This window comes from Dermacentor silvarum, chromosome 8 (genome assembly GCF_013339745.2).
Source record: "Dermacentor silvarum isolate Dsil-2018 chromosome 8, BIME_Dsil_1.4, whole genome shotgun sequence".
Lineage (NCBI taxonomy): Eukaryota > Metazoa > Arthropoda > Arachnida > Ixodida > Ixodidae > Dermacentor > Dermacentor silvarum.
In genome coordinates, this window is record NC_051161.1 from 65,880,505 (window position 1) to 65,948,042 (window position 67,538).

Consider the following 67,538-nt stretch of genomic DNA (forward strand, 5'->3'; position numbering starts at 1 on the left):
GCGTTTTTCCACTCTACTTTTGCTATTTCGTTAAGGTGCGCGCGACTTTTTTCCAATCCTAGTGCGCGCTTGGTAGGGAACTCCCCACCCATTAAGCGCTCGGACCGAGCTCTGACTACTGCGCCTTCGTACTTCTCCCTATCTATGAGTTCCAATTTCTGCTTTATGGTACTTATGTCTTCTGTAAACGTTCCGGGCTGTCTGCACTCTTCTGAAATGAACGTGCCTAGGTTGGCTCGGAGCACCTTTTCTACACTTTCTTGCTTGTGCTTTATGGCACCTGACCTTTCAATGGCCTTCATTTTTACTTCTTGCTTAAAGAGCTCCCAGTGTTCCCCAACTTTTTTATAATATCCTTTGTCAAATTTCGCGATTGCGTTTGTGACATACCTTATAAAAACGTCGTCTTTTAAAAGCTTATCATTAAGTTTCCAATTTTCCCAAACAAATTTACACGTTTTATCTTTTCTTTTTCCGACACGGAATGTTACGAGGCAGTGATCGCTAAATGATACCGGCTGAACCCGATATTCTCCGATCAACGGTACTAAATCTGCAGATAAATAGGCGCGGTCCAACCGCGCGTGGCTTTGACCTTGAAAATGGGTAAAGCGAATATCATTCCCAAACCCACAACATTCACCCACGTCTTCTAAACAATGCTGACTGATGATATTATTTAAAGAAACAACACTGACATCTCTATAAGGGGTCGAGCTGGTTTTGTCGTTTGCCATGCATACGCAATTGAAGTCACCAATTACAATTACAAACCGATCTGTAACACAGTAGTTACTGATAGCTTCAAACATTTCTTTTCTCTGTTCCGCGTTTGTATATGCATAAACGCATATTATTCGCCAATTGCGTTCAAATAATGTGATGTCACAAACAATGAAATGGCCTAAATTACATGTCACAACGTTCTCTACAACTGCACCCAATATTCTACGTATCATCAGCACACACCCCGCCGACTTTCCCACTGCATGACACACACATACATCGTACCGACTAGTAAAGAGGCGCACCATACTATCCGTCTGTTCTTGACTTTCGATTTTAGTTTCTTGAACTGCTACAATGTCCAAATCTTTTTCAGTAATTAACCTGAAAAGCTGATTTTGCCTCCTTCTTGAGGCCAGCCCTCTGACGTTTAATGTCGCTACAAGCATATGCTTTTCAAAGGTAGCCATTTTTAGTTTTGTTATTGCAGCCAGGCAAACAGTATGGTGCTCACCTTAACATACAGACTAACATCCCGCGTGGTGCTGATGAAACAGTATTTACGTCTTCTCAGTGTCGTCGCGGGGAAGCGACGACGAGCGTTGCGCTCTGGTGACACGCGGCTTTTTCCCAGCGACGCGCCACTCCCGTTCCGGCTGACGGAGTCGCTGCTCCTGAAGAACGCTGGTTGCGCCGTCATGGCGACGCTTAGATGACGTGCTGTCCAGATCCATCGACGCTGCGTGGTCGTCTTCCACACTTGCCGACACGTCGCCCACCTCTTCAGCTTCTGCCATCGATGTTCCCATTGAAGCAGCGGAACCACTAGCTCGCGTCAGCACATGGTCACGCTGTTTCTCGCTAGACGCGACACCTCCGTCCTTCGCGTCTGTCGCCGTACTCGCTGATATTGCCGGAGCCTCCGCGGTTGCAGCAGACAGAGACGCTGGCTTTTGTCCCTGGCTACCTTCTTGGGCGCCACTCACATTAGCTGCGTCTGCTCCTGTCTCAGCGTCTGAGGCCGCGTTCGCAGCAGCCTGTTCCGCTTCATCTTCGTCCATTACCAACTCGCTGCTTTCTGCCGTTCCTCGAAAAGCAGCTCGAGCATAGGACCTTGCACATTCCGCCTCTTCGTGCCCATAAGCACGGCACTTATTGCATCTGGGCACTTTACAGTCACGGCGGATGTGTCCTGTAGCACGACAGCGTAGACAGATGGGCGCACGGCCTGGCACTATGACGAGTACTGTTCCGTTTCCGATGCGCATTTGGTGTGGTATGCGTTCAAGGCTTACCCCATCACGGAGAATAAGCCGCACAACACGCGTTGTTGAGTCAGCGTTGTCGAAGCCGCCTGTCTTCCACTTGTCGCCAGTGACTTCCTTCACCTCCCCGTACTCTACGAAAGCCCGTCTCACTGCGTCGTTGCTCACGTTGAAGGCGCACCAATGCACTTTCAGCCGCACTTCCTGCCTCTGTGGGTCGATTGCAACGCAGGTCCTACCTTTGACAAGGAAGGGCTTGGTTTCCAGCAACTTCTTTTTCGCTTCTTCAGTGCGGAAATTCACTAACCAGACGTGAGACATCTGGTAAGCCCCTATTCCACCAACCTGCTCAATAATGCCAGCGTTCCTCATAGGCTGACTAAAGTCCTCTATTTTGTACGGGCGTCCTGCTATGTCGCAATGTAGAACAACCATAGTCTTCAGTCCTTCTCCGGTGGGCATGGGTGGCAGAATGATCCTGTAGTCCTTGGGCACGTCAGAGAACGAAGATCCACGGCCAGCGTCGGCCGTTGTCGCAGCTCGTGAGGAGCCAGCCATCCTGCGTCCGCACGCGTCAGTGACCAGAAGCAGAATCACTACGCCACGAAGCACACATAGACACAAGCACCACGATGGCAATAAATACCCAACATTAACGAAAGGCCGCGTTTCTAGCGCGTTTCTAACGCGTTTGTGCTAGCGCGTTACGGCCCGTGTAAGAAGCTGGTGTAAGACGCTGTGGCCTCTCCGCCTTACCATCAACGCGTTTCGAACGCGCTGCCCAAGGCGGTGGCAAGTCAAGTTCAAGTCGAGGAGCGTTTATGAATACGGGGGGTATACTCTCTCAGCAGTCATGTGATGGCGTCGGCAAACGCGGTGCACGTTCCGGCATGTGTAAATGGCTGCGTAAGACGCTGTGGCCGCTCCCCCTTACTAGAGAGTACTGCACGTCTCTAACGCGTTTGTGCTAGCGTCCCCTTAAGCGGGAGATCCGATGATTCCCTCCGGAGCTTCGCCCACTCATCATCATTCACCCCGTGGATATGCTGTGATTTTATTGCGATAGCAATTATATGGACACTCAAAAGCAGAATTCTGCCGTCGGCGTCGCCGTCGCCGTCGGCGTCGCCGTCGCCGTCGCCGTCGCCGTGAGGTTCCGTATGACGTCATTTGGAGAAGAAATCGTCGCCGCGCGCCGAACGCTGTATGTGCGAGTGAAAGGGCGCGAGGGGCGCGTCTTTCACGGGGAGTGAACGCACGGCGGAGAACAAACGCGCGTTCTGCGCCGTGCTCGCTTAAGGGCTGCAGAAGTAGGCGTCTCTGTTCTCCTTCACAATAACCATGTATGTAGAGCAAACGCGCCTTCTTCCAACCAGCGAGAGGCCGTGGGGGAGGGGGAGGGAAGGGAGGCGACGTTTAGCTGCGGCACGCAGTGCCTATTTATATCAGAGGCTCCGGCAACAGTCACCAACGCCGCACGCATTTTGAGCGAACGCGGGCAAAACGCCGATGGCGTCGACAACAGTTCTGCGTGTTGTTGCTACCAAAGCCGCTCACCTTACTTCGTATGACATTGCTGTGTTGCTATCGCATTCATTGCTTCGCCCTTAGGGCGAAACTGTGACATTTTTTTTATTCCTTTACTAGGAACGATGCAATGTATGTCTTTTAAGCTTAGCTTGTAAGCTCTCCGAAATCGTGCTTGAACTCAAAATGCGTTGGCCAAGTGAAGCAGCAACGTACGCACTACATAAGCCTGTTCTTCAGGCAGTCAAGAAATGAAATACTGATCTGAATTTTATTTGGCAAATGCTACTATTTAGGAACCAGTTGAAAGAGATGAGTATATTGATTTCTCCTAAGCACAGCGATTGTCGTAAAGCTAGCCCACGAGAAGGTTATTTTTCTGCGGGCCGAAAAATCTATCCCCGAATTCGCATTCATTTGAATAATTCATCCAGTTCATGCGAATGACATGCTGCGTTATGAAACAGTAAATAACACTGCACCATCGCAAGAGCACTTTCTTTTACATTTCATTAAATATTCATTTCAGACAATTTTGTAAATCTGTCTTAGAACACATAGCGAAAGGCTTTAAAAATTGTCTGATGCGACCGCAACAGCAGCTTCTCAACACAAGCAGGTAGCAAAAGGTACAAAATTTAGATATGTTGAATCTAATAGGCAAGTGTTAGAAACAGAAATTGAATTTGTACATTTGTAATATAGTTAGTCAGTAGCATCGCTGACAACGATACTGCGAGTTTAAACCCTGATAACACAGACACACACGCTACCTGTCTGAGCTCCGCCGTTTCGCCATTTCTGACGCACTCGACAAATCTCGCTTCCCGTGTTTCCCACGAGAGACAAAACCCGAGGCGTTGCTACACAGCGGTCTGTGTCACCATAGGTGCATATAGCCCGGTGTTTTCTTTAGGGCTAACTACAAGTGGCCTCGCTCTTCAAGCCACCTCCTACAGCCACACACGGCCGACCTGGCACAGAGCGTTCCCGAAGCTCGCAAAACTATACGGCCGCTGCCGCAGAAGAGTGCATTCCCCGCGAGGGCGTTCTTATCTCTTTCGAGCCGCGGCATCACGCCTCCCCATCGTTTTTGCGCGCCGCCGAACGGGGCACTTTGGGTTCTCAGCCACCGGCTACCGCGATGCCCAGACAGCGACAGAGTGGTTTCGCTCCCGCTGCGGCGGTCGGTGACAGCACACCGCGAATCCTCTCACCGCGTTGCAGCTCGGTGTTCCCCAAAACTCCAGGCGCACGGCCGGTGTACCGCGCTCCCTTCTCGGCTGCTCAGATGGACGCCGGCACGTGCTTGCGAGCACGCGCGCGTGGCGCCTGCCGCGTGCGCGCTCTGGCCGGCGCCGCCCGTCGCAGTCGCCAAAACAGCTTGGAGAGTTCGAGAACAGGGAGTCCTCCCTCCCTCCCCCTCGATCAGAGGCCGCCGCCACTATATAGGAGGGGATGGCGAAGTCCAAACAACACAAATGCAAGGAACGAAGCAAAGCTGAACACTCGCCAAAAGGAACGTGAAATTGACCCGGTCATCCATCAGGCCGCCCGCGCGGCGTGTTAAAAAGCGTCCCAGCTACTGCTTTGCTGATGTCAGACCCCCCCCCCCCCCCTCCCCCAACCTCCCCTCCCGCAACTATGGCGCCAGATGACGGGATCTCCTGCACCCGCTAGCGCCCATCTGCGGGGGATGAGCGCTGGGTGTTACACTGTATCTCTCTGGGCGCGTTTACGGCTCTGCCGCCGAAGCGGCTCTTATAAGTCACTTCCGTCAGGCATCTTTGTACCAAAAGAGTGTAAGGCATGGCTTGTTGTTTCGTTGTTTACTAAATTAAGAGCAAGTGGTAAAGTAGCCCACCAAAGGTATCTTATAGGCAAGTATCCACACCAGCTAGCCGAACATTCAGCACCATACAGCTTCCCATGAAAATGTCCATAAGGTTTAAGGGAAAAGACGTTATTCATTTATGTAATGACACATGCCATCACAACAACAAAACAGTGAAGTTATATAGTTCAGCGTTTTTTTAAACGTTCACAACACAAAGCTTCACTGCAGCTATGTCACTGGAGAGACATTCTTGTCTTTAGAACGAAATGAAGCGTGGTACAAGAAAATCAAAGCGTATGCAGTTCACTCTGACGCTTTATTACTGCAAACTAGGGCGCAGACAAGCGTCGCAAATTGAATAAACGGGGTGAGCTGTTAACAAACGTCGACTAGCCGACTCCACAAACTCTTTCATGGCCCGGCAAGTTCACACGTGTCGACCAAGACAACTCTTTGAATTAAACTGCTGCCACCTTTGTCACCTTTTCCGGGAGGCATTGCCCCAGTGCAACAAATCCCGACTAAACCGCGCTGATGGCACCGGCTTTTCATCCCCCCCCCCCCCCTCTTATTTTTTCATCCGAACCTCACGCGCTCGTTTCCTTTCTTCATTATTGTGCTCCGCAGCCTCCCTCAAGCCGCGAATGCGCAGAGTCGCGCTTATAAGGCGCCCCCGTCGCAAACCAGACATAATTAACTCCTGACGGCTGTGGCTTTGGATGCGTCTGCGGCCACAGGTCCCAGACGGCAGTAGTCACAGCCAGTCCTGTTGAGAGTCAGCCATGCGGATCTGCGCCGCCTGCAGAGCCTGTTCATGGCAGAGAACTGAAGCTGCCATTCTCAGAAGAAGAAAAAAATAATAAGGACGGTGACAGCGTGTTCGCTACGCTCGTCTCGAGGAACAATGAGAGTTCCATTTGTCTGGAGGCACAGTCTTTCCATTCTTTCTTTCCCATCTCCCTCGTCGTGCCTGCGACTTTGCAACGACGCAAAGAAGGCTGTCTGGGCTTTAGCACAATGCCTGCGTCGAAGAATTGCGCCTCCCGCGCTTTCGAGCGCCGCGTGGCCGTCTATAACGCTTTACCCGTCTAACGCGTAACCGTCCGCGATTCACCTGAACAGTTCTGGAGTTAGCGGCGTTAGTGTTTCTAGTTGACGCTATCAGGTTACTGTAGAGTCGTGCACTGCATCATCAGTTAAAGGTGAAGTCACGCTCCAGAATGTCTGTACCTTCTGAAACTTTAGCAAAGTGCCTGGGACTCTGTCACTGTTTTCTTGCTCTTGTTCTTGCTCCCAATTACCCTCCTGTAGAGATGCTATACCGTATACACGTGTTCATACGGGCAACGCAGTCAACCGGAATGGCTATGCTACGTATGCAAATGAGTTTTACGGACTAGTGGAGTTAGGTGACTACATTTTGTGAAGCTCGTTTGCAAAATGTGCCGCATAATGTTAAAAAGAAAACTGCAGTAGGGTTAGGCAGAAACCGGCTTAGTCCTCCAATCCAAATCAAAGTACGCGTACGTTGCTTTTATCACAACTAATTTTCGCAGTATTACGTGAGCTCCAAGTACGCGGACACGTGCAAATAAAACTGGTACCGGCTTGTTCGTCGTTGTTCGTTTGCAGGCACCATCGCTTACGGTTCAAAGCTTGAAGACTATAGCATTACCTATACGCCCAAGGCACTGAGTATTAACGCTGAAATATTAGCATTGAAATAGAGACAGATCAAGTTGGCACAGTATCGATGGTCACCAGTGGTTGTGGTGTAAGAGCAAAAAGTGTCTTCTCGTGAAACGAGTTTCTCAATTTAATCAATTCTGCGATCTAGGTGCCGTGTGTATCAAGGTGAGCGGAGCTTACAACGACGCACTAAATAACAAAGATATATTGAAAAACGCTGCAGCCAACGTGTAGTTTCATGCTGCCGCATTTCGAAGTTTACATGGGGTTCAGGCTAAACTCTGGTCCTTCTTACTAAAGAAAAAAAGAAAGAAAGACGGGGAGGAAGCTTTTTTTTTTTTTTCGTTCTCTGCACTCCCTTCCTTTACCACGTGGTCTTTCTTGTGCCTAAACCATAAATCGTTAAATCCCTCTAAATGACTTCTGTTGCACCGGCTCCGCTCCCACCCGCCTTCCTCTATTCTCTCACTCTCTCTCTTTCCCCCCTTCTGTGAGTGTAATAGAGCTGCATTGGAGTATTCTAATGGCTGTTCAGTTCTGTCATCTCTTATGCACGTCATTTTTCGATTGGTCGTGGTCTTGCCCAAACGCCTTTACTTGTCAATGCCTCGCATAAATCAACAGTGGCAGTCGCCACAACTGTACTTTCTCTTCAGCATTGTTCGCCGATTCCCTCCGGTTGTCGGCGCAACCGCTGCTGTAGCGAGGACATGGAGCAACGCCACCACACCAACTGTCTCGGTGACACCGAGTTAGTAACGCATATATTTTTTATTTCAATTGTGTGCTTGGCTCACTTTAATTCTTTGCCGTTCCCACCCGAGTGAGAATGTGGAACGACTGCGATGTCTCCTAGAAATCGTGTTGCATAAAGTATAAATCCTGGTACCGAGAACTAGAGCTCTTTATTTTAAAGCAGGTAGGTCTTCGGGCGTGGAAAGTACACGTCCTGGCATGCTATACTCTGCAAGGAAGGGAGAGAGAAAGACCCTAAAACAATGCGAGAAGAAGATAGTGAAACAAAAAAAATCCGGCTGAATCCATCTCACGTTGAATGTCCACGTTAATGCGTTGAGCATTGAAGCTATGTCGAGGCACACTGTGTTGCCAACGCTGAAACATATAAGCAGCTGACCTCTTCTCTCGCACTCCATGCAGATGGATATGCAGGTAGTCAGAACTCGGAAAGTGCGCCGAGTACCCCAAGAATGCTAATCGCATTAAAAAATAACACACAACTTGATATCTTGATTTCACTTTTCAGTCCGAATTGTCCGAAAATTCTAGCCCAACTTGTCATCTTCATTTTGTTAGTGAGTGAGTGGGGGATGGAGCGAGCGAGCGAGCTGCAAAACATTAAAATTTCTTCTAACACAACTCCACAACGCGGAATTCAGTGATTGAGTGGCCATGATTGATTGATTTTCGGACAATTCGGACTGAAAAGTGAAATCAAGATATCAAGTTGTGTGTTTAGTGCCCCTTTGTTTGTTAAAAAAAGGTATAATCTATAATCGATAATTTTACCAAACCGTTATTTTCAGAACGTCACCAGAAAGTAACAGTATTAAATACAAAAAAAAAACGTTAGAAGTAACCATGGATTGCGAGTGTATGCTTATATAATATTGTCTTGATTTAGCGGCAAGCACATATACTTGTGGGAAGTGTCAAGACTGACTTACTGGGTGGAAATAACGTGACGAATTGGTAAATATACTGTGAACGTGAAGCACTTTGCTGATATTCAGCCTGGCTAGCGTGAAATGGAATGAAGCCATAAAGTACAGTTAAAGAAGTAATGAGAGTGAAGAATAGGAAAAATGAGTAACAGGCTCGCGCGTAATGCGAAAATGTAGGTTCGGCTTCCACAAGCGGCAAATCACGCACTTGAATTTCCATACACCTTACTGTTTGTACATCTCCAATAACCGCAACCATTAATTTCGCCTATGCTTTCTCTGATTTCATTGTCTGTTTCCAGGTATGGATGTGACTAATAAAGGAAGCAGCAATTTTTACCAGCTGGGGTTCTTTACCGTGCACCAGTGCATGTTACACGAGCGTTTTTGCATTCCGCGCCCATCGAAATGCTGCCGCCGCGGATGTGTTCGAACCCCCGACCTCGAGCTCAGCAGCGCAAGCAATAGGCACTGAGCTACCGTGGGGGGTAGCAAAAAAAAATACGAATAAATGACTTGCTATATTACTAATTAGGTTCTTGCTTAAACATAACCTAATTGTGCTTGTTTGTGTGTGTCTGTCTGCGTGAGGGGAGGGGGGGGGGGGGGCAGAGTTCATGAATGTACTCTCCATACCAATAAATAAACGTGACCAAGTCGCTCTAATATTTCTTTATATGGAAGCGTGTTTCAACATAGCAAGGTTAAACAACAGAAATGGCTCGCGGCAGCTCACGTGTAGCGCAAGACGCGCAATTTTTGTTTACAGCAGTCATATCTCTAGATATATAAGTATACACGCCACACGCCCCACTTTTACCTTTCGTCACCCAGGGGCCCTTCCCGTTTACGGTCACATCTACATATCGGCGAACGCTCGGAGAAAGATACATGCGCCACCGAACGCCGGGACAGCCCGCACGACGCGCTCATCAATATTCCGAATTCGCTGCGCGCCATCGCCTCGTGCTGCCGGTGCAGGGCGCAAGACAAAGTGCGCCACTCGAGGCACGGGTGAGCGCGCTGAGAAATGGCGGCGAAAAGAATCCAAGACAACTGAGAAAGCTGCGGAGAGAGGAAAACATCTCGGAGCCGAAGAAATGACATTTGGTGCTGCATATCCGGCGCATGACAAGGAATCAACGGTGGCACAAAGAAACAGAAACGAAGAGGGACAAAAAGAAGAAGGAACGACGCTCATATGAAAGAGCAAGATATATATGAGCGGAAACCCCCAAAAGACTATGGTTCCGGCGTGCTAGACTTTCGTCCTTTCATTTCGACTTGTGTATCTATGCGTCTTTTTCGTCGAGCTGCGCTATGATTACGTTTGGCTTCTTTTTCCACTCCGGTACTGCGAGAAGAGGACGGTGCGCTTTCAATCGCCTAATCAATCTTGAGCGGCTTTGCGAGATGACGCCTCGGGGATTCGCCGAAGCTTGCTCGCTTCGTATCTCAGCGGTATAGGTTTGACTGTGGCTTCTATAGTATAGGCATAGGCAAGAGCTCGCGTTCGCTCGGCTGTGCCTCCTACGCCCCTTATTGCTCACGGTGGCCAGTGTGGAAGAGTGGGTGAGGGGGGGGGCGGAGGGGTTGTAAGGGTCCAGCAGTGGGGGCTCGCATATAACGGGCGAATCTAAAGAGAGAAGGCAAACGGTCCGAGCACACCCGCAGATCCGTTGGCGACTGTTGGTTTTGCTACTGTATCCCCCCCGTCTCCCTTCCTCATATTCAACGTTTGAGAGGTCTTCTCTCTTTTGTTTTCTTCTTTTTACTTTGTTCTTGCCCAGATTCGTCGATCGCTTGCCTTTAGTTTTCTGTTTTTGTGCCTTGTACTGACATTCGCTGTATCCTCTGAGGTGCCGGGAATATGGATTGGCCGTTTAGGCACACTTTTGCTCGGCCTCCGCCCGCTTTCTGGTATGCCTGTTTCCTCCTGAAGATCAAACACTTCGGTTTGTCATTGCCCCCCCCCCCCTTTTTTTTTTCCCCTTTCGGCATATTGCAGGGGCTTGGCATTGGCTACGGTTTCGCCGGGAAAGAGGGAAGAGCAGAAGATATACGCACTAAGGATAAAAGCTGCCTGGCTGGTAACACGGAGTTATAGCGTCGAGGCCATTCAACTTCCGCAATGCGGGGATAGTCGAAATGCAGCCATAAGCTGGTCTGGTGATCCGCGAAAAAAACTCTGAGTATTGGCGACACGTCGGACGTTGTCGAATCGCAGGTTTCTTTCTGGTGACGAAACGCGAGGGACGAACATAAATTCATACTCAAACATAAACGCGTGGCGATACCTCAATTCGTGGAACACGCCAGGTGCTGCTAACATACAGACAGGTTTCGTCGTTTCCGCGCGCCCAGTTACTGACCCCATACCATACTAATAGTTTCTTTGGTAAGCCTCACAGTTGCCGTATCCAACGCACTTTGCGCCACACTGTGGAAGTCTTTAGACCTATCTTCATCACTATACAATTAAGTGCGAACTCACTCGGACACTGAGTAGTATTTTAATGCAGAGGAGCATGCGGCAGGAATTTGACCAGGAATAGGCATAATTATAGCTGGCGACGATGACTGTGAAGAATCAGACCACATAGCAGAATCAATTCGTTTCCGGGTGAATCTTCCTACTTTTCTATTTGCTGTCTTCTCTCCAATAACTTCATGATCAATAGTTATCCATAAAATGTCGACCTCTGTAAGGCTAAATTATCTACTGTCGAGAAAGCTGTCATAATTTCGTGTCCGCAAGCGACGTGGGTGCATTCGATGTTGGTGCTTTCGTTTACAATGTGCAAGCATTCCTTTTATCTGTAATTTTATCTCTTTCCGCTGTATTACTTTTTTTCTGTGTTTTCTTTCTTTTTTTTTGCGATATCGTCATTTTACTTATTCTTGTTTTTGCATTGGCTGCAAGAGACACATTTAAGCATGGCAAACTCTCGTAAATGAAAACGTTAAGCCCCACAACTATACCGAAAACATGAAACTCATACGCCTCGGCATTTTTTTCATCACAATTATTCGGAAAGAACTAATAAGCACGTACTTTAATTAATGAATTCATTGTTGGTACCGCAAAATGGCGATGTCCCTCGCCACGTCACTTTGACCCGGGCCCTCAGAAGCAAGCGTAGACACGTATAGACGCGCTCCACCTCTCTTACGTCATGACCGCGTCCTGTCTTAAGACTGGACACAGAACACCGATCGCCACCAGCCTACGACAGTTTCAGGAGCCCTTAATGCACGGCCGTGAGGTGAAGCCGTCAGTGGCAGCCCCATAACCGGCCACCAAAACCAGACCAACGCCCTAACTCGTGCCCTCGACCTCCTTCCGTCGTCGAGAGCGCAAGCTTCACGTGCACGTCCAAGCCCTTGTTCTGGGAAGCTCATTATCATAATTAATTATGCGAGAGAATTGATTGGGGAGAAAGGAAGGAACGAGTGACACGGAAGGAGGGATGTCCACTTGCAAGGAACGCCGAGCATTGCCTACCTCTCGACCCCGCCACTCTTTGAGCAGCGCTTGTTGGACACACTGCAAGCACGCGCGGGCGGCCTCTCGTATATATACGCATATACGCAACACATTCATTCGGCGCTCTGTCCACTGTGGCTCTATATAAACGCCCGCGCGTGTGCAGTGCCGCGAACTTGCCGCAACGCTCGCAGGCGCCCCCGAACCACTACGCGAGCTTCAGTTCTATATTTGTCCGGCGAAACTTGATGGAGTTAGAGAGGGGGTCAGTTTTTCTTTGTGCATTGCGCGCTCGTGTTTACGTTTCCAGGGCCGCGCGCGTTATCCTGCTCGACCATTGCTGTACAAACACAGGCGGGCCCGTTGGTTAGGCCGCGTATTGTCCGGGCTCCGCTGTGCTGAACTCGTTGCCTGACTGGTCGAATCTGGTGGGCAAGAAAGGGTGGGGATTCCGGGTCGTGGCGAAACGGCGCTCGCTCCTTCCCGGCGTTGCCAAACGAGCGTACGTGCGTATATACCTACATACCCGTGCCTTGCTTCGCGAGGCACGTCCACGAACTGGTTGTTTGCTGGGCAGGCCCCACTTGAAGTTGGGGAGTGCGCGCGGCCGCACACCTTTTCGGACGAGCGAGCGAGCCTTGCGCGCTTACCTGTCCACCTACCTCCCCGCGCTGGTACTGTTCTGGGATCCTAGAGCGGACCTTCGCTGTACCGTGGGGATTTGAAAGGAACGGCGCCGCGTGCGGTGGCGTGGGGATGCGCAGTTGTGTTTGAGTTTGAGCAGCGCCGAAGCGGCGCGCGCTCGTGCCTGTGCATGCTGTCGGCGCCAAACTTTTCCACGGTGGAGTTTGGGAGCACCAAAGTGCGTGTGCCTGAGAAAGATTTGGACTTGGTGGTAGATTGTCTCCAAGTTTGTCTGATAGGGCGAATGAGGAAGAAAAGGGGGGGGGGGGGTGGAGTTTGATCCTCTCTAGAGTGTTCGTTCGTGCCGAGGACTCCGGACGTAATTTGTCTAAGCTATTATAGGAAGTACTTTGGGAGAAAGAGTCCTTGCATTAATGGCGACAACATTTTTCTTTCCCGTGAGCTCATCGATCTCTTCGAAGAAGTGGTGCTAAGTGCATGTAGTGCGAACTTAATTCAAACACTATACACCTTTGGCACGGTCCTGGCATTCTTCAATATGAGGCCGAATAGCAATGACATGAAAGCACGATTGTGACGTGGGATATCGAACAAAGACGTTCAAGAACATTCAATCAATCAATCAATCAATCAATCAATCAATTCAATGAGTGAGTGAGTGAGTGAGGAATGAGTATGAGTGAGTGAGTGAGTGAGTGAGTGAGTGAGTGAGTGAGTGAGTGAGTGAGTGAGTGAGTGAGTGAGTGAGTGAGTGAGTGAGTGAGTGAGTGAGTGAGTGAGTGAGTGAGTGAGTGAGTGAGTGAGTGAGTGAGTGAGTGAGTGAGTGAGTGAGTGAGTGAGTTATTCGAGAACCATTAGTTCTTTGGCCGGAGCAGCAGGGGGCATGCTGGAATGAGGTCATAAGGATTGTGAAGATAAAATATGTGATATGCAATTGACACAAGTAATCATACTGCAAACAAGTCAAAGCTAACGCTAACAAGCGCTTTTTGACGGACGTGATTTCTCGCAGCAGCGATACAAGTGTTGAATGCTTCTATGACATGCACTGCATTGAAAGATGCCTCTTTTTCGTGAATAAATTGGGCACACCATAAGGGCATAGTGAATACAGCCTTTCCCAAGGCATTATTGACGCATATATGAAACCAGTCGCGAATACTCAATATTAATTTTTATAAATGATCTTCGTATCACTCGTGCTCTCTCTATTAGATCACGCAACCGTTGTGCTCTACCGAGCGCGACGTATTGTGTCTCTGTGTATTTACACACCGCAACGTAAAAACACATAAAATGAAGAAACATTGAAGAGCAAGACGAAATTCGAATACAGCCCCGACCTCCCGCGAAGCCGGACCAATAGAATCCTATACCGAGAATGCCTCTGGCATTTGCTATGAACTCGCCGCTGGCGGCTCGCTTCTACAAAGACGAGCTGCACAATACACTCCCCCCCCCCCCCCCCCCTTTAAATCACTTCGCCCACGCCGCGAATGAACGGCGGATCGGTATAATCCAGCGCGGAATCCGGAAAACCGCCGGACGGGACGGAAGGCGTGACATGTCAGGCGAGCTTGTCAGGACGCGTTCCATTATACTCGGATGCTTTTCTGACGCGGCATCCAGTGCAGTTGAAGACCGCTGTCCTAGGCGCTTCGAACTTCGGAAGAAAAGAAGAAAAAAAGTCAAAGGAAGGAAAGAGTGGAGAAGGAAAGGCAGGGAGGTTAACCAGTTCAGGACAACCGGTAAAAAAGTCAAACATTCCTGGTATGTCATTCCTGGTATGTCATTTAGGACGCACTTGCGGCAAACCAGAGCCTGAAGTCTAGCGTTTAGGACAGCTGCCGCTATATCTTCCGGGGATATATAGCCGTGGTAAACCAGAGTATGGGGAGGTTTCTCATTAATAGCATTCCTTGGGGCGTTGACGACACTTCTCTGTCAAATTCCAACGCACCGCGCGGCTGCCTATCACCTTCCTATAGATCCTCACGTTGATGGCTCGTTTAAAATAGATTGATAGCGACCGCCGACTGCCATCTCCGCATCGCACGCGACAGAGGAATTTGGCTCTTCAAAATGCCTCAGAGTGCGTGATTTCGGGAGCGCCATTTCTCGTTTAGGTTGCACCGTGGTCAGCGGGCCATACTTACATTCAGTCGCCGTCTCTATGGGAGTCGTTCAAGATGGCGAGGCACCGAGGGGTAACGCTGTATTGTGTCCCTCTCGACCCTCTTCTGTGGCCGGAGGTCATTCCATATCGTGGACATAACTCTTGTCGTTCGTGGGTATATAGGAGCAAATGTCACTGCAAACTTACGCCGAACACTTAGAAGTGAGCTGACAAAGGACCTCATTCCTGTGTCGCGAAATAAGTTCCTGCTGGGCAAGGGGTTCACCAGCTTCGCGATAGACAGAGTGGACTGATTCACCAGGGTGTCCGGCACATTGGCGAGGCACGTTCTACCGCCCCCCCCCCCCCCCCCCCACGTCCCCCCCACCCACTCTGCGCACGCCACGGTACAGCTCGCGCTATTGATAAAGAGACAGGCAAGAGTGCGGTGTCTCTGGAATGCGCTTCTGCGCGAGGGCGCGTTGTAGCGGAGAAGTGGAGAGCTGTTAAAGCGCTCCTGTCCGACCGCCATCCACGCGCTCTCGATACACAGCAGGACGCCTCTCAGCAGGCGCTCCGCGGGAGTCAACTCCTCGGCGCTGCGGAATCCTGTGAAAAGACCCGAGACCACTGCGAAACGGTATGTTGAGGCTGTGTCGCGGTCGTTGTAAACATCTGGCTCGCAACGACGCGCGACCCCCTGATACGAAGTTCATTGCGAGCAGGGCGTCAGCCTGGGAAGCTGCGCGGCCTCTCTGTGGGACTGCAGCTCCTTAGACGCAGCACATCACCCAGCACATCACGCTTAATCTCAGTTCAGGTCGTTCTTTGGCGATTCTTCATCCCACTGAATCGACTCCAGAGATCTAGTCAGTTGTTAGAGCGCTATACGTTGACTCGACCTGAAGATGCAGATATCATGCACATAGTGTGAAAAGTGACAGATTCGCGGATTCCATCGGGTGTAAAAGTCCTTCAAGATGAAATAATAAGAACTGCAATAGAAAGTGTAAAAAAGAAAAGAAGGGAAAAAAGGATATTTGCCCCCTGGAGGCCTCAGCAAGTTTCGCGAGCTCGGTCGCCTGGTAGCGCCAAAGACGGTGAAGCGGAGAAAACGCCAAGCTGGCATGGGGGCTCGTACAGGAATTTTTTTGCCGACTCAGTGCAGCAAAAGGTCAACGCAAACAAGACAGAAAGCGAGACCAACGGGAAAGGATAACGGAAAGGGTATAAAGAGACACGCAACTGCCAAGTGCGTACGGAAGAACAGAGTGCGGAAGAGAGCGAGGAGGTTAACAAGGAGAAAGGGACAGTTTGCACAACGTTCCCGGCGGCGGCGAAGCCGAGCGCGATCTCCGTGTAACTCCCGGGCTCTCAAAATCCGGTGGCGGAGATGGAAGCCCGGTCCGCTGCCTGTCCGCCCCCTGTTCAAACAGCCGTAAGCTAAAACCAACACGACGACGCACCACCGCGCCGCCGGAGCTGGCGGCTGACTGACGCCGCTGAGCCGTTGCTGTTCTTTGCCCGGGCCGGTATAAATTAAACATGATCCCTTCTGGCTCCTCGCCTTTTCCTTTTGCACCAATCCGAGCCGCCCTCCCCAACCTTCGTCCGCACTAGCGATTCCTTCTCTCGGTTCGATGGACATCTCATCCGGATGTTGAGGAAGTGGACGAAAAAAGAACAGCAAGGCTATATAGAAATAGTCCTGGCCTGAGAGCGCGTAGGACGTTATAAAGACCACGGCGAATAAACAAAGCACACAGATCTACTATACACGTGGAGACGGGGGAAGGGGGGGGGGGAGGATATTTAGGAAAAGGGGAAAGAAAAGGAACGTGGACGGGAGGTCCAGCCATGGGCGCCGCCGGCAAGCAAATAGATGTGGAGAGAGCGCCGGTACCAGCGAGCCCGAGCCCGATCCCGGAAGAGCGCTATCCGGTGGCTCTCGATCCCACTGGCACAAACACACGGTGGAGTTATTTTGATAAGACACACGCCGACTTGGGAGTTACCGCAGCGGCTCAATTCGATAATGGACCTTTCATGTCGCAAGAAGAGAAGAAGAAGAAGGGGACCACTCGCTCGCCTTCACGCGAAGAGCAGCGTATTTTTTGTTCGGGTATTCTTTCAGGCACGTTCACTAACACGAACACACAAACGCACGAGCCCGTGAGCAGACGCACGCACGCACGCACACACGCGCATTCACAGACGCACAGAAACAGACACTCACGTTTGGACGAGCGTTCACTGGCTTCCCGAATGCCTCCGAGTTGCTCTACGTACCTCTATCTGCTGCCTTTTTTTTTTTTTTTTTTGGCGTCAGAAAAGAACGGAGTCCTCACGCTTACGTGTTCCGAAGACTCTAGCCCCGATTCGGTCCCCTTTTTTACCCGTGGATCTGTGAAAGTGCTCTCCAGAGTCGTTTTGGCTCGACGTCGCTGTCTCTTTCGCCGCTGCCATCGCACAGTGACTGCACGCTGCTTCGGCGTGACATCTGTTGATTCTGGAGAGTGACTCTCGCTTGTTCCTTCTCCTCTGCTTTCACATATATATATGCGTATATATTTTCTTTTTGCGGCGCTTCCCTTGTAAGCGCACTTCCTGAGTAGCGTCTTCGAGGGGTGCTTGCTTCGTGGCGCTCGGTCTCACATTTGAGCTCGTCCGTGCTTTCGAAAGCACTCGAGAGAGATCAGGGTCCTTGCACTCATCCCATTGTTTATGTACTCGCTTTTTTCAAAAAGCAAAAGGAAGTGGTCGAAGTGGGTTCTGCGTGCTGCTTTTGGCCGGAGGCACTCGCGTCGAAGCTTTTGGGCCGGGAAGGTTTTTCAGTAATCGCATCTTTAATGCATTCCCTAATTGAGTAGGCGCGTTGAATGGTTACTCTTGCTCGAGTAGTGCTGTTATCTTCAGGGGAGAAGATCGCAGTTTCGAATATGTATTAAGGATACCAGAACTGATGGACTACGATAAGTGGCCACGTCAATTCTCTAAGATGCAATGAAACGAACATTTTTTTTTAGGGAAGATATCTGGCCAGATGGAAAGTGATGAGGATGAAAGTTGACAAAGTTTAGACTTGCAGGCCACTCCATAGTGACACAAGTTCGGTAGTACTACAAAAAGTTGTCGCAGTTTCACCTGAAAGGTGAAGCATCAATTGCGATAGCAAACTTGTAGAGAGCCAAACGGAGTAATGATATTAGCTTTATCAGCTGTATAAACTTGCACATACAGCAGCATCGGCAACACGCAGAACTGTTGTCGACGCCGTCGGCGTTTAGCCCGCGTTCGCTCAAAATGCGTGCGGCGTTGGTGACTGTTGCCGGAGCCTCTGATATAAATAGGCGCTGCGTGCCGCAGCTAAACGTCGCCTCCCTTCCCTCCCCCTCCCCCACGGCCTCTCGCTCGTCGGAAGAAGGCGCGTTTGCTCTACATACATGGTGATTGTGAAGGAGAACAGAGACGCCTACTTCTGCAGCCCTTAAGCGAGCACGGCGCAGAACGCGCGTTTGTTCTCCGCCGTGCGTTCACTCCCCGTGAAAGACGCGCCCCTCGCGCCCTTTCACTCGCACAAACAGCGTTCAGCGCGCGGCGACGATTTCTTCTCCAAATGACGTCATACGGAACCTCACGGCGACGGCGACGGCGACGCCGACGGCAGAAATCTGCTTTTGAGTGTCCATATAATTGCTATCGCAATAAAAATTGTGAAATGTATTTCGGTTGCTTCGGAGCGGCGCCCGTGACCACTGTCTGTAATTTTAAACGTCTCACGCAAGCTCACGAGCGCTGAATTTCGCGGCCGACGAATGAAGCAATGAATTATTTACGAATAGGTTGTTCGCAAACGAAACGGTAGAAATGGCTGCTCAGCCGTGATATAAGTCACCATCCATTGTTCTGTCCAATGTACGAACTCGACTAGCCCTAACTATAATCAACGATGTCCAATATGACGACTGATATGCTCAATGAGGGCTGATAATTAGGGCATTCATCTGGCATTTTATGAAATCTGGTTTTGCGAATTGAATATGCGGGATCCGTTTATACGTTACCTGCAGTAGCTTAGCAGCGATGATGTCACGAACTGCTTTCGCGTCGAGGCATTGGCTGCTGTTTCGTATGCTTAGGCTAACCGGAACCCACGGCGTCCATGTAATAAAAAGATGGGATATAAACTGCTACTTATGTCAACAGCGCGGAACACTCGACAAAGCGGGCTGCAGTGTACTACTGCGTGACACAGAAGTCCAAATGATGTGGGCCACAAACGTACTCACCCCTCTGTGAGTCAACGTGCAGCACCACGTGCAGAAGCCCTTTGTCGGGCAGCATCACGCGACTAGATTTTTGTAATCAGGTAATCATGCCCAATTAAATTACTTATATGGCGCTTAGAGTGCGCGCACTCGAGAGCAAGTACGAACAGATTAAGCTCATAAGAACAGATACTGCACTTTCATCTTTGCTCAGCTTCTCAATCTTCAACGTACAGGTATGCAGCGCTTACACTTCTTTACGTAGCACTATTTTTCTCTCTCTCTCTCTCTTTATTGTAATCTTCATAGCTTCCCATTTTTGCGACACATTGTGTCCGAAGAAAAGTATGACCAATAAGAAGTTGTCACGAGTTCCACATGCACCGAACTTCATTTCAACAATGAATACTTTGAGTAAGCGCTGTCGAGTGAATTATATATCTACTCGTGACAACTTTTTCTTATTGGTCCTATATATATATAATCAAGGAAATGTGCAATGTATTGTATAAGGGGTCTTAGGAGGATAGGAGTGAGCTCCTGGCGTGGATACCATAACCTTCTACCGAACTTTAAATAAATGCAATTGCGTTTAATTGTGTGGCGACTATTGAAAGAAAATTTTTCCGAGAATACTTAAGCAGCCCAAAATAGTTCGCTGTTGTGCGTGTAAGCGATAGGTGGCTCTCCTTTAATTTCATTTTGTATAGCAGCTAATCTTAAGGAGCGTATACCTGCCATTCGTGTCATTTTAGTGTAATCGTTCTAATAGTACGTGCACTTATCAGTGAACATCGTTATTTCACCTTACGTGTGGTTGGTTTATCGCGTCTTCTTTTTGCTCCCTTCCTTTATCCCCCCATCTGTCTCTGTATAATTTCTTTGAGATCATAGAAGTTTACTCTTCGATGATCATCTTGCTTTCTCATTCTTTCGTTAATATTTAAGCAAGCCATGGGACCGTGCTGCTGCTCTGTCTGCGATTGCATAAGAATTATTTTGCTGAGGTGTTGTAGGAAATGAATATGCAAAGAAGATGGTAATAACGTTTTATTACTATTATAAATAAGTGATGCAGCTACCCGACACTTTTCTCTCTTTCGCCATCCACGTTACCAAAACTAAATATAATTATCTGTGCTGACCGATGAACTACATTGCTTCGTCTTCTAAGGCCCCGGGTACAGCTTGCAGTGCTGCCTACAAGCTTCCAGCAATCCTCCACCAAAGCCTGAAACGAAGAAAAAAAATGATAGTGAAAAAGAAGAATTAAATCAATGCAATTGAAAGAAACGGCACTGGGAATAGAAAGAAACGGAACGCCGGCAGTTATACAACGAGCTTTCTCTTTTTGTATGTTGGGAAATCAAGTGAGCGGAACTAAACGTCTTAAATAAAATATTGCCGACCACAGCAGAGACCCCCGTCATTAATAATTGCCGGGTAGTGCAACTCAGCCGGCCGGCAATAGGGCCAGCTGGCTATAGCCTCCCTACCACTTCACCCGCCACACGGACCGTGTTATCTCCTCCGCGGAGCTGTAGAGGAGGGTCACGTGGCGTTTGTGTCCGCGTATTCCTGGCGCCCTACTTGGCACAGCTCACCGCAGAAAAACGGTGCAGCTGGCGTCCCTCGCGGCCAGTGGCACAGATTTGGCCCGAGAGAGAGGCTCGGCCATGTATACGTGCAGAGGAGGAGCAGGACCAGGTGTGAACGGCCACGCGGCGGTGTCATTCTCGCGAGATTCGAAACGCCTCTGCCAATGCGCACGACAGCGCCTGCCCACGTTACGCGAGCCACGGGAAACAAACGACCTCTCCCGACGGTGCATCCCCTGGTTTAAACTAGCCGAGACTGAACGATCGGAAAAAGCGAGAAGCAAAGGAGAGGTTACAATTGTTTCTCGCTTGGCTTCCACGCGGTCGTAAATAATGGCACGATAATAATGTGTTACGTTGCTTATTACTATTATTGCGCGATCCTTTTTTTTGTGTGTGTGTTTAATTTCTGTTCCCCGTATCATGCACTGCTTACACTTAGTTTTACTTTTGTTAGATTACTGCGCTGGCTTTCTTTTTTATTTATTTTACTTTTGGATGTTTTGACGAGTAATTCTTTCGTTTTAGTTTTTCTCACTCCTAATAGGGTACATTTCATTCGGAGTCGGACCCATGCAGTCCAGCTCTACACACGCCGACCGCTAATGCGGGTATACTTAATAATTAATACTTAATACTTAATAGCAAGAAATATAATGTAACATCAGCGCTCCGCTGTGTTGCCAAAATCAGCAACAAAGCACCGTTGCTTGAGACGTGATGTTTGTTCGGGACAAGAACCGATCGAGGCATCGAAGTTGCCGAGCAGTCACGCCTACGCAGTCAAACTTGACTGAATCAGGTTTCTCACTGCATTAAGTGCCAGTTTCTAACACCGGAAATGAGTATACGTAGAAAATTTAACTTCTAATGCGAATCGAATACTTTTGTTTAGAGCTGAAACATTTATTCGAGAATTCAATATTCGATCTGTTTGAACTACTAGGGTTGTGTTATGGACAGCAGGATCATTACTGTCCTGTACAAGCCTGCCTACCAGAAAAACAATAGTTCTCGCATATTGTCCAGCAGTCGCTACAAGTGCCATTCGGAGGCTAATCAGGAAGTCTTCGCTTTTCGAAGCTGCCCATTTGAACTCGCGCCAAGTCATATTGGTCGTGTCCAAACAAGTATTTGGATTTCCTCCATTATTATTATTTCTTTTCTTTTGTATTTCGGGCAGAGTTCTCTTCGGTATTGTAATCGCATTTTGAAAGCCGAAGGCCATATCTTACAAACATTTGTGTTGTTTCTTGAAGTCGAAGTTTATTGATCACTAATGCACTCGTATTGCATGCAAGTTGTTAGTGAAACAGTAATTTTCAAGGTTAAAAAACGTTCAGGGAGGCCTTCTAATGCAACATAGCTTAATTTCGACCCATACAGCGCGCAATGGTGAAAGTATGCATGTAGATGTTTTTGTAAGCATAGAAACTGTAAAGAACATTGCGAAGGGACAAATTAATGCGAGAACACCTACATAGCGTGAATAAAAAAATTGGGATTTCTAAATAATGCGACTGCACACGTTATCACAGTAACCGTAATGATTATTCATCTTGCACGCATGTAATAATAAAAACTATTACAAACAATTACGCAACTAAAACTTAAAATTAACACGCTCAATTCAATTCGGACAGTTAGCAATTCGAACAAAGTTAAACACCACTAAGTAGAAGCGACCTGCCGCGATTTCTAATATAGTGCTTAAGTTTCATTGCACGCTGGGTTTAATCACATTTGAAAGGAATTTTATCATTCCCACAAGGAAACAGATGTGCCCGCTTTTCGATATGCACTAATGTGCAGTCAGCGTCAAACGTTTACACACAGTAGTATATCCGAGACCCCGTGATTCTTAAACTTTTGATGCCAACTGCACATGCGTGGCGACAAAGTGGCCGGGCTCTTCGATAATGTTGCTGGTTGTCCTGACAGGAAGTGCCGGATACGCCGCGTTAAAAGAAATTAAGAAAATATTGATGACGATTACTGTTGTGTGATGGCCAATGTAACCCTTAAATAGCGTACAATATTCAAGACTGTACAGCACTACAGCAAACCAAGGGGTTCTCCAAAGCGTGCAGGACCCGATATCCCCTTTGCACAGGCCCAGATTAACGTTGTTTTGTCTAGAAATACAATCACGAAATAGGAAGTATATAACTAATAAAACATATTGAAAGATGAAATCAGTGAAAGGACTTTTCAAACAGCCGTCATCCGCCAGGTGACCCTAACAGCCGAGTAACGGACAATGCCCGAACGTCCACCTTCTTAACAACCCAGCTTGCAGGGGAAGGAAAGGTACTAAAGATTAATCAACGAACACGCATCATTAAATTCATCCGGTGTTTCATTTCGTTTCTGCTATCGTTACATACACAGTGAGCCTTCGTTCGTTAACGATTATCGGCGAAGCTCGCCCTCCAATCGACAAGCTGGCGGGCCGTCAGCACGGAGGCGAAGCAAGCAGCCTTGCGAAGCTGCCCAAAGTGTCACAACAAAGCGAAAGCACAAAGGAGGCGGTGCCGAACTGACCTTTACGTTTTCCACGGGTGATTTGGCTGTTTTAATGGGCACAGCCTGCCGACGTCCGACACTCGTTCTCGGCAGGACGAAGGCAGCTGGTCAGCCAAGGCGGACCACCGAAGCAGCGTTCGGCGCAGGTGTGTTCGAATGGCTGGCTCGGTCAAGAAGGATGCGGTGATGCCGATCAGGGACCGGTGGAACCTTTTTTTTTTTTCTTTGGTTGTTACTCAAATCTAAATACATTCCCAAGCCACCCCGCGGCCGTTAGCCTGTCGTTTAATTACCTCTTTCAATTTTTGCTTCCGATGGTAGGAGCAGCTGGAAGATTTGAAAAGTTACGCAACCGATGGGGGGCGTGTGCTTGAAGCGACCGTTCCGTATAGCCGCGTTCAAATCATCGCAGTGACCTTACCGCGCCAGTTTTTTTGTTGTAGTGCTATCGGTAACCTTAGCTATAAATGCAATGACATCGTAAGTCCTATGAGTAGGGTATGTGGCTTTTTGCAGCTTGTGTACACCGAATGTGAACCGGTGACGCTATTTCGAAGAGAGGGAGCAAATTTTCGCGGAGCCCTTTTGAATACCTTAACGTTTCCTCCAAATGCTGAGGGGTTCAGGAACTACGCCCTTTGTTGTCTGGACGGCACTGGTAACCAGCATCTGAACTATTGATATAGTAGTTTTCGCAATAAGTAATGCGCATGCGAATTTAAATCGCGATCCGTAAGCTTGCAGTCGAATACCCCGTAAGGGACACTTGTTCTCATACATACAATAACACTAATAATCTATGTATCCCGGTGATGGAACCAAGCTATGCACTGGCGGACTGATGAAGTCAGCTGAGCCAAAAGCCTACATGATTCACAATAACGTGTCACTGAAGTGCAAGCTGCGGCTAGCGGGATTGGAACGAAACTATGCACTGGTGGACTGATGACGTCAGCCGAGTCAAAGCGTACCTGATTTGCCATTTTACAACAACCTGTCACTGAAGTGGAAGCTGCGGCTAGCGGGATTCAATCAAAAACTTGAAAGCACGCATGCACCGGGTCCCTGCGCCGCGAATCACCGGGCATCAGAGCCATCATCTGCTCAGTTTCCAGCATGGTGTCAAATGCAGCATGAAAGAACGAATGAACTACAGGATGGGGCATTACATAAGAGAAACTGAAGACACGAAAAGCCGGCCGAAAGCGTGACCATGTCGCGCGGAGTTGTAGTGTCTTGCGTCGCTGCGCCAGACACGCTAGACACCCACGCTCTATACACCGAAAAGACAACGGGCGCGATAACCTGTGCGGTCGCCTCGTTCGCACGTTGCGACGAAGACAATAAATGTTACACATTTCAATAAACGACCAAAGTTGCGCTAGCGCTTCGGGAGCAAATGCGCACAGAGAGTTTGGCAAAGCACCCGAACAGCTGCGTGTGGATTAAAACCTACCGGGAACCGTGCCCACTTGGGGCAGAGTCCGGCTAGCGCAGGGCAGCGTGTTGGACCGACTTTTTTGACAGAGAAAATGCGAAGAGGGTGGCTTTATGGAGAGTTGGCTTGCGAAGGATGGTTGCATGACGTGATGCCCCCTCCTAGTCTATATTATTCCTCCATGAAATGGCAGTCTGGAGCGTGTGTAAATATGGCTCCACAAGGCTTCGCTCCGACTGTAGTGCCCCGTTACTTTTCACTTACACCAAGTGTTGTTTATTTAGCTACATCAAATTTTTTAAAAATCGCCTGTGGCAGATATAGCCCAATTCTAACCCTGGAGCTAAATTACTTGATAAGGTGTGCATTACTTCTGCGAGAAATCAAAATGCATAATCAACTAATTAACGAAAATGCACTAAATAACTTATTAATAAATTGCTTTACGGGACGTATTGCAATTTAGGAATTATATCCGGTGAGTTCGCAAGGCGTATTCACTTGGAAAGAATGCTCATGCAGGGTGACACCAGTTCCGAGGTACTATTTTCAAAGTGTGCAACGACCTACATTGGCGTTTCGGTTACGTTTATGCTTTAATGCCTGAAATAGCGTTTTATTAAGTCGAACTATCGTACATTTTTATTGCAAGTTTGAGGGTGAATATCTCGAAACCGGTGCCTTCCAAGTCGAGATGTCCCGCAAATTTACTCGTTACGATTCGTAAATTACAGGATGCGCTGCAAATTTTTTACTAAGCAACTTAATTAGTGAAATTATGTTAATTAGTCAATTACGCCTTTGATTGCTCGTGACAGTAATGTCCACCTCATCGAGTAATTTAATGTATAGAACTGTGCTATCTGCTACAGGTGATTTTTCAAATATTGGTGCAGTTAAAACAAAACAAAATACACCATATATTCCGTCTCAGCGAACACTTTAAAGTTTTTTAAATTGCCTTTAAAATTTTTTAAGAACTTTTTTTTTTAATTTCTAGTCCATAAGGTCGTCTAATCGGACATTACTTGCACAAAAAATGAAATGCATAATTGAATATTTAACAAAAGGCAGTTATTAAGTTATTAACTAATTACCTTATGGCACATATTGCAATTTACAAGTTCTAGCGGCTGAGACTGCAAGGCTCTTGAAAAGAATTGTCTAGATGACACCATTTACGAGATACACGCCGTCACACTTGCGGATAAAATGCACTGTCGTTCTATTTACTTTCTTAACAAAACGTCGTTTTATGCATTGAAGCACAGAAGTAACTGGAATGCAAATGCATTTCTCCGCAAAGTTTGGGAATTAATATCTCGAAACTGGTGTCGTCCTGAGAATTCGTTCCAAGTGGATCTGCCTTTCGAACTCCCCGGCTAAAATTTGTAAATTACAATATGTGCCATGTGGTAATCGGTTAAAAACTTAATTAGTGGATTTTTAATAATTCCTCGATTATGCATTTCACTTTTTTTTGTGCAAGTAATGCCCACCTGTTCGAGTAGATCACCCCATGGACTAATATTGCAATATATGCCAAAGGCAATTTTTGAAATTTTTGAAACTTCGCTAAAACACCCGGTATAGAGCGTCGTAAAAGAAGTGTCCCTTATCTGAATAACGTCACGTGGTCCCCACACATCAGCAGACATCACGCATCACATCAGCTGAAGTCCCGCGCATCATCTGAATTCAGGGCACACCTAAATGCACCTTGATTTCATTACGTACGACCTTATCTGTGGGCTGCACAAGTCTGGAAAATGCGTGTTGAAAAGCTTTCTAGTTAAGAGATGCGCTGGGAGTTCTTAGCAGGTGAAGTTTGTCTTCGTTCAACATGGCTAACAGCGCACTTGCCGTTGCGTTGCATACTCTGACCTGGCGGCCATTGGCCATACTTGGCCTTTGCGCCATAAACGCCAAATTCATCATCATCGTGTTGCATACTATGGCTGTATTGACTGTCATCGCTTTGTGTTCGGTGGAAACATTATGGTTGGCGCTTTGAGGCGGCTAAGGCAAGAATCGTAACCATTGACCTTACCGTCTCCGCGCCCGTCACAAGAACAAGCCTGCTCTAAGGTTTCACGCAACAGCACCTCCAACCATCCTTCTTTTCTTTTTGCTTCTTTTTTTTTTTCTAGCCCGTATTTAGTGTCACGGTGGCTCCTTCTCGTATTGTCTCGAACGCTGTAGAATCCTCCCGAGACAGAAGAGAGCGAGACGCAATGCCAAGACAAAGTGGGCGAACGATGACTAAAAGATAAAAAAGGAAAGAAAAAGTGGAGAGTAGGGGGTAGGAGCGAGCTTTAATCAACACCTTGTTATGCAAATTTCGTGAACAGGAAACTCGAGCTCACCCGGTGCACCGTCTCCTGAGACCCCGACGTTTCTTGGAGATCCCTCAAAATTTTTTCATCTATTTTTTCCCGTACTTATTTTTCTTACTCAGCTTGTCTTTGTTGTCATTTTGTATTTCTAATAACTACCCTCTCGAAGCTTTTGTTATATTGATCACTTTTTCACCAGGGCGCCTGTCGCGCAAGTTCAATACCCTCTCAGAAGGTTCTTTTTTTCTTTTTTTTGTCTATCTCTCTCTCTTTTCGAAATGCACAGCCTCAGTGAGTAAGTCTTGTGTGAAGTTTGGCCAACCGTGTCGTGCTTTATCCAAGCTTATAAATAGGATTTAAGACACAGGGTTCTTCAGATAAGTTAGTCTCCCGAAAGCCTAGACAAATCTATTGTAAGGCTTAAACAGGCACTCGTGTTTTATTTCTGCAAGGTTCCTCTTCCACGCCAGGAACGATTTCCACGGGTTATGTAGTATCTTTCTTTTCTCTATAATATCGACTTCGGCGCATGCAGGTAACTAATTATAGTTACGGTGTAAAATACAGCGAAACAATACGAAGGACCGGCAAGAGAGAAAAGAGCTTCACTAATTGCGTGCTCGCTGCTGTCCTGTCGTTCCTTCAAATCGTTTGGCGTCCTTTTCAACCACAAGAAAATGAACCAACTAGCCCAGCAACAAGTAGTGATTAGCACAGCTCTCCAAGTTTATATCTCCAGAGTTCATAATAATCTCACGGGAGTGCCGAACAACGTGATGGGCAGGGGCTGTATCGCAGAAACTATGTGTTAAGCTGAATGGAATAGCCTACTGGGAAAACTAAGAGCGAATAATTAATAATCACAGATACATGGAGCACACGAGGACATGCGTCGTTTGTATTTGTCCAGTTTATTGGCGCTTATTTTTCCAGTCAACATGACATGTCCGACCATTTAGCCCAACAGTTAGTGCTCCTGCAGGTATAGTTTATATCTGACGATGCTCGCACAACGCACGCGTTCATCCTCGCTATGTATATGTGCCATTTTGCTTCCACCGTTTGCCAGGCTGTGTGTCAGCTTCAGCCCATGGTACCCATAGCGAAGACATGGGTACCTTGGGCCAGGCATATATAAGAAGGCAGTGATGTTATCCAGTCAGGACTTCGGTTGGCTACCCTACGCTAAGGGAAGGGAGCAGGGGAATAGACAGAAGTGAGGAATATATATATATATATATATATATATATATATATAGAGAGAGAGAGAGAGAGAGAGAGACACGTGCACGAACAGCACTACGAAGTCAAAGGCACTCGCACAAGCCAGACGTTCTATTAAAGCACAAAAGTGCCTTCACTGCATGCCTTCTGAGCCGATGATTGGCGGGGACGGTGTTCTAGTATTGTCTGTTCACTCAGACGACGATCATCTAGTTTGCTGAATGCATTGGATGGGAGGAACGCGACAAACATTCGCCGTGACATCTCCGAACGCTTATCACGAGGCAAGAGTGCCCGAATCCTGAAAATGTTAAAATGTTCACGTTCGGGGCAACTCGACATGTTTGTGACAGAGGTGAGAAGCGCGAACATTTCCGAACGTCAGCGCAGCTAAGCTCGGTGCGTAGCATTCAGGCAAACGAGCAAGCGTGGGTCCTTGTCGTTCTTATTAAAGTCGTCTCATTTACTTCGCATCCCTGGCGGCTGGTGTCGACGACGCTGAGGTGATTATAATTATGATGATGGTGATGATTGTGATGATTTATTGGCTTCTCCGTTGAAACGGGGCGGCGATAAATATTCACGTAGCCTGCTTGAACTAATCAGGTATGCTATACATGATTTTCAGTCGGGCATTCTGCCTACGTCTCCTTAATTTAGTATCGCTTAATTTAGTAGCGCCCGCTGGCGTGTGCAAAGCGCAGAGCGTCGTTTCGGTCGACGCCACCGTACGATTAATGAAAACTTGGAGAGTTGTACTTGGCGATTCGTACCTCTCGGCGAATGAGAAAAGCTGCAAGATAGCATTAATAACTTAATTGCATTAATCTAATGTCATTATCTTTACCTTGCTACTAGATTTACGAGTTTGGATCAGTACTGCCCACTTTGCACAATCCACCAGTGAGCAACAATATTTGGCCTTATAAGCATTTTACCGCTTCCTCGCCGATCTTACTTCAGTTAGATCACGCGCTGACTATCGCGTGCACCTCACGGCATATTAAACGTCAGGGCAGCTGACGGTGATGGTAATGATAATTACAGTAATAAGACTTGCTGTTGGGTGAGTTGGTTATAGTCGACATAAAGCATTTTAGCCCAATAAAGGTAATGCGCATTTACCCGCTCATTGCGACGTTTGCAAATGTGAACCACGGCTTCACGAGATTAAGATATTACAGAGAAGTAATGACACTTTGGGATGGGAACTGTTGGAAGCTTACATTACGAAAAAAGGCACCGATTCTACTAGTGACACGTCAGTTTATCTCTTCAGTAGGGAATTCCGGTTTTCTGACATGACGTTGGGTTGGTGACGTATACCGCTGCACGCATACGCAATTGGTTGGCTTCTCGCTTCTGTGTCAGAAATTAATAAGTTCAGTTGAAGTTAGTGCTCGCCCTGTCCACTGTCTTCATCTTCTCCTCCTTTTCAGTTCTTTTGTTTCCTTGATTGCGCTAAAATGTCTTACGTCGAAAATTACAGCAACAGTAAATAGCGTTTGCATGAGGATGGAACATTATGAAGGAAGTGCTTGGGATTTTTGGCGATGCTTCTAATAGTCCGGCATGTTGATGAAGACCAAAATGTAGCGAGATCGATTACAATGAAAATTGATTGGTTGATTGCTGTAGTATGGTCTTAGAATTATTAATGACAACTTAGGCTTGCTTAGCATACGCTGACATGGGGCTTAACGGGAAAGGGGAAGCTCGGTAGAGGCAATTTCTTTTCGATCCGTTATTAAAACAAAATGTATACATGCACGTATCCTGCAAAGTGGCCAATGTTTCGCTTTCTGGGTCACGTGGCGGAAATTGTTGACGGCTGCGAACAAGATTAAGCGGGCCGTCGAGACGTGTTGATGTTGCGCCGGCGCCTATTGCACGTCCTTTTATATCTTTTTTTTTTTTATCACACGCGGAGAACATCGTCCTCAGGTGAACATAGTGCCTGGGCGCGAACTCTAGGTCGATTGCTGCTGTAGGGACAGTAGAGGAGGCAAGGGAGTTGCATCTCATTTCAAACTCTTTGAGCGGCAAACAGACCCGGCGAGTATAGGAGAGGAAATCGGCAGAGGGCGAAGTGGCACACTCGGCCGCCACCAACGCTTCCTTTGACGCACACCTTATATATACGAGCGCCTACTCAAAATGTATGAGGGTCCCCCGATGTCCGTTCGCGTCGCACGGCCAAAGTCGAAATTGCGTTTTTCGAGGAAATCGCATTCAAGACGCCCACCCACCTCCGCAAGATTCCTTTATCGTTCTCTTCTTTTCTCTTCTTCTCGGGTAAAAGAAGCCTGTGTATTCCATATTCTCTCGGCCTTTCTTTCCTACTGGCCTTCCTATTTGCACCGTCACATGGTGCCGCGAAAAGTAAAAAAAAAAGAGTAAGTAAGAGAAGTAATGATAATGATGATAAAGAGGGACCACGCTCTGTCCAGCGGTGCCAATGCTTGGGTGCCGTGCTTGACTGCAATCTGCAGTCCGTTTCCGCCCGCGTCGCGAAGCGTAATCTTGGCCAAAGCAAGGTGAGAATTGAGTTTCGTTGAATAGAATAACAGTTCTTACTCACTAGAGTTCGTATGCTTATTTTCGGGCTTTTTTTTTTCTACGTGGCTTCCGGCTACACGCTCCCTTTATTTACGTGTTCTTGCGTTGACTCGCGTACAGGTCAACGAGAGTCCGGCGTCATTCGTTTATATGTGCGTACACAGTCAAACCTTGATTCAACGAAGCAGGATATTGCGAAATTTTCGATTTAACGAAGTGCTTTGGAATCAACGATACATCTTCGTAGAGCCTAATGAGTCGGAAATCTCGAAGCAACGAAGTGAGCTCAATGACCGTGCGGGCGTCCATCTGTTCTCGTGATCCGTGATTTTGCAACTTACACTTTCTCTCCACCATTCATATAATAAACAGTTTTTTGTGCGTGCCTTCGTCAGTTGTTCAATGCCTCCAGGATATTGCCTTGCCGGCTGATGCAATGTGGTCGATAACAGATACCAGTACGATACGTATATGCACGTCTTATATTCTTTGCGCCGTTAATAATTGGCACGGACACCGACGAGCCGCCGTTATCACCGAAACGGACAACTCGGCGTGATAGATGCCAAGAGCGAAATTGGAGTTGCAATGGATCGTTACAAAATACGGCGCCTGTGCTTTTTACTTGCTCTTTGGGTTCTTCGTGCACACAGCGTTTGTACAGCTCGCACCTTTTGTTACGTCAATTTCACGCGTTGGTGAAAGCACAGGTGATGTAACAGCCGTTGCGCGAAATTCCTACGATATACAAGTTCGCTTATATTTGTATTCCAGGTCGCGCCACTGGAGGTTGCTGCCACTCGGAGCAAGAGCTGCAACAACAAGGTAATCTATTTGACAATAATAGCACGCACGCTTCTTAATTTTTTCTGTTACATTACCGCTCATGGTCGGAAAACACAAATAAAGAAAGCCTGCCGTTACTTCCTCTCAGGTTATTTTTTCTTTCTTTATATACATTTAAACAGCTCGCGAAATCAGGATGTCGGCGTTTTTTACTAAGTTGTAGCTTATGCGTCATAGTTACGATTTATGTTGCTTTCTTCGCCTTCTCCGCAATGTACTTGCGCTTCTGTTCAGCGTTACGCTTAAGTGAATATTCGCTTATTTGTTATCTCGCACACAAACTTACCGAGCTGACATCATCAAGAACCATCGCGCAAACTTATAGGTCGTGGGAACCATGGTGCTTATACGCCTGCTGCATCGCGATTATGATAACTGAAGGGCCGCTAACGAGAGAAGTACTTAATACTTTATTAATTAATCACTTTTTAAAACGATATAAAAAGCCACTGTTAACGTGAGATGAGTTTTGGTAAGCCAGAAAAGACGTAGAAACGGAAGAACGGTAGCGACGCCGCCTCGAAGTTCTCGCATCAGTTTGCTGTGACGTCATAGATTCTGACAGCATCTGCTCCGACCTGGCTGATTTACCATCCGTAACGACCGACTAGATTGTTAATTGAAATAATCAACTGTAAATAACGTTTATGAGCGACAAATAGCTCGTAATTTTAAGTCTTAGAGTTTCAATTAATGATTATCGATTCTTTCTACTATTATTGCTTTCATTTTAACATGCAATTTCGCCTTTCAACAGCACTTACGCTATAGAAGCTCTGAAAGCTTATTTCTGGTTATAACTGGGAATAATCCACCCATTTTTTTCTTTTTTGGCCAATCCCCCATAGTGGTTATGAGCCAAGAGTTGGATTGGCAACAACAATAACAACAACGACTCCTCGAACGATGTTCAATCGATACGCGCTTGCGACATAATGACGCAACGCAACCCACAAGGCAACTCCTGCTGGGTAGACGTAACAGCACCCTGGCAGCCGCAAAATGTCTCTTGCACGCGGGAAATTCCTAAGGGTGTCCTACGCCGCCTGCTGAGGCAAGCATCCATGGCCTGGTGGTTATAATATCGTGCTTCGGTGCTAGGGGTCCTTTGTTCGAATCCGGCCGTCGAGCAATGCTGTTTATTTAAACATATATACATGCTTGTATGAACACAGAACATCACGGCGACGGCGAAAATTCGCTTGGAGTGTCCATTTTATCGCTATCGCAATAAAACGATGTCTTCCTGGATGATGATGTGGATAGATCAACAGTGTTCGAAAAAGGAATGTCGCTGAAGCCAAAGTTTCGGTTTAATACGACTTGTCTTCGTCAGTTGCTTCCTTGACGAACCCAAGCCCTCTTGTCGAAACATTGGCTGCAGTGATACTCCTTGTTCAAACACCGTTTATATATTCCATAGCACTCATGTTCCTGTTGACTTCTATCTTATTCAGATTATCCTATGTTGGACGACTAGTATAAAATATCCACTGCTACGACTTATTTCTGAACGATCGCCTGCCCACTTTTGGGCAAAGTGCCACATTCATGAGATAGCACAACGGAATGTGCACTCCAGTTCACTGAAGATTACATGTTTTAAATGCTAGACTATCAAAGGTACCTATCGCGCGATTAGCGCGCGAAGTCAGAAATGCTTGGATCGGGGAACCCTGCGGCGTGGCATCCAGAATTTTCCTATAAAAGATTCTAGGCCGACGCTTTAGCTGCTTAATTAGTTTTAATGGGAGGATTGATTTGACGGATGCCATAAGAATTGCAAATCTTTAATGCTATTTTCCCGGAGCGTGCATGAGAACTAAATTACGAGGTATCTGTCTTGTTCTTCGAATTTTGTCTTTACGCTTTAGCATTTCTGAACCCTTCTGCTCTGTCAGTGAGACATTCTATATTTTGGATGAAACTGCGAGAAGTTTCGTCCAATTTGTGAAGCATTGACGGGGATAACCATGCAGCTCTAGAGATCGGGTCACTTACGATTCAATCGCTCTACTTTCCTCATTTGTACTTTCTACAATGACAGGCGCTACTGAAACCTGGGAAAAGTGTTTGCGTATTCTTTTTAGTGTTTGTTTCTCTCAGACGTTTCCATTGCTAGCGTTCTTTCCTGTTGTCCTAAAGAAACTTCTAACTTGGCCCACTCAAAATCCAATCAATCGTTTTTCTTTACGTTTTGTTTTCTTTTTTTCCAGCAAGGTGGTTGGTTGTAAAAATTGTTACATTTGACGAGACACTGCCACAGTATTGCGTTGTGGAGAGGTTATTGCGCCCAGCTGACACGCGGGAGATCAAGAGTCAAATTCTGAAGCTTTTTTTTTTCTTTTTACTCGTATGATGCTTTCATCGTCAGCCATGCATCATGCAGTTTGAAGCAGGGGAGACCGGAGAACGGTTATCGCTGTAATGCACACTATGGAAAGGATATGGCTATAGTGTCATCACTTACAATTACCTCTATCACTGCAAACGCTTTACTGAGGCGCTAACGGTAATGTATACTAAAGTAAAAATTATCGATGTTCTTTACTCTACTGCGACCAAGAGCCAGCCTCTATTATTTCTACCGCCATAAAATTAAAGAAACATGAAAACTAGCTAATCATTTCATGCCTTTGCTTTTTTTTCTGCTTTATCGTGGATCCATTTTGTAAGCTTACTTGGCCCATCATCATCCTCCCTTCAGCACATGGGGGGATACCGCGCTCCACCTAAGCACGTAATATATATGTATGCCGCTGAGCCAGCAGCTTTGCCATGCAAGGGGGGGGGGGGGGGGTTGCCTTAGTTATGCACCTAGTACGAAGAGGGTCCCGGTTTGACGCACGAGTAAGATGAAGGAGAGAGAGTGAACTGCGCGCCTATATGTCGCTCTTTTCATTGCCTTTTTTTTTTACGTCTTCGTGTCTCCCTCGCCCTTCCATCAAGCGCATTGCTTTGCATAAACCTCTCGCCCTAGTCAGCCCGAACGTGTTCTCAGGGCTGGCCCTCGGTTCATTTCCACTAGCCATCGTAAACCTGACTTCTCCTCTCCCGTTACGGCAGCTTTGAAAGAACGTAGATGTGGAAAGAATACGTTAAGAAAATTACTACACTCTCTTCTTGAACGCATCGACCGCCGCTGGGGTTTCGTATGCGCGAGCCTATAAAAACGAATACCGCGCGCTTCGGAAAAACGCCGCGCTATACATATAAGTAACCGGCGAGAATCGCGTCCGCAATAAGCAAGCGGGGCAAAACTTCGCGAATCTTGCCTTTCTATGGCTGAGAAAGGAGCAAGGAAAGAAAATATATATAAGAGAGAGCCAGAGAGAAAAGAGAGGGAGAGCGGAGGCCGTATCGTCTCGCCTTATTTCTAATTCTAATCTGTACCTCGTTGCGATTCTCGCGATCGTCTTGATTCGCAGCGCATCTCATCTCCGCCTCCCTTCCCCTACCTTCGCCTTCGTCTCCTCGCCGACCACAGAGAAGACAAGAAAGAGCGGAAGCGGGCCTCTGGCTTTAGCGTCTTGAATTCGCTGCGCGTGCCTTTCCACAAGTATATAGCTCATGCACCCCCCCCCCTCCTCCCCTGCCAACGTCTATGCTTCTCGCCCATCTTCCGCGCATTCTGTTCTCTCCTCGACGTCGCAAGCTGCTCCTCTTGCTCAAAAGCACGATGCACAGAGATTGCGATGGAAAGCAGCAGCGGCGGCGGCGGCAGCAGTGGGCGAAGAGGACAAGGGGGGCGGCACAACGCGATCGAGGGAGAGAAGCTGCAAACGTCGACGACTTTCAATGATGATCCATATTAACTTGATAATTATCCCGCATCGCAATATATACGGCAGGCACACCGAACAGGCTGCTGCTGCTGCTGCTGCTGCTGCTGCTTACAGCAGCCCGGAGCTGCTCCGCTCCGGTCGGCTCCCTCGTCGGTCCGTCCAATCCGGGTGGCGGCGGCATTGCATTGCAGATGAAGGCACTTTCCATATAATTACAAACGAACACAAGAAATGGTCTCGCCCGAGAAAACCTCGCCGCCATGGTCGGGGCCCCCCCCTTGGCACTCGCCGGGACTGCTGTTCGCTCGCCGCACGCGTTTCGCGTTTTGCGCGCCGCTGCCGCCGCCGCTGATACGGAACTGTACCGTCGTGTGTCCGCCCGCGCGACGTCCAGGGGCCGTCGTCGTTTTCGTCGAGGCTTCGACCTTCACCATGCGCCATTTACGTTCCTCATTTGGATATCCGCCGAATCCAAGTCTGCTACTCAACCAGCGCCAGGAGGATATGCTCGTGTAGCGGGCTGCACCTAACGGTTATCCAGAGCTTTGGACTGCACCGTGCGCCGAATGTAACTTGGCCCTTGCTTCGTGCATTGCCCGCCATCTTTGTCCCATGTGCAGAGAAGACTTTCGACACCAAATGGCGGTTCGTAGCGGAAGCCGCGGATATGTCGGATGATGCCGGACGCATCGACGCCATGCATGTGTCCATGGCATGGAAGGACGTACTCGGACTGTGACGTTGTCTCTGTTTCATGTATATCTGGCCATATTTGCTCAATTCGCACAGACTTTCGTCTTCAAGTTGTCCGTTCATCGTAGAAGCCACGCATGCTATCGCCACTTGAAGATGTATCGACGTCATGGGAGTGCCCATTGCAGGTAGCTGCGTTCAGTGTGACGTAACCGCTGTTCCATCTATTGAGCCGCCATCACTGCTCCATGTGCGAACACTTTCCTTGACAAGTCATCGGTTCACTGTGGGGAGCTTGGAGTCCCGAATATATCGATAGTGCAGGACACATCGACGCTGGGGGTTTGTTGATGGCAATGATGTGTTCCCAGTGTAACGTCATTTCTATTTCGTGTGCTGCCCACAGTGCTTGCGCCACTAGTGAAAACCTCCGTCGTCAAGCCACTGGTTCATCTTATAGGCGTCAATGGTGAAGGAAGTATCGATGTCGTGAGTGCACCGATGGCAAAGGAGTATGACGTCATCTTTTCTCTAAGAGCGAAGTCGGTGGTACGTCATGGAAGCCATTGGATGTGGATGCTTCAGGCTTAATTCGACTGGTCGTGTTTATTCATGTTGGCCAGGCTTTTTTACCAGATCACTTCACGTGGATGTGTATTGTGGCTGCGTATACTACCATCTTTTTTCGTGTATTCTTGTCTTTGAGTTCTAGGGTTTACTGTAAAGCTAATTCGTCGAGGATGTCATGAAGTCGTGAACATCGCGAGCTGTCTCCAGGAGTTATCTTGGGCTCTGTGCATTAAACGGTGTCACGTGAAGCTACAGAAGCCACTATCTTAGCTGCCCGCACATCTAGCTTATGATTATAAGTGCACGTCATTTGACCATCAGTAAGATCTTGGGCATACACCTTATCATTCCAGTTGGCAGAAGCCCATGCCATACGAACATTGTGCGTTTAAGTCCGCCGCCATGGGAAGCTGCTTTAAGTGCCATATAAAGGTTTGCGCATGCGTTGACCGCTGCTATGGTGCAAGTTTTTCATCAACATTGCCTATATAGGCCTAACTTCTGAGCACTCATGCCTCAAAGTTCGATTTGCGAGAAGACATCTGTCAAGAGGATTTTGTTGTCACAGAAAGGTTTCCTATAGGCAAAACGTTGTATGGCGATAAATGACAGCAGCTGTGCCTTACAGGTGTTGGTCTCAGGAAGGCTTGTTTTCCAATTTGATGAGAGGTTGATATGTTTTGCTACTATCGTGGCAAAACTTACGTTTAGGATGGCGTCGTGCTTAGTCCCAAATCTTATTCTACCTCAGAAAGCGGGGTCAGCTGGAAGATTTTGCATTGTCTAGATCTATGCTGTGCGCTGATGACCTTTCTGTGTCAAGTCACATACTTCTTCAGCAAGGAAAACAACGAACGACGAACACACTGAGCAACGTTGCCTGTGAAAGTTCTGAAAAAGAAGAGGAGGAAGATATAAAGAGTGCCATCCCATAGGTCCTGTACTTCCCTTGTGCATCAAGTCGCTAGGGTTATCAATCACTTTCGAACCTTTTGCGCAAATTCCTGGAATTTCCTCTAAGCATTAAGAAGACAGTGTTTGATTGCTCACCCTTTACTTCGTGCGACAATTCACGAGCTGGAGCGAAGGTGTCACAAAATTCCTCTGGAAATATGAGGTATGTGTATCATTCATCTATCTGTATTCGCTACGCATGTCGCTTACGTTCACCCAATTCTATGAAAATGTAGACGTGTGTTGTTCTGAACGGTACTGCTAAACATCATTTATTTACTGTGGTAAACTGTGAATAGCTGCGCGCACCCATTGTCGCTTGAAATGCATCGAAGGCGATGTGTATAAACATGTCATCTTATTATTTATAATAAGGCTTAAAAGCCTATTATTAATAATAGGGCTAGGCCTAGTCTCCACGTGGATGTGGAAGCTAGGCCTAGGGGAAAACTCGTATATTTAACACAATAACCCTTCTGTGTTTTTCCTTCTTTTGGACGACAGCTTTACGTTTGTAAAATTAATCTGGAAAGTGTACTCCATGTAAATTGCAGCGCGTGTTTGTTGTGGTTAGAACATCTTTAATTTCGACTATAATTGTACTGCCGTTCACTGATGCATCCTTCTTCACAAAGAACTTTGGGATGGCTTGGGTAGCAGCAGCAGTCAATATGTCTGTCCAGATTTTCAGTTATAGGTGACCATGACCAGAAATTAGAATTGGGTTGAAGATGAATATGCAGAAGACAAAGATAGTGTTCATTAGCCTGGCAAGGGAACAAGAATTCAGGATTGCCAGTCAGCCTCTAGAGTCTGTAAAGGAGTACGTTTATCTAGGTCAATTACTCACAGGGGACCCTGATCACGAGAAAGAAATTTACAGAAGTATAAAATTGGGTTGGAGTGCATACGGCAGGCATTACCAAATCCTGACTGGGAGCTTACCACTGTCGTTGAAAAGAAAAGTGTACAATCATTGCATTCTACCGGTGCTAACATATGGGGCAGAAACTTGGAGGTTAACAAAGAAGCTCGAGAACAAGTTAAGGAACGCACAAAGAGCGATGGAACGAAAAATCTTAGGACTAACGTTAAGATACAGGAAGAGAGCGGTGTGGATCAGAGAACAAACGGGGATAGCCGATATTCTAGTTGCCATTAAACGGAAGAAATGGAGCTGGGCAGGCCATGTAACGCGTAGGATGGATAACCGGTGGACCATTAGGGTTACAGAATGGATACCAAGAGAAGGGAAGCGCAGTCGAGGTCGGCAGAAAACCAGATGGGATGATGAAGTTAGGAAATTTGCAGGCGCAAGTTGGAATACGCTATAGCGCAAGACAAGACAGCTAATGGGTCTATAATTATTCAATTATTTAACGTCTCCCTTCTTATGAATTAGTATAATGTTGGCATTCTTCTAGCTCTCTGGTACCGTTGAAGTCGTGAGGCATTGCGTGTAAAGAGCCGCAAGCTTTTCAAGCATGATATCCCCTGCATATTTGATTAGCATTTAGCAATTAGCATTTAGTTTACCTTAAAGAGCGCACGCAAGGTGCGCGATAATTATCACAGCAGCAATTATTTAAACTCTTCAATAAATGATGTATTATACTACTATTGGACTTGTTTTAACTGTGAAGACCAATGTATTCGGTGTTCAAGATTGTTTTTTTGTTTTTTTCGTAGTAACGTTTCAGAGAATAGCAACAGTTTCATTCGTCTCTGAAATAGTGGCGAAATGTATTGGCGTCCCACTTATTATTCTCTCTCGAAATCGCTATCGCAGTCTGTGATATAATGTGGCGCAGTGATGCTCTTTCTGTCGCATATTGATCACGGATATCTCAAAAATGGTGCTATCATGTGTTTAGCACGTGGAGCACTCCTCGAGCATTCACTTGATTCAGTTACGCGATTGCAACAGGTACCCGAGAGTGATTAATTAGGGACTATTTAGCGAAAATTTATTGTTTAGATAATCATCATATTGTGACTTGGCCCACCAAAAGCTGTGTCTGATATTCTTCTTTAAATAAAATATCACAGCAAAAGTGAAACAATTGCGCTGATTGCCGCAGTAGGTTCTTATAGCATAAAAGAACTGTATGCAAAAGCCGACGCATTCTATAGGCAAACTCTGCCAATATTGACCCGGTAACGGTGACATGGATGTCGAACTAAGGTCAAATGATGATGTTGAGCGCGTGTTGGTCATATTGCTTGCTAAATGATTTCATTTCAAGTCTGTGACCTTGTGACATATTCTTGCATATAATCAGCGTAAATATGTCGTACGCCCTTCCTTCCTGGTCACACTATAGGGTATATAGTCATCAAGGCTCCTTGATAAATTAGTCTTTCTTCCTTTTTTTAATCGTCGCCTTTTCTTCGCTCTTTATTTGGTGTAGACGATGTCCACACAACGACTAAGGGCGGGAAAATTTTCAGCCGTATTTAAAAAGTAAATTGTCTTAAGTAAAATTATATTGTCTTCCGAGGTGTGTATGTCTACCTCTGACAACACTCGGTCGTAGCAAGTATGTCGCTGTTAATTCTGCCTGATGCTCTCGTTCGAACAATTACTGTTGCCTCTGTTCGATAAATGATCAAGAGTGCTTTCCATTGCAGTCGCGTTAAACGAGTCAATTTCCCACGTACCACCGTTATCTCCTGTGGATGCCCGCTTCTAATGCTTGTACACAGCAGCTTCCAACAACCCGAAACAATAAACGCAGTATCAGCAGTGACCTTACGCGAAAGGCCAGACGTAAGCAAGTGGTACACATACAACCGTGCGTCAGGGTTTACCGTATCGCGTGCTTTTCTTTTCGGCACCGATGCCTTTCGCTCCAACACCAATGCGCTGTCCCTCGCACGCGCACGCAAACCCACGCGTAAGCACAGACACTCAGATTAGTATGCACTTACAAAACACACACATTCATATACAGACTTACACGCAAGCTCGTACAGACACACACACACGCACGCACAGGCATGCAAGACGTGTGCACGGCCTACGAAGGCACGCACGCACGCACACGTACACACACACATGTGCGTTGGTGCTGGTATAGCACTCGCATCCGCCGGTCAAGCGTGCGTCAAGCTGTCCAGCGTCTCCCTATTGGCCGGGGCCCGGCCGGCCAGCGGGCCACGCCCCCCCTCCGGGGCCAAGGGCCGCCGCCAACTAACCACGGGTCGCTGAAGAGAGCGCGTCGGCGTCGCTCGAGCGCGCCCGGACGCAGCACCGGCGGCGGGCGATGTCATCCTTTTAAATCCGGGCCCACCTCGCGGAGGTAGTGCACCGCCGGCGATGCGGCAAGCCGGCCTCGGTAGAGTTGGCGCCGTGGGCCGTGGCGACGGAAAGGGAAGGGGGGAGGGGGAACGAAGGAGAACTGAGAGAAGTGTCTGTCTGTCTGCGTGAAGGACGCCCTGACTTCACGTATACTACCTGAGTGTGCGTCGCCCTCGTTCGCTCTCTCTCTCTGGACACGGTGAACCGCGGCTAACCGATCCCGGGGTCCGCGCGCTAATAATGGAGCGTCTCGGGCGCGCGCGCGCGCGTGACGCCTTGGAGCGTGACACGTCACGCTGCCGTGACCACGCCCTCGTAGGCTGCAGGCGAGTCACGGCGCTGTTGCCGTGCGCAAAAAGAAGGAAAACAGACGCACCTTGTTAAGGGTGTAGCACTTCCCAAAGGGCGTGATCTCTTTCCCGTGTGTAACGGTGAGATCATGACGCTCGCGACTGCGCGAGCCACGGTGTATACTCGGTGTCGGGACGCTGCACGACGCACCTGTCACTCAGCGTGTTGCGGTTTCCGAAAGTAAAATCCGTTTGCTCGGCAGCTTGGCCGCGGTTGGTGCGTGACGTGATCTTCTGAGCGTGTCTCGACAGATAATTAAGGAAGCGGTGCAGCCGCGCGACACTGATATACGGCGCGTACTTGAGGCACTTAATGGCAAGTGCGAGTTCACAACCAAAGGTGGCGATATTCAGTGAAATATATTACAGCGAAGCTGGTACCCTATAGTTGGTCTGGTTAACCTCCCTGCGTTTCCTTCCTTCTTTTTCCTCCTCCTCCTCCTCATCGGCACGTGCTCACCCAGAGACAGTACCGCCGCCTAGCGACTGCGGCCACTCGGAGAGACCTCAAACGGCAGCTGGAAAAGGGCTTTATTGTCTTTGAGTTTCCGCGTAACAGAAGCATGTATTCTTGTGCATTCGATTTCCAATCCGAAGCTATCATGTCTGCAGCTTGTGTGTGAGTCGTACTTTACGAATTATCCGACGCAATTTAGTTTGAAAAATTCAATTAGTTCAATAAGGCGCTTGCGCTTGGCGGAGGGCCTAGAAGAATGAAGTATGCTGCACTTCCGCACACGTGCGCGTGACGTACGTATATATGCACACAATGTATCTGTTCTTGATGCGTCGGCGCTCGGCCCGTTGCTTCTGTCGCACAGCGTGTGCTGCCGACATTTTGGCAAACACTGTCGAAATAAAAGTATTACATCAGTAGTTTGTGCTTTTCTAACGTAGTCAGTCGCGGTGGTGGTGCTTGTTTAACGTCAGCAACAGCTTCGCTGTACATCAACTTTCACAGGGTGAAATCAAGGCGAGATTATATATATATATATATATATATATATATATATATATATATATATATATATACTCGTCGGAGGTATAAAGATCAACAAGAGACGAGTAGACTATTGGCGGAAAAAAGAGACGGGGACATGATTGTCACAGTCATTATTAATTATTATTATCAATTTGTAAATACTGTCAGTGTATGACAAGACCGGAGTTGTGGTTACATTGCTGCCATGTACAAGCTAGCACATGATTAAACGATTCAATATATAGCAATCAGGATAATTTAGATAGATAATTTTACGCGATAAAGAAGATATATAGATAATTTTTTCCCCGCCACTGATCACCGTTGATGGCGCGTTAGTATTAAGCCTGAACATAGCGTACCTGCCGCAGTGGCTTAGTAGCTATGGCGCTGCTCTGCTGAGCTCGAGGTCGCGGTTTCGACCCGGCCGTGGCAACCGCATTTCGATGGGGGCGAAACTCAAGAATGTTCGTGTACCGTGCCTTGGGCACACGTTAAAGAACTAAAGCTGGTCAAAATTATTCCGCGGAGTCCACCACTGCGGCATACCTCTTTATAATGATACCGTCGGCACGTAAAACGCCGGAATTAAATTTTTTAGCGAGGTGTCAAGCGTGAGCAGCGCTCTATAACGCGACGTGAAAGACGCATTGCTTGGGCTGCATTTTGAAACATAGAAACAAAGAGTATCACGGCTTGCTTGGGACATCGTACGCTACAGCTTTCTTTTTTGACACAATGCCGTCCTTTTGTATTGCGATATAAGCATAAAGTGAAAACACGATGAGAAATTATAAATGAAAGCAACCTCTACTCGTGATCACTTGGAAGCGGGACGCACCACGAGTGCCTAGCCAGTGATATATAGCCATGTTGGCCGGAAACCCGACTCCATAACCTAATTGATTCGATGTATCGGCGCGTGTCCTACTTTAATTCGTTAGCCTTTCAGTTCATGTGGATATACGTACACACTCAACACTCAACAACTGTACGATGCGAAATAGTTGCGGCAGCTGACCCATAGTTCAAACGCGCTCTTCGGGTGGTTCCCTTCGGTTTTGCAAGACCCCCGTTTCCAATAAACCTCAGACTGCAAAGGTGGTTCGTGTCACGTCGTTTTTTTTTTTTTCCACATGTTCTAAGAGTGAAACGGCCTTCCCTCCAACATCGCTACTACCACCAATCTATCTTCATTTATAGAAATCGTAACAGACCATTGTGTTCAATGATTACTTATCACAATGTTTGCGCTGTTCTATAAAAACCCACCCCTTATGTAGTACCCCTACGGGGCACCCTTAAGGTCATAAACTGAACATAACTGGGCTGAGTCACACTATACGTTCCCCTCGTGCGTAAGAGAATTAACACTCACGAAGCATATACAAAGCTCGTCACTGGCGTCGTCTTCTCACCACGACCGACCAGATATGACCACCAATCACCAGTCAGGAGCACTGTCGCACTGTGATAGCTGAACGACAAACAATGAAGAAAAGAAAAAAAGTCATTTTGTGTACATCTAGTGCACACGTAGGCGCACACGCGCACGCAGAAGTGCAGTGTGCTCCTCTTTTTTCTAGGCCCTTCGTCACGCACAAGTGACATATTGCACTAACTGAAGTTTTTAGAGTGCACTGTGCTAGAAAAAAACGAAAATTATGACGTACACGTGAGGAGACACGATATCTTCACATTATAATTTGAGGATATCACAAGACACACTTCTCTCATCAAGAAAATGAAAGATCAAACCTCACTGTGCACATGCGGGCCAGAAAAGATCCAGATGCTATCCTCGGGACGTCCTTAGTCGGACATCCGACCGATGTCTTATTTGTCTTCGAAGCGGTGCATGGATGTTGATTCATGGTCTGGATCTCAAAATGGAGGAAGTGTTTTCACTGAGAAAGGTCAAATACCGTAACATGGATGGAGTAAACGAGAACATCTATAGAACGAAACTCCTCTTGGTCGTCTATAGGGGAAAGGATGAAGTCGCGCGCAAGAGGATTTGTTCGTTTTGTTTCGTATAGAAGTAGACAAATGGGGAAAGTAGGCTTCGTTAGAAAGAGCAAGGGAGCTCCAGGGCGCCATTGAGTTCGTGTTGTGTCCTGTCTCGCCATATGTGAAGGCAGTGTTTTGCGCGCCAAATACAAAGAACGAAAATAAAACAATCGAGCGCGCTTCAAAGCAAAGTTAGCCTTCTAAGAAACGGCGTCCACTCACGCCACCTTCACTTGCCTCTCCACCCAGTTGTCACCACTCACCACTTATCAGCAAAAAGCAAGCGGCGCCTTTCACTTCCGCGCATCCTTGTTTGTCTCTTCCCCTTTCTCTCACTCTTGCAACAACTCCGCGCACTTTGTTTTCAAACCCCGCCGCCATCTCGGTGCGGTTCCTGGCTCGGATGCCGAGGAAAGGAACCATCACCAAGAATTAGCATAATTTTCAAGCACCGGCGTCCGCCAGTATTTACAGAACCGGAAGGGGAAAATAAACCAAACTAAAGAGAAGAACGGCGGACGGCGTGTGCGAAGCACACGATAAACAAAGTTCGGCCGGTCAAAGCTGACACCGCATCGCTTTCTCGCATCGCGTATAGCTTACTTTTGTTTCACCAGCGGCTCTTCCCGCATTCCTCTTCCGAGTCGCGTTTGTTGATTCCTGCCCGCGATCTCTTAAGCCGTATACACTCATATTGCTGTGCCCACCAAGCTGCTTTGCATATCTCTGACCACCTGCGCGTCGCTGCCTGCTTTCTACGCTGCATAGAAAAGGCAACAAAAGAAGAGCAATCGATGGACTGACGCTGCCATCCACGCTCCGTTAACAGCATGCGCCTGCAAGGGGTCCCAGCCGTATCCTCTCGTATCATCTCTCTCTTCTTTCTATAGTAAGTTCAAAAACGAAAAAGAGCAACTTGTACACGCGCATGTTCTTGATGCAATGTTAATGACGTGCGCACGCGGATCGAACGTTCGAGGGACAACCATTTGCGAGAGTCAGGTTGGGGAGTTTGGCAACCTGTCGTCACCGCCACGTATACAGCCTGACGCCTATACATCGAGATTACATGCGGGCGGCCAGCAAGCCGACTTCGAATCTACGGCGTGGCGCGGCGTCGATCAGGTGCGTACAACGAGCAGTAGTGACGGTCAGCGTTTCGATAACATCGAAGAGGCCGGACGCGGTACCCCGTCTGCCTACGCCCCACACCCCCTCAGTTGTTTGCGCCTGTGTTTGCTCCGCTTTGCGACTCGTTGTCAGAGGTAAGTAACGAGTGGCACGCGAGACCGGTGCTCTGAGCGCTGCATTGCGGTGTGGTCACTCTCCGTCAGCTGCTTTTGTTTCCAGCGATTGCCGTAAGCGTTGCCTCCTCTGGCCCGGTGTACGGAGAAACACCCAATATTTTGTTTGATGCGAGGATGTAGATGTATACGCTGCAGCGGCGGAAGCTTATCTTTTCTCCCTCGAGACGGCGTAAGAATGAAGGAGGCGGATAATATCGGACTGCAACTGCGTGCTACACCGCAGAACGTTCTGCTTGCGTCTTTCGGCGTGCAAATCTTGGGGGTGAATCATTTATGATTCTGGCAGCTGGTATATACTAGGCAATGGCGAAAGGGTTTCAATAGGGCCACTCACGTTTTCGCATAGTGTGGAATAGAGTATGTGCAATGCTAAATGGGGGGGGCTTGAGGCAGAATGCAGCCGCATGCGCACAGAGGCGATATTCCAACTACAACGGTGTTCCTTTTATATCTATACTAGAAGCTGCTCTTATCGGATGAAACCATGAAATATATGAGTTGTACGTCACGTTACAACAAAGTAGCCAGAAGTGGAGGCGCGTGTGCGTGCATGCGTGCGCGGAAGAGGGGGGGGGGGGGGGGGGGCACACAGGAGCTACATGGGCGTGGTGTTCCAAACCAGCGTACGCACAATTTTATCAGCCAGACACACGCGTATTATACCTGACTCCAGCTTAAAACAACTGCACTTTCTTAATACCCGGTGATGAAAGAAGGTTTACCATCGGAATCACTTGCTAAGTTACTATTATATCGGAATCGCGACACGGCACATGTTAAAAAAAATCCCAGGGGTGACCAAAATTGTTCCACACCCGTCCGCTACGGCGTTTTTCACAATGTATGGGGCAGTTTCGGGACGTTAAGGTACTCGATTTAATTTTTTGTCGATTTCTCGTTTTACTGTTCCCACAACTCAAGAGACGCTAAGACAGCGTACACATTCGGCAAGGCACTTTCCGATTAATGTCCTTCCTGTTCGTTCCCTCCCTCTTATCACAGCTTATCGCAGTATTCAGTGCGTATCACGTCACGTGGTCGCTGCATACGACCTTATAGCCGCGCCATATGGGCGGCGTGCGAGGTGCCCACTACGCACGGCAACAAATCCCTGCGCCCCTGAAATCTGCTGTACCGCGCGCACGTGGTCAGGCCTGACTCCACCACGGCAGTTCTCACGCCGACACGTGTCAAGCCACGCTGACGGGAATACGCGGCAATGCATGCTGATACATTCAGCTATAGATACGACAGAGGAAGCAATGGACAAAAAAAAATGAGAAAAAAAAGGCGAAAAAAATATCATCACGGGAAATAAGCTTAATACCATACAGTTAAGCCAGATGGAGAGGAAGCGAGGCCAAAAGAAGAGAATCATTAGTAAGAGGGAAAGTACGTAACTGGTATTCCTCCAGTGATATCCTCCCGCGTTCCACTCCTCCCTCGATCTCTCTCTCTCTCCTTCTCGAAATCTTTCTTTTTTTACATTGCTCGGAAGCGGCGCGAATTTATCGGCGATTTTTCGCCAATACCAATATTACGTGCTCGACCCCGCCTGCGTAGCAGAAGCTGCAGAACGTAGACCGCTTGCAGACCGAAGAAACTGTGTCATGGGGGTGACCGGTCCCTCGGGAGCCATGGCGTCCCGTTCCGCAACGCCGCATTCGGTCGCACACAGAGAAGGGGAGGTGTATGCACACTGCGCGCTGCCATCGCTCCGGCTATGCCACTGCAGCCACACTATAGCGACCATCTGCCGAGAGCGATGCGACTTTGCCCACCACCACAGCTATAGCTCGCTACCCGACACGCTGCTGCGATAACGGGCCGGGTGTTATACAGGGACTGCAGCGAGCTGCTGTACGCGAGGCAAGCGCGAAGGGAGCGGCAGGTTGGGGTGCGCGGGCCAGAGTTTGCGGCCCCCTCTGTGCGGTCTTTTAGTGTTGCCCTAATAGACGGGGTGCGTGAACCCCGTGCGTTCTACCAGCGGGACCACCTCCTGTATGCCAAAGCTTCCGTCCTGCACACGGACACTTTTCACGTTAATTGCTCCTTCCCATTTGGCACTCCTGGTGACAGCCTCGACGTTTGTGCGTCCCTTACCGGCCTGGATTGGCTTGTGTGATGTCTTTCATGACAAAGGGCGGGGAAATTAGTTAGTAATTTGGCAAAATAGATCGGGCCTAATTTCGTGGCTCTGAGGGCGGTGTATATTTCAAGTCCCGCCACAAATTTTATATAACATTTAAATATCGGCGGGGGTTAGGATCTTCAAGCTACTTTCATTCTACCTTTTGGCAGAATTTCGGAACCAATAGCAAAGAAAAAGAGTAGTAGAGGGTTATGGAAGTGTAATCTACTGATGTAGATTTGCATGCTACTAGACTGGCACGTTCGCATGAGTTTGACATAGAAGCTTCAGCAGCGCAGTAGGCAAGGATGGAGACAGACATACAGCGACGGGCACAGCGTGCCTGTGTGTGTGCGTGCGTGAGTTCACCTACTGCGCGGCAAACGTTTTATGTCAGCAATAAATCAACTGGCAAATTAAGCTACTTCGGCTTCGCTTCAGATGTTTTAAATTCGAAGTTCAAAGGTTCGTGAAAGCTGCAATAACTGTACGCTTACGATTCAAGGTTTATGAAGTGTTTTGCTAGGCGTATGATTTGCTTTGTAAAAGCCCCCCTGAAACACTTATCATTTCAACACCATAACTTACCTATAAAGATCAAAGCCCCTTTCTTAAAGAAAGACTGTTGAACGCGAAGCTTTTGCCCATGCAAACTGAATTAAAGTCAAAGTCCAAAGCCATGGGGGAGCAACCCTGTAACATGGGGGAGCAACCACTGTGATACACGTGGGAATATCGTTCAATGCGCCGCGGAAATATGCAATCTGTCAGTATTGAATGATGGATCTGTGACATTTATGCGTGGATATCGCTATGCCAGTTGTATAGACGTAACACTATGCTCCAATGATCTTGTTACCGATACTGGGTGGACAACAGACGCAGAAACACGTGGAAGTGATCATTTCCCAATTCTTATATCACATCCACGGTTAAAAAGCACTGCGAAACGAAGATACGTGGATATAACAAATTGGCAGCTTTTTCGTCAACACTTATCCAGTCGAGTAGATCGTGAAACTGACGTAGAGACACTCACATCAGTTATACAAGAAACAATGAAATTGTGTACGAAACAAGTGCCCATTCCTGATGAATACACATCAGTTGATGGAGAATATGAACACTTGAGAGCTATAAGAAGAAGAGCAGAAAGAGCTTACCGCCGCAGTGGAAATATAGAAGCGTATAGAAATTCGCAGCAAGTCCACTCAGTCATGCGAAGACGACTACAAAAATTAGGGAAAAAAAGATGGCGTGAATATTGCAATACGTTGTCTCCCCTGACACCAGTTCCTCGAATATGGATGACTATTCGTGCATTAAGCGGCCCTGTTGTTCAAACACAACCGTTTCGTGCTCTCTCAATAGCCAGGGATACTTCAGAATTAGAGATTGCTGAAGAATTCTGCAAGATTATAACTAGAACAAGCATTTCTATTACTTTTCCTGAGTTTCAAAATTCAGTTAAAATGGCAAAACAAAAAATTTTTGCGTGTTTTCAGTCAGAGCATGTGCAATTAGACTATGAATTCTCTATGATTGAGCTAAAATGTGCACTTGCGTCTTGTAAGACAAAGACTGCTGCAGGTCCAGATTCCATTACATACAGTATGTTGCAAAACATGGGACCTAATGGTCGATTGGCACTTTTGGAGTTACTGAATGACTTGTGGAAAAATGAGTATGACCCTGACTCTTGGAAAACAGCACGTGTGATACCTATATTGAAGCCTGGTAAAACTCCTCTATCTCTTGAGTCTTTTCGTCCTGTGAGCCTGACGAGCTGTCTGTGCAAGGTCATGGAGAAAATGATTGACACTAGGCTGCAATGGTGGTGTGAGCAAACAGAAGTTCTTCCAGATCACATGACAGGATTTCGAAGGCGGCGATGCACCATGGATGCAATTTTGGATATCGTCACCTATGTTGAACATGAACGAGCTAAGGGAAATGTCACAATAGCGGTTTTTTTAGACATTAAGCGAGCCTTCGACACAGTCAGTCATGTTCATATACTGTGTGGTCTGCTAGAACTGGGAGTCTCTGGAAGGACGCTACGGTGGATATCCAACTTATTTGAATGGCAGATCAATATTTATTCAAACAAGCGAAGGAAAAAGTTCCTCTCATAATCTTATTCAAGGAGTCCCACAAGGCAGTGTCTTAAGCCCGTTTCTCTTTAATTGTGTAATGGCGGATTTACCACGGAGACTTCCACCTGCACTACATTATTCTATATATGCGGATGATGTTTGTATTTGGGCCTCTGGTTCATGCGCTAGCCTTGTTCAATCAACTTTGCAGGAAGGCCTAAACATTGTGGACAAATTCTTAATGGAAAGAGGAATGGAGCTGTCTTACAGTAAGACGGCTGTGCTACCATTTACCAGAGGATGCCTAAAAGACTTTCAGCTGTGCCTTAAGGGGCAACGTTTAGACATAGTAAAACAACACAAATTTCTGGGGGTTATACTAGACAGACAACTTTCTTGGAATGCTCACATTAAAGCACTCGAAGAACAAATAAACTCAACAATAAATGTTCTTCGCCGCGTAGCAGGCACGACATGGGGAGGGTCGGTTTCTTCTCTACTGAAAGTGCATAATGCACTTATAAAGCAAAAAATTGCTTACTCTTCACCTGTTCTGCATGGAATCTCCCGTTCATCTGAAGAGCGACTTCAACGGTTAATAGCTAGGAGCCTTAGAGTATGCTTAGGTGTTCCCCGAGCAACCTCAAGTTCCTTAGTAATTGCAGAGGCACGTCATCCTCCATTCCCAATTATGAGGACGGTTGAAACCTGTCGACACTACTTTCGTGTTTCAGTGCAGCACAAAAGGCACCCACTAGCAATTACACTTATTGAGAGAGACAGGGCGAACACCGAATACTGTGATTCAGGTGCAAAAACATCTACTACCACACAACGAATTTTGGATCTCAGATATTTCCTACCCTCCATGGCGACTTGTTGCCCCAAAAATTGAACTTTCGGTTGACGGAATTATTCGCAAACGAGACATGTTTATGCTAGCAGCCCAACAACTGGCGCTGTACCAGATATACTTTCGCTACCCTGGATATATTCAAGCGTATACAGACGGTTCTTGTCAACCAAATTCTTCTACAGCTGCCTTTGTCATTCCAGAATGGAACCGAATACAGACGTTTAAACTTTCTCACACGACATCATCAACTACAGCAGAGCTTTTTGCTATATTGTCTGTGTTACGATACATAAATTCAACTCAAGAAGGGAACCAATGGGTCATCCTTTGTGACTCACAAGCAGCTTTGTCGTCACTTCATGGTGGCATCAGCAATTCCCAAAACATGGCGTTAGTTTATGAGACACTAAAGGAGCTCACTAAGGCAAGTGAAAAATCCCGCACAATACTGTTCCAATGGATACCAGGGCACTGCAATATCCCAGGGAATGTTGCAGCAGACATGGCTGCTAGACAAGCGCATATTAATACCGACACACACGGTCTCCCTCTAACGCAAGGAGAATTGCAGCACATACTAAGACAGATCTCAGTCCGTGGTTGCAAAGCGACATGGTTTGATCAGAACTCGAAATCTTCAGATTTATTTCACATTGACCCTGCACTTCAATTCAAAATCCCGTCCACATTAAATACAACCAGAGCCTTCGAAACACTCATTCACCGTCTGCGGCTCAGTACCGCGTACACAAAACATTTTCTACAAAAATTTCAAGAGCTGATAGTCCGGAATGTACTTGTGGCCACGCGGATGAGGATGTACAGCATCTTCTGTTAGAATGTCCGCGACACGATACACACAGACAACGTTTAGCACGTTATTTAGAGACATTATACCGCAGGCCCTTCAGCCTCAGGAAGATATTAGGTCCTTGGCCAACATATTCGTTGCAAAGACGAGCGTTAATGGCCCTCCAAAGATTTATAGAAGCGAGCAATATTCTCGGAAACTATTGAAAAGAGTGTTTACATGTGATAAACTCACTCTATGGTCAATTCGTACCTGGGTTCATGTAGTTTCCTTTAAATCGAATCCATGCTATCTTATGTGCCGTGATTTTAGTATAATTACGTGACCGGACTTTGTGTTTACTTTAGTGCAGCTATGTGACTGAACTTTGTGTGCCCTTTTTCTGAGTGGACTTTCAGTTTTAGTGTGACATTAGTATACTTATGTGACTGGATTTTGTGTTTAACTTTATGCGCCTTCGTGACTGAACTTTCCGTATTAGTGTGGTATTAGTGCCCTTATGTGACTGGACTTTGTGTTATTGTGATTTGGATTTGACATTTAATTTGTAGGTTCATTCTTTCTTTCTTTTTTTTTTCATACCTCTATGTGAAAAGGAGTAGCCGGCGCCAATTAAAGGCGCCAACATCTCCTAAAAACCATATATAAAAAAAAATTATTATTGTTCCACCACTCTTGCTCACTTACATACGCGAGCATTTGCTAATGTGCGAATGTTCTTGGAATCTATGTATGAACATATTTCCTCGGATTCTAGCAAACGTCTGGCCTGCAGGCTTACCTCTGTCGATGCGGCGTCAAAATGAAACTGGTCGCTCAGCAAAGCGTCACACATTGGTAACATGAGCAAGGTGTACGACCATTACTATACTGGCCTTTTAAAGTTTCTGACATGTGACCGAAAGAGAAGGGGAAAAAAAGGAAGGCTTACCGTGACAGAAGGTGAAACCTCCGGTGTCTGGAAAAGACATGTAACATAAATGCACTACCATGTGACTCCCGCGTGTTGGGCTTTCTATAATTGTCCAAATTTAATCACATAGCGCCCAGCATGATCACGTAGTACAGATAGCAGTGCAATTTCTCAATGTAATCAATCCCAGTTCGTGGGCTCCTACGTACTCCTACAATAAGGCTGAAAATGACGACTGGTTTCTCTTGCTTCGAACATACCCTCGCCCACACAAGTCACTACCTAGAGAGCACGAGAGGTTGCTCTGAACTCTACAATTCAATACACTCGCCAACCTAACCAGAAATTACCTCACAGCCCCCACACAATTCTCTCCGCAATGCCGCCTCTACGAAGATCCCGGGTTTCTTAGGCATATAGTAAGTTGTTGCGGACAGGCACCACTAAATACTCCGAATCCTTATCACACCAATGAGCTTTGGGAGAGAGCCTTGGCCAGTTACGACCTCGAGGATCAGCAACGGCTGATCGCGAGCGCCCAGGACGCGGCACGAGCTCATGGCATTCTGGAATGAGGGCGCCTCTCCAAAGCTACATTCACATATTAAGGACAATAGCCTAACGAGGGATTAGTAATATGTCGTGCAGCCCCGCCTGACACATTATAGAAGTGTCCAGGGTTTCTTGTACATCTGTGTGTGTGTTTCTTGGCAAATTCGGGAATGCGTGGGCGCAAACGTATTCTTTATGGTGTTCAGATAAAGTCGCTCAAAGGGGTCTAGACGCATGATCTGTGTTACGTGCACACATATAGAGGGATATAATTTAGTGCCATCACTAGTTATACTTGGTTGTTTGCATGATGATAATTAGGAGAGTCATTAAGAAAAGAATAATCGGAAATTCTAAAATTTTACTCTTGGTAATGGTGTCTGTCCTGGCGCCTATGCAGTCGACCTTGAAATAAAAAAATAAAACGTTTGGATTGCGCCTTACTTTGTGTGGTTTCATACGGAAATAGCCAATATTTTAGAAGAATATCCATCGTACTAAAAAGTAACGTTTCAAATTATATATTGATAACTATTCTAAACATATCGCATGCAATACTTCCTTGGTGTTTTTGGTGTGTTTTGGTGTTTTTGTGTGCTGTTTTTTGGTGTGTTGGTGTGTTTATATAATTTATTATAATTTGTGACCAAGTCTCTGGACATCCCATTTAGAGTGCTATAAGGGCTCGTTCAGCACATCACAATTTTGGTGGTTTTGGGTGCGAGGAGCATGACTGCATAAAGTGGAATAACTTAGAAACTTCATAATATATGACAGCACGCGGTGCTCCACTAAACGAAGTAGAACTGAGTGCTTCAAAACACTTACTGTTTCTGAGCCGGTTGTTTTCGGTGCCTGTTTAGAAGCGGGGAAAATTAGATTACCCGAAAGTAGTCGCTCATTGATATTCACGAGAGGACCTAGATTTTCGCAGCACCGAAGAAACTCTAATTTAAGGTAGCAAAGTATAGGAAATCGAGAACAATCTTCATGTCCGGACAGCTGTTACTCTTATGCATCTGAAAAGGAGATAGCTTCGTTTCCACAGTTCTGACGCGGTGCGAGTAAAATGACGTAAGGCACGAAGCCTGGGGAACGTCCCAGAAATGCAAGTTTCCGTGCTGAGGCAAACGTGACGACATATAGTTAGGTGACTGCTGTATTGCAGGCGCTTTTCAGTGATCGCTGTAAGAGTACTGCGTTTGTTAACAAGAGCCTAGCAAAATAATAAATTATTAAAACATCTACCGCGACTGAATCACTAGCCTTCGGTGTCAAAGAAAAGGAGCGCAAAAGACATCATACATCTTCACCTCTGTCGTCATAGGATGATAGTAATTGCCTCAGCTGCCAAACTGGCCAAAAATAACTTCTGAATAGCAACGTGTAAGGCAATATCCAAGCATACAAGTGCTCTTCTTTTCGGAGCCAGTCGTTTCTGTTACCTGTCAGTGGATGAAATAATACAAATTCACTAAAATAAGGATAATGGGTCTTTTCGTGTTCATATGGACTTGTAGGACTCATTGGCACTAGTTACCCATAGATTTGGCGAATTCGTTATTGGCCTGTTAAACAAGCCTAACGTGAAGAAAAAAAAAAGGACTCACCGTTCCAGAAGCCGTAGTTTGTGGTGTCTAACGGGTGGGTGGAAAGATAACGACAAAGAACTTTTAGTTTTGATTTAGTATGGTTAGCATCAATATTAAGCTGCCGACATTTATTTTAACTTCAACATGCAGAATACTATATTTTAATGTGTAGCTCCCATATTGAAATAAATAGTGCAAAATGGAGGCTTCGGCTTCTTGCTGCGTTCGACATTTGCACTTAAAAATAATTTATATAGCAAGATCTCCTGATCCTGGCAGGGACCTACAGCGTTCTTTCTAAACAAATGTGCACCACTGAAACAAACAATTTCAATTCGATACGTCAAAATTGCAATTAGAGAAAATGAAGCAAGGATATAAAAAAATATAAATAAATATGGAATATAAGGTTTCAGATTTGAAGTCGGATCTGAAACCTTATATTCCATATTTATTTATATTTTTTATATCCTTGCTTCATTTTCTCTAATTGCAATTTTGACGTATCGAATTGAAATTGTTTGTTGAAATTGAAATACGCTAGCGCAAGACAGGGGTAATTGGAGATCACAGGGAGAGGCCTTCGTCCTGCAGTGGACATAAATATAGGCTGATGATGATGATGATGATGATGATGATGATGATGATTATGATGATAAGGTTTCCAAAAAGTAACGACTCACCGTTCCTGAACCGGGAGTCTCGGGTGTCTGAAACGCAAAACGAGGACACCTTTTTATTTAGTACGTGCCCAGTTATTGATACAGGTGGAAAATGAACCACTTCATTCGGCATAATGAGTTCATCAACTGCGACATCTCGTTAAAACGACCCTATGTGGCGCCGCGCAGTCAAACCTCGATTCTTGTCAACCATGAGCCTGTAGCCGCTGCCACTTTTAGAAAGGTACTACGAAAGCAAAAGTGATGGACTGATTTCTACTTCTTGTGTCTACAAAAAAAAGGCATTAAATGACACGAACGTCGACATCCTATGAATTTGCCCGGACCACGGCGGCATACCATTGTTACTCAGATAAAATCTTCGTATTAAAGCATACTTTCGATGACTGAAGCAGACGGTCTCTGATGGATACACAAAAAGGCATAACGGGAAGCTAGTTAGCATTTAGAGTCGCATTGAGCCCTCTAGGCGATGGCACTCAAAGGCATCAAGAATTCAAATTTGTGGGATATTGCTGTAATAGTGCAATTAAAACAGACCTAAATCAGAGGACTATTCATAGAGAAGGACAAATTTTTATGTCCAAGTCGCTGCTCCGCTTCTTTTACGTTGGTCGTTTCAGAAGCTCACGCAAATAAAGCTTTGGTAAGTGATGATCTTTGCAAATCCACATAACAAGCATCGCTACTATTTGCATTCAGAATAATACCCACCCGCAAGAAGCTGCTTAGTTTACCGTATTATAGAACATCGCACATATTAGCAAGAACTTGTGCTTCGTGAACTTTAGACGCTTGGCAGCATTGCTCACTTTCTTTCAATTGTGTCATTGAATTGAAGCTTTATTATTTTGATGCAATGACTCAGCACCTTGTTGGAAGCGAGCTTCGCAATGGAAGCGGCAAAGGAACGCTTGTCTTGCGTTTTGTTGTCGGCCTCTGCGTACGTGCGAACGAAAAAAAGAAACCTCTGGTCGCTGATAATTAACAAAAAAAAACTTCCATACTAAAGCTTCGATAGCGCGATTACATCCTGGGAGCAACTCAGCGTCACCTAGAGTTCCCTGGTGCCAGAAAATACCAAATTACTTAATTCATGAAGGTGTGGAGGATGAAAGCGAAGATAACTTCATGTAGCAGGTGGTTCACTCCTATTTAGTGGAATTTGCCAATCAGTTGCGAAGAAAGTATGTTGAGATCAAAATAACCGATAAAAAGCGTTTGTTTCATAATGTGTACAAACAATTTATTATGACCTCACACAGAGTAGAGACAAGTACAGTAAAACTTAGTTGGAATGATAAAAAAAATCTGAGCTTTACCTGAAACGTTTCAAAATACGTTTACATGCTTTACTGATAGTCATCGTATGTCTTATTTCATTTACTCGCATTTCCCTTGTAATTATTTAATTGTAACCATCTTATATGCTATCCTGTACTGTTACGCCATATTCTCGAACTCAAATATTCTATTCTTTAAGAGGGGGTCCCCTTAACCTTGTGGCATGGGACGTTGCTCTATATAATCATATATCAATGTATTTCTCAACACTATGAATAAAGGATTACTTGACTGAGTGATTCATTCAATGAATAACACTTACCGTGCCTGGTGGCATCGGCCCTGGTGACTACAAATGAATGAAAACACCGGAATCATGTAAGTACTAAATCCACCATCATGAGTACATCCTTAGAAGAAACATAAAACTTCTAGAATTAAACGTCATTGTCTGCGAGCAGTGCCAAATACTTAACACTGAAAAGCAATAGAGTCCCGGAAACTTTCAATCAGGAGCAACTGCGGTAGAAATACACATCTGTCCGAACGCAGCTCCAAATTTTACTCTTGATTGAATAGGTTTTGTTGTAATGGCATGCCTCTGTCATCACAACAGTGCGATTTAGATAACACCAGCGCAGACTACATTCAAACAGATGCCAAGAAAACCTACAGTACAAATTTTGTACAAAATACATGCATATAAACTCAAACTGCACTCGTAATGTTACAAGTAGCACTTACCGTGCCCGACGCCGTTGAACCTGGCGTCTAGAAATAAACGCACCAGAAGTATTTCTGTACTAAATCCACCATGATAAGTATAGCCTTACAAGAACAGTGATTTAAGCACAAGCATCGAACTTCTAGTAACAAACATGGAAATATATGGGCAGCAAAGATGATTGTATATTGACATATAACAGAGTCATGAAAACGTTTTTACTAAAGAACAACTTCTTGCCTTAGAATAGGTGGACGTCACGCCTGGTTTAACACCGGCCCCAATTTTACTCTAATTGGAACAGCTCTCGTTGTGGTGACAAGCCCCTGTCATCGCAACAGCACAAATTAATTAACACCGACACAGGGTACAGGAAGATCCGGAGCAACCTTCGAGCAAATTTTGTAATAAGTATTGCAGCATAAACTCGGACTTCACAAGTAAAGTTACAAGCAATGCTTGCCATGCCTGATGTCGTCGACTCTGGTTTCCAGAAATAAACATGACAGAGATATTTCATTAATAATCCACCCTGACAAATACAGCCTTAACAGAATGCTCATTTCAGTATAACATGATTTTCTTAGGATTAAAAGCAATGTTAGGTGCAGAGTAACGATGATTGTATAAAGAAGAATGGAGCCTGGAAAACTGTTTTATGCCAGAGTAGTCGCTTGTCTCATAATGGACCGATAGATATGCTTGTACGAATACAGCTCCTAATTTTTACTCTTGCAATAGTTCTCGTTGTTCTTCAGGCCTACGTTACTCGTGTCAATCATTATCAAACGTAATGTGTACAGATGAAGGTGGAGGGGTGATACAAGAGCTATCGATGCGGTGAACCCAACAAAGGGCAACACCATCACATATCAAATGAAATAAAACAGCTTGATTGCCTTTATTACTGACCACAAAGATCATATTCGTATTAAAAATTATAATAGTTCTCGCGGAAATAACTACTTAGTAAACAAATGAAATAATTTCTAACGGGATTGAGGAAGTATGCAGAAAATGAAAACTTGCTTTATCGTGCCAAAAAAAGCTACTATGGGCTTCCTGTAATGCTTCGCGTGCTTACCAGCGCAGGCACTGTATCGAAAACAATACGCCGTGATACGGGAAAGCTGTTACTCCTGCAAGATCGAGTGTCCACCACTAATTTTCCTTTCGGCGTATAGGAGCAAGGCCCACGTGGTATGATCCAAAGTTTTATGTTTTACAGTGGATACTGAGAAAATAAGGAACTTACCATGCTAGATTCCCATGGCTTAGATTGCTAAATGTGAAAGGCAAGAAAACGAGCAAATTTTCGACCAGTCCGCGGGGAAATTGTTTTGGCTGCAACATCCTGAAACATGCAGGGGCTCACCGTGCTTGGACCAGTACTTTGTGGCATCTAGGTACAAGGCAAAGAAAAATAAAGAGCGCTCGTTTAATTTTACTATTCACAGCTCAGTTCCATCTTTGCCAGAAAAAAACATCGCGCATAACAGACGGCACTGGTATGATGAGCAATGACTGAAAGAAGTGAATTCTACTTGCGGTAACATTAACGTAATTCTACCTTCAAAACTTCATATGCGAAGAATGTTAAGGACGACTTTCCGGCTAGTTTTCGTTTACATGCGACATACAAGTGAAAGAGTCTTCCCACAATTCTGGAAGTTCTTGAAAGAGTTCGTGAAACGATTGTCATTCATGTTGTTTAGTGAAGCATCAGATCATACCGAACCGCTCGGACATTGTGAAAGCAAACGACTGGTGTTTGCGCTAGTAAAAATAACCCCTATATAAATTTTAAATGTTCACACAAAGAAAAGTTACTGCGCCTATACCAGCCGATCAATGTGATCAGAATGAGAACCCAGAAAAACTGCAATTGTTTTCTTGTGTATACTACTCGCCTCGTATTTTGAGAAAGTGTGAGAAGGCAACAATTTCGCTGGCAAATTAAAATTTCAGCCAGTTTTTTCGCTACAATAAACGCTTTCGTTAGTTGTTGCCGGCATTAAGTTGATTTTACGTGAATACAACATTATCAAAGTTCGAATAAGGACAGATGGGAGTCGTAAGTGATGGCGTTCATTGAAGTGTGCGATCCCAAAGTAAACTCCACAATTACATTCTGAAACAGACGTTGTACAAGCCTTTCTTATTGCAGCGAATAACGCTACAGAAGCAGAAGGCATACTATTGTGTGGCTACCCAAACCCAAACCTCGTCCAAAATTGTAGATTGTCAGCGTTCACTTCAGTGGAGCCGTTCGTCGGGGTGCTATACTGCATCAGAATTTAAGGTAGCTTTGTTAAATTTTTGAAGAAGAAAGCTTTGAGTTGCTGTTATTTCTAATCGGCCTTGAGCATCAAACTCGTGAAGGAGAAGTGTTGATGTTCGTGTGACCTTTTAGTTAGCGCAGCAGGAGGCACCCACTGCTACACACGTGCAACGATCAATAGTGGTAGAACAACCGAAGCATCCGGCTGGAGTCACCATTTTGACCGAAAGGCTTGTTACCGCAAGGGCGACAACTGCTTTCCAACATATCCTGCTGTCGTTTGACACTACTTGTTGCCCCACATTGATTACGTTTGTACTTCGCTCTAGCATTGTTGGAGTGCAATGACAGACAAGTCCCCCTTGTTAATATATTCGCTCCGTCGAAGCCATTTGTCATTGTTAGGTCAACAGTTCACCTGACAAAGGCAAGCTACTTTTGTTTAAACATTGGCTCCGCCTATGTTTACTGCTGTTCAACCATCGTAGACAACTACGATACGTCTCCATCTCCCAGGGAAACTCTGTGAAGTACACAACGACTTTGAAAGCTGCTGAACAATTTCTCCTACACATACTTCCTTAAGAACCTGCATGACGCTTTTGGAAAATCAGTATCCAAGCTAGAGCGTTGGTAACCATGGGGAGACAGCATAAAGCGATACTTGCCTTGCGATAACGCAATAATTCACTCAGACTGAATGCAATGAAGCTCACTTGCAAGAATGCAGAAATCGGGGTGCCTTAATTTGTATAACGAAAGAGTAATGGAGCATCTTCTGAAGTTTGACAATGGCGGAATGCAAACACAGTTCGGTAAATTTAGAATGCACAGAAATGGAGCATCTTTCCAGAATTTTGTGCGAAAAGAAAAAGAAATTACTGAGGAATTAGTTTGAGGAAACGATAGACGTTAACTAGGTGAATTTTGTTGTATAAATCGTAATGTTAACCGGATACTCACTGTGCCTGATGGCGCCGATTCCGGTGACTAAAAAAAAAACAAAAAAAACAAAACGAAACAATACAGGAAAAAGGACGTATTAATAACCTTCTAAGCAATAGTGCAATTTATGACGTTAGCGCTTCAACTTGCTCTTCTTGAGTTCAAAATACGTTATAGAATTCTACAAGACATTTATAGAGGAAGATGCCAACGCGCAATGTTTTTCAGATTTTTTTTCTGTCTGTAAATACAAACATTAGTTTTTAGCTTTCAGGCATCTCAGCCAGTTCCAAATTTGACGGAGTTTGAAACGTTTCCCTCAGGAGACTACTAAATTGATAATTGTTCCACGTTGCACTCGTATTACGCAGCTCTTCTTCGCATATTGTAAGAATCCCTGTCATGTGCGCTTGAGCGAAATGTAAAACAAAACGTAATCGACCAAGAATGTTCCCGGAATATATCTAGCAATTTCAAAGTAACGTACAGCGTAAAATAACACAAGAGAGGAAAGAAAGCCAACACCCATCAGAAACTACCAACTTTTATTCTAAGAAATGCCAGAAAGCCAACTTAAAGGCATACTGATCTCACCCGAATTCCAGAAAGATAGCGACTTCTAGGTGTTTGATGGAATAAAAGTTGAAAGTCCGCGCTCTGTCGTATCTTTCTATCTGCTCTTCTTGTATTTAGCTTTTTTTTTCTTTTTTAGTATCAATCAACCAATCCGCAAATATCATTTTTTTCATTTATGGCAAAATAATTATTTTCTAAGTAAGAGTATGCTGGCAAAGCGAAGAAACGTATTGTGCTGTAGACTTGAAAATTCTAGATGCTTACCGTTTCTGATCCCGTAGTTTCTGGAGTCTAGCAGGAAGAATCAACAAGGACGGAATCGGTTGCGCAACTATCACCTTTTCATATTTATTCATAGAACGAGCTAAGAACAGAAATTCAAGAGTGCGAAAAATGTCTTTGGCGAGTATATGACATACGTGTTATAATATCAATAATTGCTGCTGTGGTAGCATGGAAGCCGTTCAAAAGTTACCAGTCGGTATACTAGAGTGATGGGTGCAAACGGAAAAGGAGAGCCGTTAGTAAGACGGGAATAGATACACAAATGAGTTTGGAAAATCTGCGGATTTGTAATACGTTCACGTGATGCATGGGGAGGATAATTATAGTTTACTTTAATAAACCTTTCTTCTGCTGCGATGGATTTGTCACGACGGGGATGCCAGAGAGCAGCAAAATGCAGTGAAACCGCACACTCCAAAAAACAATGGACACTTTAGCATGCGCTGAAGAGGATGAACGCGAAAGCCTGCGCGGTTATGAGACATTTCCTTAAGTTACTTTACACTCTTATTCGAATGGGTTGTTACTTCCTATTGTTTTCTCCCACCAAATTTCGCGGGATTCGAGTGGCCTAATTAGCTTAGCCTTAACACTAAAGGGCTGTGAGTTCGAGTGCTAATACTCCTAGGGCTAAATCAAGTAAACATAAATACCCAAGTTAGCGGACGAATTTTGATGGCCGTCGCCGTAGCACAATTGGTAGTGCAATGCACGCGTAATGCGGAGGTTGCGTGCTCGGCTCCCGCCGGCGACAAGTTATCTTTTCGTCAACTTTCATTTCCCTTTTGTTCATTATTTTCTACATTCCAATTTCGACTACACTTAATTTCCCCGATGCTTTGCTTGACTTCATTGTCTGTTGGCTTTATGTGGTAATGATTAACAAAATCGAGTCTCCCGGTTTCCCTTCTTCCTGTGGTAGATAGGTTACTTAAAACAAACCAACAATATTGTGCCACATCGCATTGTGGTGTAAACCACATTACGATATGTGTGTTTTTGTGGTAAAAATTTAGGTAATAACCATTATTACTGCTTTTTAAAATTATTTTGTCCCAGGTAATAAATGCTGAGGGCAGCACGAGTGCCTTTGCAAATTGATTTATGACACTAGGTCGCCGGCATTGTGGGAGGGACTCTATTTCTGACAAAAAAAAAAATTATCGCGAATCTATTTTAAAGCGCCAGTAAGAGTTCGAAGTCTTGCGGCAGGTTGTAAAACTGGGCGAGTTGGTTAATATTCGGGGTAAAAGCAGCGCAAAAAATAACGGCAACACGGCAATACACAGGACAGACGCTGATCCTGTGTATTTCTCTGTTCTGTGCTGCCGTTTTTTTTAGCTGCTTTTACTTTGAAATCTTAGAAGGCGTTGCTAGCAGACTTCAAAGAATTGATGCTCTTGAGTTCGTAATATAAGAGATCAAGATAGAAAATGGTTGACTTTCTAAAAAACCACTGTGTGTGCTCATGTAAGCACTTTCTGCCTGTTCAAGCAATCTACTCACGGAATTGGGATCGTATAGTCAACAACAATGGTTACGAATCCTGCTCCGCATAAAACAACGCACTATATATCGCATAAACGTGGAAGCGTAGGTGATTCAGCGTTAGAAAATGACGTAGCGATTGAAATTTCAAGAAATGAAAGCCTACTTGCAACAGTTTTAAAGACATCGCTCTTTCGTACTCTGCCTGCCCGTCATTTTTAAGTGTACATCTACACTGTGGATACCGTCAAAGGAAGCACGAATCTAGCAGCAGCGGTGAGAACATAAAAAGACTCACTGTCCGCGAGTAGAACGAGACTGGCCACTAGAAAATGGAAAGAGGGTAGAGGTTAACGATCGCCAGTCAACAATAAGTTTATATGGTGTCGCAACAGGATAGGGTCTTGAATTTAAATCACATGGCACAGCGAAGAAAATTAACAGTACATTGTAAACGGTTTCACAGAAGGCGCTCATGTAAGCTAGGCGAATTTTTCTATTGTTGTTTCTTGTAAAGCATAAGGCCGTGATAGAGACAAGGAAAACTGCTGGAGGAGTGTGTGCTAATAACAATATGTTGAAAGGAGAGTCATATGATCAAAACCCTTTTTAGTTGGTCTTTAATAATCACGAAGGAGTGTAAAAAAAAAGAGACTTACCCTTTCCGAAGAAGTCATTCGTGACGGCTACAGGGTAGAAAGAATTCAGAAAAAAAATTAAGCACACCTAAGTCTTGCGCATTCCATATAGTCGGGAGGCCTCAGTTAAATTGGGATAGGCGGCGAAAAAAAAATCACGCTCCACTCCACTGCTGTGAAGGTGGATTGCCAGTGAAGCAGTTTAGCGCACAACATGGAGGTGGCACAGAATTTAGATTAAAGCTATGAGTAAATTTTATTTCTCTTGAGCGGCGGCGGCTGTCATCCCGAAGAAAGACACATGCGGACACACTTTTATTTTGATCGGCGGTCATGATCGCCGGCACACATTCCCGTGGAACACTACCGCCACCTCGGGGAGCCGGAGGAAACTAGACACGCGCGACGGGACCGCCACGCCCGGAGAGCGGAAGGAAACTGGGCACGCAAGCGCTTGGAACGACGACAAAGGGAGGGCGGTGCGAGCGTGCGCATTGGCGATGCGGGTCGCATAGCGGCAAATCCTTGCGAAACCTGAGAGTCTACTATTTGTAAAATGGTGCCCATTGACAACTAATCTACTGAAAATGAGCATCCAAGTGCTGACACGTATTAGCTTTTGCATAGAAAAGATTTTGCATCAAATTGGGGGGGGGGTGCGTTTTTGCGCACGCGGATCTGTAGACGGACACGAAAAATGCATAGAATACTAGCCAGAGCCAGCTTCGCTATAAAAACTGGAGCTATCGTCACTGATATTGTATTTTCGAAACATGACATACAATGTACGAAGGCAGATATGCCTCATTCCAACAGAACCCGACTGAGGAGTCGGCTGCGTGTGTTTTTTCGTACTATTTTATGTGAAAGTCCCCATATTTTATTATTTATTTTACCTGCTGCGAAATCAGCATTACTGAATATGAACGCTCGCTTATTCTACCCCTGTCTTCGACGACTTTTACGAGGAAAGAAATGAATGAACACGATTGCGATGACTAAGCCACCTCTTATAATAAGATGCACTTATTAGCCTATAGCACACGATTTATTTGTGAACCAACAGAATGAAAAAAAGGGAAAGTGTGCGTCTGAATCCATTGCCGCTGTGCAGAGCACAAAAAATAAAAAAAGCACAAGTGGAGATATTGTTTGTAATATTGACGCTCTGCCTGGGTAAGGAGGCACAAATGGCCGCTACACTTATATGTGACGCACACCAAAGATGTCTAAAACAAATCGCCATACAAGAATGCAGTGGCATGCGATGAAAAAAATGAAGTGACAGGCGCTCCTCAAAGCAGGCTTCATTCACGTGCCTGCGGAGCGTTGCTCCTAAGTCGTCTACGCTTAGCGTGTGGGTCTGAATCGTTGGTTTTATTGCGATAGCATTATATGGATCAATCGAGGGCGCTCGATGTTGCGCGTTCTCGTGGACAGCATCGGGGAGAGAACGCGCGTGTGATGGCGAGGACAACAATAGGCCAATGGCCGTGCAAGAATGGGTCAAGCTGTAAGGAGAAACTGGGCACAGGCGATTGCATCAGCTTCGCGCGAGAACATGGCATAAGCATTCTCAACATCATCATCACCAGCAGCAGCATCATCATCATCATGACTTGTTGGGTTAGCCGGTCGTGTCGTCGAACGCACGACCCTCGGAGAAGGCGGCAGTGTCTGAAGAGTAGTACGAACGTTGATGCACTGGAGAGGGCGTCGCACGGCAGAAGCAGTACTTAAATGTTGAGTCCCGGAAATGCGCGGACACCGCACCGCTCACTTGGCAGTTGTTCGGCCGGGCGTCGACGATGCGTTGTTTGGAAGAGGGAGCAGAAGAATTATACAAAGCTATTCGATGAGCTAGAGCAGAAATTGTCTGCGTGAGAGGGAGAGAGAGAGAGAGGGGATCATCAATACGAGATTGGGGATCTGTTTAGAGAAATCAAAATCAATAAACGAGCAAAGCATATTCATGTTTCGCGTATGCCACAAATGTACGCACTGAGGGGTTCGTGAAAGCGACAGCAGCCACGCCTGCAACGCGCGATACATTGCGGTTTCGCACAAAAGCAAACGGTAGTTAACGTGTTACTCTGTATACTGCACGCAGGAAAACATTGTCATTCGAATGATGGAGTGTCTATCACAATTGAGTATCCCACAGTGTTTTTCGCGGTAAATTTCAGGGTCATTCAACGGCAATCTATGGTTGGAGATAATCAGTTGATAGAATTTTCGCCGACCAGGCGTCCGCTGTTGCAGGCTTCCGCAGCGTTCGTTTAAGCGATAACAATGCCACTTTCAAGATGGTAACCTGCACTGTGTAGATATATGTGTTGGCCACTGTGGCGCGCGCATCGTCACTACGGAATGCGTAGGCATGCATCTTTTTGCGAGATTTAGTCGCCGCTGTAACGGCTGTCCACGTTTAGCGCCTGTGTTTGTGCTGCCCTAATGTCTGCGCCGTCTTTTGCATCTGATCTTGGCAGTGCGAGCTGGATGGTGGAGAGTGTGCTGCTGGCTCAGCTCCGTCTTACAGGTAAGTAAACTTTCTTTTTTTTTAATTGCGAGAGACTAACGGGAAAGCACCGCGCCCCTTTGTCGGGCAAGCCTGTCGACGCATCGTCGGCTTGCGCCACTGTTTGCGTATGCTTACAGTTCTTAGGCTGTTGCCAGTCACACCACTGGCAATCAAACGGTGGCAGCAACATTTTTTTTTTTTTTTGAAATCAATGGTGGGTGCTGTTATATCCCCAGTTTCGGTTTCGTAATGATTGTGGCCGCTGGCGCCACGCCGTGCCCAACGTTGTAAGTGTAGTCTGTACCATGTCCCCTTTCCCCTATAGAATTAAGCGGCAGTCTTTGTTTGGTCTCCGACCGAAGAAGTCGCACTTGTCTTTTGTGGCGCTTTGCGTCTACTGCCGTTAGGCCTCTTACGCCGTAGCCCCCTCGTCCGGCCGTCCCGTCGAGACACTACAACAGGTGCTACGGCTGTATTTGTGTGCAAAATAATGAGAACACCGTAGAAAGAGCGGTTAACTACTATCTGTCATGCGGGTACGTCTGCTATGACACACAATAGAAGAGATGCTCAAAGAAATAAAAACGTGAAATGAACTAAGCATGATTCTTGATGGCAGGGATGAAATTGTTGGCAGGAGAAGGCTTGCGGGAGAACTACTTGCGGAAGCACGATACCTCTAGTAGGCGCGGCCTGATCATCTACAATTTCGAACTAAGTACCAGTGTGCTTCAGTTAAGTGTACAAACCGGTACAGTTGAAAGACAAGAAACCCGACACTGACAACCTTTACGTTCCCTACATTTCGTTATTCATAACCGGGTGTTTCAGTGAACACTTTCAAAATTTTTTGCAAGGTTGCCTGTGGCAGATATCACAATTAGTTCATGAGCTGGTCTACCTCGAAGAGGCTTGCATTACTTGCACAAAAATTGAAATGTATAATCGACTCATTACCAAAAGTTCACTAATTAAGTTTTTACTAATTATCTCACGGATATTTCCATTAACAAATTCTAGCCGTGGTGTTCGCAATGCAGATGCACTTGGAACGAAGTTCTCAGGATTCGTCTTGCCTTCTCATGATCGCCGTGCCAACTCCACGGCAAGAATTTGTAACTTGCAATATGGGCCATAAGGTCATTATGTTAAAATGTAATTAGTGATTTTTGGTAATTATTCGAATATACATTTAAATTTTTTGTGCCATTTATGTCGGCCTCTTCAAGTAGACCTGCTCATGAACTATAATTGTGCAATCTGCCACAGGCAAGCTTCAAACGTTTTTGAAAGTTTTCGCTAAAACACCCTGTATAACTTTTGTTATTGTTTCAGCAGTGACGCTTTTACATTATAGTGCACAAAACAGGTGGAAATGCACCTAAAGAAGAGATATATATAGACCCTTTTGGAGGAGCAGTTTCCTCTAAGAAACGGGATT

At 46.2% G+C, this 67,538-nt stretch overlaps 1 protein-coding gene and 1 long non-coding RNA gene across 2 annotated transcripts; both read right to left on the reverse strand.

The window, feature by feature from the left end:
- Positions 1-1,256: 1,256 nt before the first annotated feature.
- LOC125947554 (uncharacterized) lies at positions 1,257-3,021 on the reverse strand. Its single transcript, XM_049672534.1, has one exon. The coding sequence runs from the start codon at positions 2,547-2,549 to the stop codon at positions 1,287-1,289; it is 1,263 nt and encodes a 420-aa protein (XP_049528491.1). The 5' UTR covers positions 2,550-3,021; the 3' UTR covers positions 1,257-1,286.
- Positions 3,022-52,545: 49,524 nt separating this feature from the next.
- On the reverse strand, positions 52,546-60,635 carry LOC125947555 (uncharacterized). The gene is made up of 8 exons (XR_007468383.1): positions 60,608-60,635; positions 58,739-58,765; positions 58,619-58,645; positions 57,384-57,410; positions 56,962-56,988; positions 55,356-55,382; positions 54,691-54,717; positions 52,546-52,573 (listed from the first exon to the last, which is right to left on the reverse strand). It is a non-coding gene; the product is annotated as an uncharacterized LOC125947555 (long non-coding RNA).
- Between the last annotated feature and the right edge of the window lie 6,903 nt (positions 60,636-67,538).

Bases quoted from the DNA above. Each gene is read 5' to 3' on its own strand.
- LOC125947554 (XM_049672534.1), bottom strand. From the start codon at position 2,549: ATGGCTGGCTCCTCACGAGCTGCGACAACGGCCGACGCTGGCCGTGGA.